The 72,089-nt window shown below is 32.4% G+C and overlaps 4 protein-coding genes, 1 long non-coding RNA gene and 1 other non-coding gene across 7 annotated transcripts; 4 read left to right on the forward strand and 2 right to left on the reverse strand.

The window, feature by feature from the left end:
- Positions 1-8,726: 8,726 nt before the first annotated feature.
- On the reverse strand, positions 8,727-17,442 carry LOC110693622. Its single transcript, XM_021870764.1, has 9 exons — positions 16,550-17,442; positions 15,580-15,825; positions 15,251-15,458; positions 15,028-15,137; positions 14,749-14,948; positions 13,850-13,953; positions 11,375-11,562; positions 10,039-10,238; positions 8,727-9,427 (listed from the first exon to the last, which is right to left on the reverse strand). The coding sequence occupies exons 1-9, from the start codon at positions 16,818-16,820 to the stop codon at positions 9,209-9,211; spliced, it is 1,746 nt and encodes a 581-aa protein (XP_021726456.1). The 5' UTR covers positions 16,821-17,442; the 3' UTR covers positions 8,727-9,208.
- Positions 17,443-24,554: 7,112 nt separating this feature from the next.
- Positions 24,555-24,625, forward strand: TRNAG-GCC. The gene has a single exon. It is a non-coding gene; the product is annotated as a tRNA-Gly (tRNA).
- A 12,925-nt stretch (positions 24,626-37,550) lies between these two features.
- On the forward strand, positions 37,551-40,910 carry LOC110693623. The gene is made up of 3 exons (XM_021870765.1): positions 37,551-37,975; positions 38,511-38,739; positions 40,244-40,910. The coding sequence occupies exons 1-3, from the start codon at positions 37,691-37,693 to the stop codon at positions 40,666-40,668; spliced, it is 939 nt and encodes a 312-aa protein (XP_021726457.1). The 5' UTR covers positions 37,551-37,690; the 3' UTR covers positions 40,669-40,910.
- Positions 40,911-43,099: 2,189 nt separating this feature from the next.
- On the reverse strand, positions 43,100-44,781 carry LOC110693766. Its single transcript, XR_002505665.1, has 2 exons — positions 44,287-44,781; positions 43,100-43,460 (listed from the first exon to the last, which is right to left on the reverse strand). It is a non-coding gene; the product is annotated as an uncharacterized LOC110693766 (long non-coding RNA).
- A 5,461-nt stretch (positions 44,782-50,242) lies between these two features.
- Positions 50,243-54,284, forward strand: LOC110693624 (serine/threonine-protein kinase HT1-like). Of its 2 annotated transcripts, none has more exons than XM_021870767.1 (4): positions 50,243-50,433; positions 51,093-51,862; positions 52,257-52,712; positions 53,730-54,284. In XM_021870767.1, exons 2-4 carry the CDS (start codon positions 51,125-51,127, stop codon positions 54,000-54,002), a joined length of 1,467 nt encoding a protein of 488 aa, XP_021726459.1. In that variant the 5' UTR covers positions 50,243-50,433; positions 51,093-51,124; the 3' UTR covers positions 54,003-54,284. The 2 variants fall into 2 exon arrangements, with proteins under 2 accessions (XP_021726459.1, XP_021726458.1); XM_021870766.1 differs by having other exon boundaries at positions 50,244-50,433; positions 50,871-51,862.
- An 11,977-nt stretch (positions 54,285-66,261) lies between these two features.
- On the forward strand, positions 66,262-68,766 carry LOC110693625 (transcription factor bHLH162-like). The gene is made up of 3 exons (XM_021870768.1): positions 66,262-66,464; positions 67,098-67,418; positions 68,420-68,766. Exons 1-3 carry the CDS (start codon positions 66,333-66,335, stop codon positions 68,486-68,488), a joined length of 522 nt encoding a protein of 173 aa, XP_021726460.1. The 5' UTR covers positions 66,262-66,332; the 3' UTR covers positions 68,489-68,766.
- Positions 68,767-72,089: the final 3,323 nt, after the last annotated feature.

The raw sequence follows: 72,089 nt of genomic DNA on the forward strand, positions 1-72,089 counted from the left end.
TTATAAGTTACTCGAGGAGTTACTCAGTTATGGGTTACTCGAGTTAGTCGGTTAGGGGTTATTTAAGGAGTTCGGCAAGGGGTTACTCGAGTATTCCGGTGAGGGGTTACTTAAGAAGTTTGGTCAGGAATTACTCGGTGAAGGGTTACTTGAGGGTTCAGTCACGGGGTTTCTTGAGGGGTACTCAATCAGGAGTTACTTGAAGGGTACTCAATCAGGGGTTAATTGAGGGGTTACTCGGTCATGCGTAACTCAAGTAACCCCTGACAATGTATTTTGAGTAACCCCGAAAACTCGAGTAACTCGGGTAACCCCAGCAACTCGAGTAAACCTCTAACCGAGAAACTCGAGTAACTCCTGTCGCACGGTAAAGCAGGTCGCATACAAAAATTGTCATATTCCAATCTCAACCTTTAATATTTAATATTAAATCTTAACCATTTATAGAATTGACTAATTTTTATTTTTATTTTTTTTATATTAAAATATTCAAGTATTTTTGAAACCAAAATATACAAGTATTGAAATACTTTAGTTTTTTTTTTTCCTTGAATAAAATGAGTGATAATAATAGATCAATTACTTTTAAGAAAAAGCCTTAATTATTTTCCCCAATACTTTCTTTCGATATTTTGTTAATTTTGCACGAAAGAAGATATAGAGTAATTAATTGTGGAGGATAAAGTATCTAATATTCTTATTCTTGATGAAACTGCAAAGTTAACCATGTTGATTTTCTGCTGTATAATTAATGGATGTTGCGAGAATTGTTGGGTTGATCAAAGATAACCATGTTGATGAAACTGCTTAATTTGGCGATACTAACAAGGCTTTTTTTTTTTTTTGAGAAGAAACAAACAGTTATTTTTAAAATAAAACAATTAACATTATTTTTTCATAAATTGTTTGTAGTCAAACAAATAAATGAACAAGATTTATCCTTAAATTTTATTGTAGCACTTGAATACTCTTTCTATTATAAACCATATTATGTTTGTTGATAAATTTAGGATGGAATGGAAATTGTGCAACTATGTTTGACTTTTTTCTTTTTTAAAAAAATGTATAACTGATAGAGTATAAAACATATGCCTGGGCCTCAACCATCTATCGGAGCCAGCGTGACACAAAGATCACGGGTTCGTATCTCATCCGCCCCTCCTTCAAAGTGGAATTAATTCGCACCAGGTATGGGTGGGCCTGTGTTGCATTCACATTTCGAGCCCAAAGGGCCTTTCATGTGAGGGGGAGTGATAGAGTATAAAACATATTCCTGGGCCTCAACCATCAGTTTAAACTTTTGGTTAAGTTGGTCCTCTAACCATAACTGTGATAAACGTTTAAACAATTGAAACTTCGAAATTTAAATTTAAATATTTTGTGTGTCACAAGTTCACAGCTTTGATATGACCATTGTATCTTTTTATTTGATTAAACGTTTAAATTATTGAAGGCCTGAAAGGGGGAATAGAATACTCACGAAAATTTTTTGTGGTGTTAAATATGTGGCCATCGTTATCAAGTTAGATAATTGGAGATTTGCAGCAGATTTTCATCATGTCAATCGTTTATTTATCTTATGCGTGTACTATTTGTGGATTTTATCAATTAATTATGATGTTAAACATCAGCAAAACGAGTCAACAACACTTCATAATTACGTACAAGTCCGGGGGCCAAATATGTCGTCTCATTAGTTTGTAGTTTTGTACCACTCCTTCTCTATACCACGAGTTTTCTTCACCTTATTGTAACTTTTTTTTTTGTGCTTATTGTAAACTTTTTTTTTTTTTATCTAATATGGATTTATTTTTTTCTTATTTAATCTGATTATCTAATTTGACTAAATTAATCTCTTTTTTTTTAACTAAACTAATCTTATATTGCGCTAATTTTTAAGGAAAAAGAATTATCAAATTGGGTCTTATTAGACTTGTATTTAGGCCTGTACAAAATTATCCGATAATCCGATCTGCAATCGATCTGAATTTTGGATATCCGATCCGAGTTTTCATTTCAGATCGGATATTCGATTCGAAAAAGCGAATATCGGATGCGGATTTGGATATTAATTTTCAAAATTTCGAATACCTGATATGTGAAAGATATCCGAAATATAATGTCTAAAATAGTAAAATATATATAAATTTTTTAAATTGTTCATATAAAACTAACCTTGTATTATTAACTTATTATAATATTCTTAATATATTTGATGATACTAATATTTATTGCAAAAGGACTACTTTTTTGTTAAAATATGTTGTACAAAATAGCGATAAAAAAATGGTAAAATTAGTGAAATTTAGAATGTAATCCTAACAACTTTACTTAATATTGGATAATACTACCTCCGTTACAGGTTATGTGCAACGATTAGACATTTTCCCTCTCTGCTTTTTGTCAAATCGTTGCACATAACTTGTAACGGAGGTAGTAGATATCCGAAGGATTCGATCCGAAAATTTTAGATATCCGAATAGAAAATATGTAATAAGGTCTTAAAATAAGATGAGCTAATCTTCATGGATCCACCTCATGACCTCATCACTTTTAATGATTTTGTTAATCAAACCAAAGTAGTAATGTTAGTTTATGCGTCCCCGGCTCCCCCTCCCTGCTTTCATTTACACAGCTCCATTGGCCAAGACAACCACCACTGACACAAATCTAATGCTTCCTCCTTTACGGTCCCTTACCCATGACATCTTCATAAATACAATCCACTATATTTAGAGTTTGTTTTAAAGACAATTAATCGTTTCGTTTTAAAGACAATTTTCATAATAGTCATAATAATGCACTACCTATTTAGATATAGAGGGAGTAATAGTGTCACGAAAATATTTTCGTAGTTTCATTAGAGTGTAGAATAGAGTATTTATACAAGTGATTAGGGCTCAAGAAATAGGCCCGTTAACTATACAATATAAACACTAATTATAGGCCCTAACACCCCCCCCTCAAGTTGGAGCATGCAAATCACAAATGCCCAACTTGCCAAGTAAATACATGAATTGACTTCTACTCAAAGCCTTGGTGAAAATATCCGCTAATTGGTCTGTTGTCTTCACATAAGATGGACTAATGATACCATCCTGAATCGCATCACGAAGATAATAACAATCAACCTCAATGTGCTTGGTACGCTCATGGAAAACCGGATTCTTCGCAATATACAAAGCAGATTGATTATCACAAAACAAACTCATAGCACGGGGATGGGAGACACCCAAACTCAGAAGAAGGGCCTTTAACCATTTCAACTCACAGTGGTTTTAGACATTGAGCGGAATTCGGCCTCTGAAGAAGACTTGGCCACAGTGTCCTGTTTCTTAATCTTCCAAGTTATAGGAGAAGCACCAAGAAACACCAACCAGCCAGAGATAAAACGGCGCGACAAGGGACAACCTGCCCAATCTGAATCACACGAACCTGTAATATGTAAATCACAATCTGAACTCAAAAGGATTCCCTGACCCGGACATCCCTTCAAGTACCACACCGTACGAAGAGCCGCTTCCCAATGATCCTGTTGCGGTTGTTGCATAAATTGAGACAAAATATGCACCGCGTATGCCAAATCCGTCTAGTAAAAGACAAATAAATCAGACGGCCCACAAGCCGTCGATACTGCTCAGGATCAGAAAAGAAAGAGGACTCTGATTTCGCCAGAGTATGATTCTGCTCAATAGGAGTACCTAGCAAACCAGACTCTGCAATAATGTCAAGTGTATATTTCCGTTGACATAAAAATATGCCTTCCGGACTACGAGCAACCTCAACACCAAGAAAATACTTTAAAACACCCAAATCTTTCATATGAAAACAGTCACTCAAGTATGACTTGAATGTTGAAATCGCAGAAGAATCATTACCAGAAATTATCAAATCATCAACATACACCAGAACACTAAGTTGTATAAACCCAGATTGCAGAGTAAAAAGGGAATAGTCAGAGTACGATTGCACAAATCCGTACCTTTTCAGAGAGGCGGCCAATTTAGAATACCAACAACGAGGTGCTTGTCGAAGACCATACAACGAATTCAGAAGACGCCACACCATACCAGGTTGAGAACCATGAAACCCAGGGGGGAAGCTTCATATAAACTTCCTCATCAAGATCACCATGAAGAAATGCATTGTGAACATCCATCTGATGCAATTCCCAATTCTTCGCAGCAGCGACAGCAAGAAAAGCACGAACAGTGACCATTTTAGCAACGGGAGCAAAAGTCTCATTATAATCAATACCCTCAACTTGATGATTGCCAAAGATAACAAGACGAGCCTTCAATCTCTTGAGTGTGCCATCAGAATTAAGTTTGACCTTGTAAACCCATCGACACCCAAGAGCTTTCTTACCCGGAGGCAATTTTTCCATTACCCATGTGCCATTTTTTTCTAATGCATCAATTTCCGTTTGCATAGCCGCTTTCCACCCCTCATCTTGCATTGCCTCCTTGAAATTACGAGGCTCAACTACCGTATCAACAGCTGCAATAAAAACATAGTGTTGCACAGAAAATTTATCACAATTCACAAAGTGTGCTAAGGGGTAAGGAGTACCTGAGGAGCATGGAGTAGGCGATGAACATTGCGAGATAGATGAACTAGGTAGAGATATAGTGTGTGCAACATAATCCCGGTGCCACCCCGGGGGTTGCCTTGGACGTTGAGCACGGTCCAACGCAATAGGAGAAGTAGAAGAGGAGTCCGGAACAACCACATCAAGACTGCCCGTACCAGTGGCCGAGGAGGCAGCAGAGGGGGCAGGGGACACCATGGGACTGCCGTGGTCATGGACAGTAGCCTCAAGTGACCCGTGGGGGGTAGAAGCAGTAGCACGGGGTTGTGAAGAGTTTTCAGGCACAAGAGAACCCTCACCAACCTCTAATACATATTCCAAATTATCAAGAAAATCGTGATCAACACCAACATAATCATTAGGCACACTCTCGGCACCCACAGTAGAAGAAACCGAATCACCATCTTTCACAAACGGGAATTCATTCTCATGGAATTTAACATCACGAGAAACAAAAATATCAGCGGTTTCCAAATCATACAACTTCCAACCCTTCTTGCCATGAGGATAACCCACAAACACACACTTCCTACTCCTAGGTGAAAATTTGTCACCCTTATCTTTTTGGTTATGAGCAAAACAAAGACAACCAAACACCCTCAAAGTATCAAAATCGGGTTCTTTGTCAAAAAGAATTTCATATGGGATTTTATTGGCTAGCAAAGTAGAAGGAGTACGATTAATCAAATACACCGCCCCAAGGACACACTCACCCCAAAAAGTAATTGGCAAATTACCTTGAAACATCAAAGCACGACTCACATTCAATATATGTTGGTATTTACGCTCTACCCGACCATTTTGTTGAGATGTGCCAACACAAGAGGTTTGGAAAAGAATGCCATTTTCAGTAAAATATGGGATCATGGGTTTAAATTCTGTGCCATTGTCACTCCGCACACACTTAACATTGACATCAAATTGACACTTAACCATAGCAAAGAAAGAGCAAAAAGAAGAATAAACTTCAGTTTTGTCATTCAATAAATAAACCCAAACACCACGTGAAAAATCATCAACAATCTTCAAGAAATAATGAGCACCACAAGTAGAAGCCGTGTTATATGGTCCCCACAAATCACAATGTATCATTTCAAGAATACGACTAGCACGACTATCACTATCAGGAAAACTGGCTCGGGTCTGTTTAGCAAGAGGACAAATTTCACAAGCTTTATGTAAACACTTAGTACCAGTAGTACCTCGAATAGTAGGAAGCAATTTGACAATTTTTTCCGATGGGTGCCCCAAACATCGATGCCACAACTCAAATGTAGAAATCTCCAGACCCGGGAGTGCACATACTTTAGGGAGACGCCGGAAATAATATAGTCCATCTATCCGTTCACCGCCTCCAATTAAGCTCCCCGAGGATTGATCCTGTATAGCACAAAGAGAATTAGTGAATCGGACAAAGCAATTAGAATCATCAATTAACTTAGACACCGAAATCAAATTGCAATTTAATTGCGGAACAAATAGAACATGTTCAAGAGTAATGCCATCCGCCAAGACAACACGACCCTCCTTAGTAGCCATGGCCTTAGCACCATCGGGAAGACCAACAGGACAAGAGATAATAGAATGAGCATCTTGTAAAAATTGTCATTGTCGGTAACATGATGGGATGCTCCGGTGTCAATAATCCATGAGAACGATAGAGAGTCACTAGCCATAGAGTTCACAGAAGGGTCGAACACACCCAAAATAGAAGAAAGAGGAGTAGTAGTAAATCAAGGGGCAGCAGCAATGGAGGAAGCAGTGGCCGCGGGGTAGGGTCGCGGGATATCCCCGCGGCCCGGCAGAAGTGGTGTGGTGGGTGCAGCAGCCGCGGGACAGAGGCGCGGGATATCTCCGCGACCTGGCTGATCTTGCGACACAAGGAAAGCAATTGCCGAAGACGAAGAACGACCTTTACTTCCATATCTGTCCAGCCACCAATCGGGTAGGCCGTGGACAAGAAAACAAGAATTATAGTCGTGGCCCGATCGATTGCAGTGGGTACAATTGAGAATCGACTTGCGGTTGTCATTCACCATTTTTGAGCAAGAAGAAGAAGTAGTAGTATTATGAGAAGCAGCGCACAGATGGAGAGTAGTAGTATGGGAAGCAACGCACAACAATCGAAGGAGTAAACTAGTAGAATTGGGAAAGACCCAAAATTTGATTTAGAACAACAAGAAGATTCGTAGAAATTGCTTGATTAAAAAAAATCCAGAAATTTGATTGTAGAGATTATGATAGAAATTAATTTAGGGATTAGAATGTAGAAAGTAGAAATTGATTTTAGGGATTAGAATGATTTTGGCTCCGATACCATGTCACGAAAATATTTTTCGTAGTTTCATTAGAGTGTAGAGTAGAGTATTTATACAAGTGATTAGGGCTCAAGAAATAGGCCCGTTAACTATACAATATAAACACTAATTATAGGCCCTAACAAATACATATTATTGCAATGTATTGTGTGTGGCAGAAGAGCCGGTTCAACGTAAATTGTCTTTAAAACGAAAAGGTTAATTGTCTCCGAACTTACAAATTACTGTTGACCCAAAGCCAAGTTTAGTGCATCTTCTATATTGCGAAGCTGCATATGTACTTCTGTATTGAAAGGTAGTTTCAACCTTATATCAATGAAAAGAATAATAAGATGAGTGACTTCCTGAAAAGTCCTTATGTTGGTTCATGTAGCCGATCTTTCTAATGGGATAAAGGCGTTTAAGCAGAAGAAGACTCGATTTTACATGTGAAGTTGCCCAGTTGGGCATGCATGGGTTGGTCGTTTTTCCACAGATTGTGTGGACTAGCCGATGGGTACACGATTGGTTTGGGCCTTGCTAAGGCCCATTGATTTTCATGCAATTGCCCACGTGGCAGGTCAGGTTTTTTGTGCTTTAGGCCCTTCAAGAATTTAGAGGTATGCCTATTGGTGGTAAAAATGAGATTTTTAAAAAGACGTTCATGCATGCCCATAGTGTCTATAGCCTATAGGCATGCATATTATGCAATGTCGAGCAATTAAGCTTTTTGTTAATAATTACTTTCTCCATTTCTCTTTAGATTAAACGTTTAATCTCGACACACACTTTAAAAAAAATGATAAAGTAAGTGTGTATACCATATACTTTACACTATTTAATCAAGTATGTAGCGGAGTTAACTAAAAACAAACTTTTCAAATAAAATACTCAACAACTAAAAAAAACTTTCCAAAAAGAAATACTAGGTACACTTTAATTAAAAAAAACAAAGGTAGTAGACAACATGGGCTAGATTATATCCCCTTTTTCTTGTGCTACCTATCTTATAAGTTGGAGTAATTATTTCTAGTAATAATAGACATTAGACTGGACATTGGACGTTATAAGTAATTTGAGTGTTTAGAGGTCTCACTAGTACAGTTTAGATAATTGTCCATATCAACTTCATACTTAACTTATAATGTATTATGTGTAACTAATACTTAGTTTAACTGTCTTTATACCGTCTAAACAGCCTGCTGATATGGTTTCCAATATTTTTAAACATGAATGAAAAAAAATAATAATAAAAAAAAATTGAGTTTTCTAATATTTTAAACTCAATAGATAAAAGCAATATGAAAATGTGAAATGCAAGAATGTAATACTCGTACAATGTAAACATGAAGCAAGGCACAATTGCACATACTAGTACAAATGTATTAATCCTTACTACCTTTTATTGAATAATATAATATTTTAGTACATAATCAGATCCAATGAGTACTCAAGTTGGCTGCGCCAGGTCATGGCTACTTGAATCAATAATTACGTACATTAATATTATTTTACAGGCTATTTGATTGTACGTAAGTTGCTAAGTTGGGCATTTTGTAATGCTTTTAAGCAAAAAAATCAGCTATTTGATTGTACGTTTATGAAATTGACAATAGTGCAGCGATATATTAATTAACAATACAATTTAACGTGGTCTAATTAATTACACTGCTTAACTGATCGAAGTCCTCAACATTTATTTCATAACGCTATGACTTAATGAAGATGCTTAGATGCTAAATGATTAAGTAGTACATTAAACTATTTTAGTTGACGTTATATTGACATTGATGGAGTGACTTTGCCGCGTTTTATTTCTAATTCAGTGCAAATACAGATTGGGTTCATAATTAAAAATACAAACGACACGAAGGCCAAATAATGAGTCTAGCTTGTAACAATACAAACACGAGCATACTGAAGAATTCCCCCTATAAATATGATCAGATGATCAATTTCATGTTTTTCGCCATCTGCAGACGAAAATAGAGGGAGTACAAGATCATATATAGGGTATAGGTAAGTGTGGAAACTTAAATGACAAATTTATTAAAAAAAAAATGTGGTATCTTATATATACAAAAAAATTGAATAACAATTCCCTTTAGTTTCTTAGCTCTCTCTTTTTCTTTGGGAGAAAAAATAACAGTGATAGCTGTGTAAATGAAGATGGTAAAAGTACAACACTTTTCTTGAATTGGACCAAGCCCTGCGCAACGGAGCGTTTTCTCCTCTAATGCAGGGAAGGCGAAACCATACTATCTGTATACTTTGTTTGCCTAAACAAAAATTTGACCTCAATCTGTGCCTTTGACTTTGCTTACTTCAGTAGCTCCAACATCAACCTTGCGATTCCGTCTTCGACCTCTTCCTCTCCGTCGACTAGAAGAACTTTCGGTTCGAGTTGCTGGAGGTGGGGGAGGCAGCAAAGGAGATGGAGGAGGCAGCAAGGGAAGAGGAGGGGGATAGCAGCTGGAATATGACGTCGAGCACCTAATGCTGCTGCTTGCTTTTGCTTTAACACATCCATATGGTAACCCTGATAAATCCAACTCAATTTAGAGGGAGCTATCCACAAATACAAGTAGAACAATGATCCACTTTTAAAAGCAAAAAACAGGATAATAATGGTTCCTTGTATACACAAATTCTCTAAATATGTCAGTTTTTCATTGCACCACCCGTGTGTTTTAATTGCATCGCACTGAAATTTAACCATACTTCATTCCTTAATATTCAAAGTTTCTTTGAAAAAACAAGTTGATATTAGTGAAATTTTTAGTGTTAGTGGGTGGTACTTAGTAGTTAATTAGATGTTGATCAATGTTTTAGTCACCCTCATTTTAAGCAACTTATAATCAAACAAGGAAATTTGTTGAAATATTAGCCCCCATCGGATGGTAGTGGGAAGTACCTTGCTGAAATTCATTGATATATTAGACAAAATTAACTTCCAAAATAATTAGTGGCAATTGAAAACAAGGGATTGTTTCACCTTTTAAAAGCTAGTGGGTAGTACATTGTAGTTAATTAGAAAAAGGAATATTCGTTGAAACTATGAAGTATATAGTCCAATCAGATATGGTAGCATAACAGTAGCACAAAAACTTCCAGGCAAAATTGAGGTTGAAGCTGGAAAGAAGAGCTTACCTGGACAACAAAATTGCGCCTTTCACAGTCCAAGAACATGCTGACGGTCCAATCCACCTTCTTCCTAATTTTATCTCTAACGGTTGAGAAACTAATTTGGTCTCTGGAAGTAAATCGATCAACCTCATTGAACCATAGACAACTGAAAAGATCGGATATTGGGACATGCTCCCGTAATATAACACATCCTTCAGGGACATCTGTGAAACATATACGATGATTGAAAATGCATCAGAAGTTTGAGGATAACAGAAACTTCAAATTACTTTTTGTAAACCCTCAAAATTTCAAAAATCTACTATCAATCTTGCTAAAATTAATCTAAATTGTCACTGAGCATATTAACGTTTAATACAAAATTTATCATAACTTCTATATATTAACACATCCTCGTACAAGAGGAGACACCCCATATACATGAGTAGGTGGAGGCTATAGGATAATTTACAAGTATTTGTCAACAAAAAAAAAAACAACTTGTTCATTCTAAAGAAGTAAGATGGTTCTCGTTCTAACTTACACATAAAGAAAAAAGGAGTATATTGGTTGGGATGGTAAGTAATTTTTTAAAAAAAGGGGTACAATGTAAATATTCCTTACATAAACAATCAATCATATATTACCTCCGTAGCTAGGTTCCATTTTCATTTATTCCATTGAGTTGGGCATACGTCTCATCCAATTTTTGTACTAAATCTTTACACTTTTACCACTACCAGGTCCCGGCCCCATATGCAACACTTCCTTTCCTACTTTTTACATAAACCCACGTACAAGTTATAACACTCCAATTTTTATTACATAAATCCCATTTACAGCACAATCTTTCCTATTTTACTAGCCTCTTCGACCATTGCACAAATAGCAACCATAACAAACTCAAAGGAATGGAGGTAGTATGAAATCATACAGAAATAGGAACTAAATTTCATTCGGTTTCTAGGATGAGGAAGAAAAAGGGACAAACATATTCTTACAGAGGATATAATAAGAGAAAGAATGTTCATTTAATTCTTGTGAAGAAGTTTGGGCTGTATTTTGAGACATACTTAGTACATCAACTCACATTTATCCATAAGTGAAAACAAATTTTCAAAAAAAACCTCAAAATATCATTTTGATAATCTTAACAGTTTCCATTAATTAAAATCCAAAATATAAGTAGCATTTAAACATTTCAAACTGCTATGTATTAGGGAGTTCAGAACTTAGATATAAAAGTTCTATAAATGCATACAAAGAAAAAAGTGGAAATAAAATTTTTTTAAAAATGAAAATAAAAATAAATAAATAATAATAAATAAAACCTAAAAGAAGACACCACTCTTAGTCTTACCACTGGTTATGGGAAGCTTATCCAAAGTATAGGGCGTCAATCCTTCATTTTTGTAAAAATTTATTTGGAAATCAATGGAGGCATTGTCATACTTTGCAGCAGCTTTGTTTGCTTCAGCTTCCTCAAATACATCAAACCGTTTATAATGTCTAGATATTGCAAAAGAGGCATTCTGTCTCCACAAAAACCTGCAATGAAATTAACAAATATTATATTCAAAACTATAGTATCAGCTAATTAAAAATCGAAAGTTGGTAGTCAATACAGTAAAGCAGCAATTATGAAAGAATATTGGATTAATTCTGCTCACACAGTCTTACACCAGGTAATCATATTATAAATTTTCGAATTCCTCGTTGAGTTTTATATCTTAAATGTTTCAGATCTTTACATCTCCTAGATGGTTCAGACCTTCAAAGAAGTAGAAAAAGACTTGGACCAGCTTCAGCTAGATCAACCCATAAAGTTGCACTATATAGTGACATTTCCAATCATTACCTTAAAATTAATAGGGAAGAAGAGATATACTGTTTGTTTCAAAACCATACATGATCCAACTTACCACCCAAAAAAAAAAAAAAAAAACCATGATCCATATCATTTTCCACTACAATTACTTTCTAAATAATCTCAATAACTCACCAGAGTTCTTTCCAAGCAACATAACTCCAATGAAAAGATATTATAAAGGGTCTTTTTCTTTTTATTGAAACCTAGAGTTTAATATCTCCATGAAGAACTTAAATTAAGCCTTTTCATACAATTTAATAACCCAAAAATTACTAGCTCTTGCTTGCAAGTAGTGCTAGTGCAACCCATATCAAATATGCAAATTGTCCTCTCCTCAGCCTCCATCTCCCTTGTAATTGAGGGTTTTTTTTTTAACCTGCCAATATTAAGGTCCGTTTTGTATCCTAATATATCAAAAAGACTATGAACTGACTGCAAAAGATATATGGAGTAAGGATGGAAGGCGAAGATATAATGGCTGAAAAAAAATGGAAATAATTTAGTTTTGCTATCTGTTTGGACTAGGGGTGCTAACAAGCCAAGCAGACTCCAGCTTGGCTTGCAACTCTTTGATTTGAACACAAGCCCAATTTCGAGCTTCCATATTCTCAAATCCTGAAAATTTTCTTACCATAAAACTCAACTTGAGTTCTAATCTGTAATGCTTTTATATTTTATATACGCCCTCCATCCTCACATAGTCTCATTTCACACCAAATTTTAATCCCTAAATAAATGTCTCATTTAACCTTTTATCTAATTATCAAACCAAACCCTTTATCTTCTTTTTTTTAAAATTAAAATTTTATCAACTGAACCCCATTATCTAGTTTTTTACATTAATTACATTCACCTTTAATCTTTTTTTTTTTAATTCAAATTTGATCAACCGAACCCCATTATCTAGTTTTTTACTTATAATATATACACCTTTAATCTATTAAACCCCATTATCTTATTATTTTGTTCACATTCCTAAAAATTTGTGAAAAAGGCAAATAGAACTACTTATTCAGGGATGGAGGGAGTATTTACGTTTTAGTTATTAATGCTTTTGAGTTTTTCAACAATAATGTACATATCATTACTATCAACTTACGTTCCTACTTCTTATATTATAATATCTTAAATACAATTGTTAATAATACTTTGAGCTTGCTAACGAGCTTTTCCAGTAAAGCTTAATTGTGCTTGGCCTCAAAAGGAAAACTCAAATAGTTAGCAAGCCAACAAAGCTCATTAACACCCCACCCCTAATTTGGACATAAATATATTTCCTTTTTTATTTTTCAAAGTCTTTAATTGATTCACTCATTACCAACAGCATGCTTAGCTTGTCACTACCAATCTTCCATAGCACTGTGGAGACTTCCACAGACATGTACTCAATGAGTCAAATTATCCACTAGATGGTATTTAACCACAATGTATTACAAAATATGTTTTCACCATCAAGGATATATCCATGCGAAGTCAATAGGATCAGGTGACCAAGAACAGGAACCATTACAATAGACAAAAACAGCAATTAGATCATTCTCCAAATAACTACCTTGTTTCAAATTAAGAGAGGCTTAACAAGATCAGAATAACAAGTGTAGATGAAAGCTTGGATTAGAAAAAATAATAATACTCTGTACTGGAACCTGACCACAGGAGAATGAATATCAAAGAATGCTGAAGTCAGTGAAGTGTACCAAGTAAGCGTTTTCAACTAATCCTAACTGTTCTTGCCATTCAAACCATTAAAAAAAAAAGGAGTTGGGGTAGGGAGGGGGAGTGAGAAAAAGATATTAAAAAGAACCGAACAAAACTAAAGTTCACAAACGATGCAGCAAACAAGCAATTTGATGAAAACAATTCATCAGTATAACTCACTTGTGTAACACTGTAACACAACCAGATCATCTAAAATTGAATAGTTATAATAGATTGTATACTGTCATCGGAAAATATAGCACTCACCTTTCAAGAATTCGATACGGATCCTCTACAAGTTCAAGTTTTCCATCCACCCATATAGAATACCGAACATTAGGAAACATTCTGTGCAGCAGAAGCTTTGGAATCTATCAAGAAAGAGAATGATGTCAGAAACCTAATCCCACTTGTCACTGATAAGTAAGGATAGTATCAAAAAGTTGCTCAATAACAGACAAAATAACAAGCAAAACAATCTTCAAGATGAGCTGGAATACTGGAACATCAGCATACAGGATTACAGGCCCAGCGTTATGCACTGGGGAAAAAACAACAATCCGTCTTATAATATTAATAGTTTGAAATTGAGACTTCTATAAAATAGATAGAACCCAAGTATATACAACTTTTAGAGATAACCTTGCAACAGCTAGATATACCCGTAAGCCATATGGCATACCCCCACCTAAGGCAACACTAATACTGCATTGTCATTGTCATTGTTATTGTTGCTCTGCCCTTGATTTAATAGTTAAATCCCTTACAGAAACAAAAGGTTGACCAAGTACAGAAATTCATTTCCGAATCATAGAGATTCCTTCTTGGCATCTGATTCAGAATCCTCTTAAGTAAATCTAGTCGCTTATAAGATGGGACCAAATGTCAATCATCTACATACTACCAAGAGAGTCTAAATCTAAGGTTAACCTAAATTCTCTAAAGCATTGTATTGTATTGGTGATCCACCGATTTGCAAGACATGACAATAATTACACAAATGTCAATGTCATATACAGTGTTACAGCAAGTGTGAGCTAGTATGAGTTTCGTAACCAGTTTGCAATTTCTGCATCAATGGTGAGGAAATTCAAATAATATACACATTTGAAGCCTAGCAACACACGACTAGTTAAAGAACAAGTATGAACCTAAAGATTAATTACCTTCCCATTACGCCTTGGATCTGTGTATGGAAGATTATGAACAACAACTATTCTCCATAATCCAACCCTCTTGCTTCCATCAAGAACACTAGCATTCTTCATAGCTGCTTCAGTTTCCTCATCCAAAAACATGAAGAAACAAACATTTCTTTTGGCATCTTCACTGGTATTTTTGGGCTGCTGTAGTATATCATAGTTCCCTGACAAAATAGATGTACTTAAACAGCAAGACCTAATATAGGAAACAGGCAACTGAAAGCATACAAAACACAGCAGTACCAAATATTGCTGAGGCGACAACTATCCCATTGCACTGTTCCATATCAGCAAGATCAGCATCATCAATGTCAAATCCAGTCCCTCGGCCTGGTTTTTGTCCTTTAATAAAACTACAGATATATGATGCACAAGAATCACTTAACTGTAGATTATAACTATGCGAGGAGGCTCACAGAAATATTTGGGCAGTTAAGTAAACCAGAATGGAAAGACGAAAATGTACCCGCAGTGCACATGCATAGATTCCCTTATATCATAAGAATCATTTCTTTGCTTCAGAGAAGGATAGCCACCAAACTCAGAACCTCCAAACTCAGTTTTATATGATTTCTCTTCATACACATATGTTAAATTGTGGACTGGGGAAAATGATGGTGCATCCGGCATTAATTCTATGGCTTGCTTTTGATCAAGGTAGCAAACTGGACAAGCTGAGATAGAAAAATAGAACTACTTACAAATCTAGCAGTTTGGTTTCCACAACAATACCAAGACTACATAGTCGGAAGGAATGACAATGACACAGAAATATCCCAAGAAAATCAAACTTACGCCGGGGCCCAGTTCGTTTCTTATCAGATGGTGGAGGTGGCAATGCAAAATGTTCACAAGGATTCCCAGGAGGAAGAGTATATCCTGTGAAATATCGCATAGCTTGCACTGCAGTAGCTAGCGAGGGTTCAATACTTGCTGGTGTGCTGTTACTTGGAAGAGTGTATGCTTGTCGTGCACGATTTGCAGATGTTCTGTTATTAAATGTTATACTAGCAGGACCTTCATTTCCTCTAGAATCTTCGCCTGGAAAACCACCATGTCCAGTACATTAGTTGATTTTACAAACTCCAAGGTCAGTAAATGGTAGCCTCAACAGAATTACTTTGATCTTGCCATTAACAGGAACAAAAAACAGGTTAAGAAGTTAGAAATTACAATCCCAATACGGCTGATAACCAACCAAGAACTACATTCCCGCCACAAATCATCCATAAGATCAAGAAATTATAAGATCCTTTTCACAGGACACAGTCATTAGTTTCTTCAACGCGAACAAAACAATTTTACATGGTGTCAGCCATACACAATATGTATGATTTAACTCTTAATAAAATCTAATGATCATGATAGGAATCACAAAGCTGATTCATAAGGCTGTTATCTCTAGCACTGCACAATTGCACATGTTCCTGATGCATCATGATCCAGCATCAATAATCACCACCAAAATCAAAAATCATCAAGGATCGTAACATAATCGCCTTTGAATACCCCGATTACACATCATTAACTACTTGATATACAAGACCTAAAGGATCAATCAATGCATGATTATCACCATTCACTAAGCAAAGTCAATCCACTTCCAATTATAATCCAATCTCACATACAAAATTACACACAAACTTCAAACTTAATCAAACAAATTCAAATCAATTAATCAATCAGCAAAAAACCAACAATTCTACAAAATGCAGGATCAAGAAAAACACGTTAAAACAAAAAACCAAGGTGAGAAAAATCAAACCTTTGCCGACATATAGAACCCAAACAAAAACCGCCGCAGAAACCACACAAAGAAAGAGCATGCCAACCTTTTTCCGGCCAACAGTTTTGTAAAGCCAATGTAACATCCTCTCCTTTTCCTTCATCATCTTCACTGGTTTACGGGGCAGGAAAGACGGAGGTGGCGGCGGCGAAGGCGAAGGAGATTGATTTGGTAACAAATTATTGTGCAATTGTTGCAATGATCCATAACTTGCGGAACGCAAACCCAGACCCAATGAGCCTGCACTCATTGTGTCTTCTTCTTCCAATATTCAGGCCAACTTCTCATTGCCCTTATTTCTCTCCTCTTTCTCTCTCTAATAATCAAAAACCCACCTCCAAATTTGCTTAAATCAATCCAAAAACCCCACAAAATTCAACAATCAATCAAACCCACCTCAAATTTTAGTCCAAAGTTCCAAACTTTAATGTAAATTTGAGATCTCACTCAATATTTCGGCACAACCCAATTTAGAAACAATCGATTTCCTGAATCTTTTATTAAACTAGCAAAAAAAATCGAAGTGGGTATTTTGGATCAATGAATGTGAGTTGAAATTGAGTAAGAACCCACTTGAAAAAACAACCAGGAGAGAGAAAATTTGTACTCCAATTGACCAATCAATCACGAGATGTTGTCTAATTTAATCATATGATTGAAATTTTATTCTTTTCGGTAAAAGATAAAAATAGGGGATTTGAAATTTATATCTTTTGTCTGGGTTATTTTAGGGTTTATAAGATAACAAAAACAAATTTGGATGGTTTTCGAAGATACAAATCTGAGAGGAGAAGAAGATGAAGATCACACAGCTTACAGCTCACGGTACAAATTATTTTTGGAGAGTATTTATGATATTTATATTAATTTAGTATAATCTATTCAAAAAAAAATACTGATTTAGTATAAAATATTTCAAAAATAATAATACTAAAGTAAAATTATGTAACACCAAAAAATTAAAATTTTATAACTAGGATATAGTTTACCATAAAAATAAATCAATAATAATAATTACAAGCATGTGTGAAAAAAATTAAAAAAAGATAAACGTGGTGAGGTATGGCATGTGAATTCCAGGATTGTTCCAGTTGCATTTGTCCATTTGGTTTAGGACCCTTAATAACATGATTAGGATTCCATTAATCCCAATAGTTAATTAAATTAAAGAGAAAAACAATAGGGAAGTGTTAATTATCATGTTTGTTATTGACTTTATTAGACGATATATTTGTTCCCATTTGCAAGCTAAAGACTGATTTCAACTTCTGTTCATTGTTGAAAACAATGGTGCATCCACATTGTGACAATTTATCTTTTGGTCTTACTTTCGTACTCTAGTAGACTAGTAGTTTTTTTTTTTTTTTTTGACAAAGAGAACTAACAAAAAAATTAAAAAGTGAAATGAAGTAAAATTCTACGCCTAGCTGCACCAGCAAGAGAGTGAGCCTCAGCAACCGATGTCCTAAAAACCTTCTGAACATGACACGTAGTTGTTAGTATTTGTTAACCGAGTCTATAGCTATATAAAATTATACAAACCGATTAAAATGCTTTTATTCACTAATTTCATGATAAAAATGATAACGCTACAAATACTTATCCATTAGTCTTATATTATTCACTTGAATAAAAAAGATCAAAATAAATTAAATTTACTTTATATCTTCGAAATTCCGAATGCATAAGAAGAAAGAATGGGAAATAAAAAAGAACTATTACAAGGAACAATATCCATACTATAACTAACTAACTAAATGTTGGATAGCAACCGACCAACATTTGCTATCCAATCAGCGCTTGATTTGCTTTAATTTGTCATTGTGTTGGCCAGATGCCTTTAACGGAGTTAATTGCTAAAAAAAATGTATTTGCACATTTTGAAGATACTAAAAAAAACATTGTACCATAGGTCTTCTTTTTATTTTAAAGAAAATTAAAGGCATAACAAAATTTTACAGACTTGGAGGAATAAGATCGGGGCAAAATTAAGTCAAGTTAAACTTTAACCATTAACACAGCTTGTTCAACTTTGAGAAAGGGAAATCCCAACCCTCTTAGGTAACTAGATTTAGCCATGTACATGAATACATGATTCAACTGCAGTTTCACCTAGGTGATTCTGATTCAATCTTGGCATGATTGTAGATTATGTACTTAAAGTTTTGATAAATTCACTTTGCGCCTATGAGACTTACAAAACTGTTTTATAATGGTTAGCTATGCATAAATCCATTTTGTGTATCTTATTCTTTTGGAAAATTGACTTAAAATATTATCAACTATCAACACTGTGTGCAAAATAATACGAACTCAACTATTTGCTATTAGCGGTACACCACCTTTTGTACTATATGTGCAAAATAGTACGTCTGTCATAAAAAAGTATAACGATTGATATTCCGTCTATATTGATTATTATATTTATATATTATTAAATTTTATCATTCTTTTCAAAATACATATTATGTTAACAATTTCCTTTACATTACAATCCAAATTAATAATGTCTTTAACCATTTGTTAGACTTTTTTTTTTAGTTAAGAGTACAATTAGGTACTCAATTCTTCTAATTTTCACCTTTTAGGTACTCAATTTTTTTTGCTTTGCTTTTGGGTACTCAAAGTGATTTTCAGGTGAACTAACTCACCACTAACTCATCATTAACAATACCTAATTAAAAAATTAATATTTTAAAAATAAAAAAAAAATTAATAACTTTGACTCAGAAACTAGCCGTTATTACTCTATTTAAAGGGGCATGAACTTGGCCAAAAAAATGCCATGCAAACACCTGCAAAACACTAGCATCACTGTAGGGCAGATTCACCATGTTTATTTTCTTAACCAAAATTCATCCAAAACGATTCTGATTCAATTTCAATAAATAAAAAAAAAAACAAAAACAAAAACATTAACACAAAAGTTGTAGCAGTATACCAGCAACAAATATCATCAAAACAGGTTCATTCACCATATCTATTTAGGCACAAATTCTTCAACAAGGTTTTTCCAGATTAAAAAAAAAAAAAAAAAAAAAAAAAAAAAAAAAAAAAAAAAAAAAAAACAGTAGTTGCTGCTAGGTTCTTCCCCCTGCTGCTGCTAGGTTCTTCCCCTGCTGCTGCTGCACAAGAAAAACACACACAACATCATCAATCACACATACACAATTTCACCAAAACCTCCCCTGTTTTAGTGCACAAAACAGATCAACAAATCAAACCTTAGAGCATAAATAATCAACATGCAATCAACATCCACCAACAACACAAGCTTAATACAACAACAAACAACAACACAGCAACAAATTTAACACAAAAAACACAAGAAATCGACATTTTGATTTCGATTAAAAAAAACCCAAAAAACGCAATACCCTAAGTCGCAATTACCATCATCAATTGGGCGAAAAATTCAAAATTTATATCAAATTAACAACAAAAACCATGAGTAAGTAAGCATACCTCAAAAAAATGGCGGCTTTCGCTGTCATTTTTCCCAGATTCGAATGTAGCTGCTCGTGTTCTTCGACTTATGCGCAGCGAATATTTCCAGAAATGGAAAGAATTAAGGGACAAAAGGGGGAATAAAGAATAAGAAAGGGAAAAAAAAAGGGTTGACCCGCGCATTTTTTTTATCGGGTGGGGCCCACTTTCATTTAACCAAGGTACTGAATTCTTAGGCTGAATTTTTTTTTTTTGGCCGGAATTCTTAACTCAGTACCCAAAAGCAAAACAAAAAAAATTTATTACCTAAACGGTGAAAAAAAGTAGAATTGAGTACCTGAATTTGTGCTTAACTCTTTTTTTTTAAAAAAAAAAAAATTGTCAATATGTATATTTTTTTTCAGTAGCAATTTCTACTACCCCACAATAGTGAATAGGGTATTTAAATTCTTTATTATTACTTTGATATAATTAGTTTCAAAATTTTCTTCACATTATTTTGTTGGTGAATGTGTGGAAGTTTTTGGATTTTTGAAATAATTATTGGAACTAATTATATCAACACCATCATGCATTTAATACCTTGTTTACTATTATGTGATAATAGAAATAACTGATAATAGAAATAACTATAGGTATTTTGAAAAAAAAAAAATACATATTGACCAGGGGTGGGGTATTATTAATTTTGATTGTAAAGGAAATTATTAATTTTGATATGTATTTTGAAAAGAAAAATGAAAAATAATAAAATACCATTAATATATTTATAATATGGTATTTATAATATATAATACCATTAATATATAATCTAATATATTTATAATATGGCAAAAGCTAATGAGCGCCCCCGAGACGTTAGATAAGAGAATTAAAAGTGGGAATATTAGAGTAAAATTAACATTAATTACACTGAACGACGCGTGATTTAGTCATGCATTCCTAACTTAATACCATTTCAACCAATATAATAATATATATATATATGTATATATATATAGTAGGTTTTTTTTTTTTCTTTTTTTTTACAATGGTTGAAATGTGTACCTCAATTTGGACTATTTATACAGTACAAGAAGTTATACCATTTGCATAAGGTACAAATGAAATAATTTCCTACCTTATTTCCACATTTGGTTAGCCTTGGTATGGTACTACGAACATCTTATTAGGTTTTGATTGTTCTACTTAGGATGTTTGAGTCTTTGAAGTATATAAGGTAGGTTCATTTTCATTTCTCTGGGATATCGTACATCATAGAAATCGAAGAATCAAACAAGATGGTCTAAAAGTGATTCAATATCATGACTTGGGTGTTACTAGAATACTAGGTATTGCTAAACTTTAGTTAACTAATCTAATTGACATCTACACAAACACTCCCTACATTCAACAATAAACTCAATGAATTGTATCCATTGTATAATACTCCGTGTATTACTTAATTTTTGTGATGCAAATCAAATAGTTTTGTGTTGATTATAACCTTTAAGATTTTCAAAACTAATTATTTGTGACTTAAATTAATCTCGTTGCCTTCTAATTCACAATCTTATTACTCCAAGTTTTATCACCTTCAATCTAATCATCCTAGTTTCACATATAACATGTTTAATTTTTTGGTTTAATGCGAAAGAACCATAAAGACAATACATACGACCAAGACTTCATCAATTTTATGACATGCATGTACAACTACTTAGAAAATCACATATGTCACGATGTCACCTACTCACCTCTACATAAGTATATTAGATTAACAAAAGCTTGGTATTCAAAAAGCCATAGATAACAAGTTACTAAAGGTCGTTTGCTTTATAAGGAAAGGTAGTTGATAGATGATAGATCATAAATCACGGCTTATACAATGGAGGTAGTTTACGTTGAGTATATGGCCTCTTTGCTATAAAAATTTAGTCATGCCATTATAGTTAATTTGATTAGTTTGTCCACATCATGAGATATTATCGTGTAGGTAAACGATATTCTATAGTTTGCAACATACAAGTATTTTGCATTTATTTTACTAATTTAAACTGTAGTTTTCCAACAAATTTGTTGTTGTTCAACTCTAGAGTAAAGGTAAAATACAGTCCCTAAACTTTTGTATTTGTGCACTTTTAGTCCCTGTCAACTTTTTTGTGCACTTTTGGTCCTTCCTCCACCACTTTAGGTATTTTCTAGGCAAAAGTTTAGGGACTAAGCCTAGTCACCAATAATTTAGGGACCATGACTCATTATATTATTTTGTTTTTTAAATTTTTTTATGTCAAAGTTTTGTTTAACACCCCCATTAATAACAATAAATAAATAAAAACAAAAAGAAAAATTCCTTTATTTTTTCTTTAATTAAAAAAAACCTCTATTCTTATTTAAAAATTATAAAAATAAAAAAGCCATGTAATTCCCCTATCACCATTGTTGCTACTCAATCCCCACCGCAACTACCACCATTGCTGCTACTCAATCCCCACCGCAAGTTCGGCTCGGCTCGAGCTCGTATGTTTTTAGTTGTTTTATGCTTGCGTCAAGCTCGTGAATTAATGAGTGTTTGACGGCTATGCGAGAAGCTGTGCTAGTTTGAGCATATATGGAATGTTTGACGACTATCGTTGCCTGACGTTGGAACCGATTTACAGTGGTCGTGAGTTAATTGAGTTTTGATGGTTATGGGTATGCTGTGAAATTGTGCTCGTTTGAGTATTGAGTGTTGACGGCTATGCTTGAAGAAGTTAAAACAAACAATTGGGCTGAAAAGCCTGTAAACCACTAAGCTCCACTAAAAATCCCAAAGGTATTTAATATGTATATTTCATTTTAAAATTATTTAAAGTAATTAATTTATATTTTTAAAATTTGTATTTTTAAATATATATATTTTAATCGAGCCTATTCACGAGCTTTCGAGCCGAGCTTTAACTTGCTCGGCTTGGCTCGTTAAGGTTCCGAGCCGATCTCGAACTCGAGTCGAGCCTCGTCGAGCCGACTTTGACCGAGCTTTGATCGAACCGAGCTCGAATAATTCACGAATAGCTCAGTCTCATTATCACCCCTAAGTAAAAGCCATGAAAAGATAAAGCTTAATTTTATTATTTCCTGTCAATTTTTTTTTTATATAAAGAAAAGTATTATTTTTTAACTACTTTTGATTTATAATTAAAGCTGATTTTAAAAATAACGTTGTAAAAAAAAAGAGTAAAAATGACAAGTAATTAAAAGATTCTTTTTTAATAAATTCTGAAGAAAAAAAATATATAAGTCATGGTCCCTAAACTATTGATGACTCAACATCCCTAAACTATTTTGCTGACTCATAGTCCCTAAACTAATGCTTAGTCAACATAGTCTCTAAACTTTTGCCTAGAAAACACCTAAAGTGGTGGAGGAGGGACCAAAAGTGTACAAAAAAATTGACAGGAACTAAAAGTGCACAAATACGAAAATTTAGGGACTGTATTTTACTTCTACTCTTCGACTATAAGATGAATTCAACATTGGGCCGGCCTAATAGATTGGTCCATATTAAGTTCATTATGGCCTTTGATTGTGATTTTCTGCTATGACCAGGCCCAAAGGATGCTTCTTTGTTGTAAATTTGTAATGGTGTCCTAACTCCTAACTCCTAACTGTGAGCCGTACCCCAGCATGATTGCAATATTCATTTTACTAGAATGTACCTTGGAAGTTATGGATTTATTTTTTTGTTAAGAGGTACTCTGTAGAAGTTGTTCTTTATTTTTTTTTTTTTTTTTTTTTTTTAAAGCATAGGTTATGGGTATTGGTAGTTTGAAATTTAGAGTGTTGTGTGGGTAAAAGTTGAAAAAATAAACTCAGCAATTGAACCCGTTTTGTTCATCTTATTTTCACTGGAAAAAAAATATATGTTTAGATAAAGGTTAATAAGTTTAGATAAGATAAGTTTAGATAAGTTGTGATAAGGGTTGATCCGGGCCCAAATTCATTTTATAATTATCATAAGTTCTAATAAGGGCTACTAAGTTTTGATATTATCATATAATTTCAGATAAGATCAGAAAAGTTTAAAAAGCAGGTGAATAGAACACACCCTTAATACTATGTAAATAGAATATACAAGTACAATATTTTTTATAAAAAAATTAGAAGTACTTGATATTATAAAAGTATTTTTCAAAACGAATTTAACAACATCCACTTAAACTATACATATTTTTCCAAAATATGAATAACAAAAAACGATCAAAGAAGTGTGTACAAATTAAGTGTTGGAATGAAAACTTGAAATAGTATGTATATGGCCTCTAGTATTTAATTAATGATTTGTGAAGATTGTGACATTGACAAAATTGATTAGTATGTTTTCAACTAGTTCGTGGTTGATGATATTGAATATCATCATATCAAAAAAGTCTCCTACAAAAATGAAATCGATCGTAACTTTCATAAGGAGTATATTTTATTGTTTTCATGGCATTTAATAAGGTAGATGAATAATTAAAAGTACCATTTAACAACTTCCAGAAAAAAATGTTATTCAGTGGTAAGCTGTCATCATTCAGCACCAGTGGTCTAGTGGTAGAATAGTACCCTGCCACGGTACAGACCCGGGTTCGATTCCCGGCTGGTGCATTTTTTTTATCATCTACAATTAAATTTCAATAAGGGCTTGTTCTAATTTTTATCAACACTTCTTTTTACAATATTATTTTGAAGGCAATTTTATCAAATGATCTATGAAAATTTTTACTGTCAAAAATAATACTCCTATTTAAAGCTTTAAAAAAAATTATCATTATGTTTTAAAGTTTGTTTATCAACTTATAAAACTTCTATTACATGTATTTTGTCTTTAGTAGGTGTTTCACCTTCTGAGTTATTTGATTTAATTATATTAATTTTATAGTTGAATGCTTGAGCTTGACCAACATATTTACAAGAAGATATGTATGATTAATCTCTTTTTTATGTGTCATCATCTTTCTTTTTTACTCAAGGCTTGTTCTCTTCAGCTAAATTTTAGTTCAGTTGAGTTCCAAGCAGTTCAGTTCAGTTCAGTTCAGTTCCTAATTTCTTTCTCTCATAACAATTCAGTTTAATTCAGTTCAATTCAGTATAATTCAGTTCAATTCAGTAAATCAGAACAGACCCTTAAACATCTCTTTCAATAGGAAATGAGTTTATAAGTGAAAAGAATAAATATAAATTAATTTTATAACAGCCAAACATCTTCCTTAAATATATCTACTGTTTTGAAAGTTAAAAATACTTCAAATTCGGACACAAATTTTCTCTCAACAATGAAACTTAACTTGTGTCTTGCTTTCTTCATAAACAAGTTTAATCTTCATGTAATAATTACAAAGGAAGCTTAGAAAACTATTTCTCTCATACATCTCACTTGACCTTCTTTATACTGTGGCTTTATACAATCTATACTAGAATTAAAAATAGTAGAATCAAATCATGAATTAGAACGTAGTAGGAGTGAATTAGCCACTAATTTGTTACAACTTTGTTTTTTCTTTTAATTTGTCCTCATTAGCATAAATTAAACATATAATCCGTAGTGACATAGGCATATAGCATGTAATCATAATTAATTATGTATTTTATACAATATATGTTAATTAATCCTAAAATTATCATTAATTTTAGATAATAATTTCTCTAGTACAATCAACATCTTAATTATGTTCCTAATACGGAGTACTATAGATGTAATACCCTACCTATTTGTCGTTTGTTTAGGCAATACCTAAACATTATACGACGATAAACCAAACCTTGCCCACTGAATTCCATTTCCTCCAAGCTTGGAAACTACATGAAAATGACATTACTTCCTCCTGTTTTCGAAGAATAATCCTGGTTTTTCTTCATCTTTATCCTTTTAGAATTCATTGCTTGTGACTATTTTGAAATCATTTATTTTGTCCATCATACTTTATCATAGTAATAATTGTAGTAACCAACACACAACTTTAATCATTAATGTTTTCAATTATTTATGAGTAAAGATTATAAAAAATTTGCATCTGAAAGTATACATCTAAACATATTCAATTAGATTCAAGTGATTATTATTCTTTACGTAAAATTGACTGATAGAATATATAAACCATACATGGAATTCAACCACATAAGCTTAAGCTACCATAAGCTAAGGACATTATGCGAATAAAGTTAAATCACAAATATTATGGCAATAAAAGGACAAGTGAAGTATTTGGTATAGTATTTAAATCAATCTTGGGCTTCAAGTCTTTCGACCATTAGTTTTAACTTTTGATTCAGTTGGTCCTTCAATAATAATCATGGGAACAAATCTCATCCACCCCTCCTCCTTAGTGGAATATTTCACGCATGGTAAACAGAGGGTTTATGTTGTATCTACATTTCATTCATTCAAGCCCAAAGCTAGGGCTCTCCTGTAAGGTGGCGTGGTAGTGTGGTATATAAAGTTATGAACCAATTCTAAGTTTCATCCATTAAATTAAACTTTTAATTGAGTTGTTCCTTTAACAATATTAACAACCTGGTCGTTGTATCAGCTAGATATGGCCATCGCATTAGTAAATATAGCTAATACAATGGCTATAAACTTGTCGTTATGGTAGGTCATTTCATCGTTACATTAGGCTTAATACAACGCCAGCAAATGCGACAATAATACAGGGCCGTTGCATTAGACCTAACACAACTCGGTTTTTGATATTTAATTAGTAATGAAAATGATCATTTTATATGGCTAGTATACATAATGTTTCTTAGTCCACCGTGTGACAATTGTTGGATGCATGTAGCCAAATGTATGTGTAGCATAAGTACATAACGTTCATTATTAACAAGTCAGCAGATAATGACAATGAAGATAAAGCTAATCAAATTCACTGGTTACTTGAGTCTGGCGTGGCAAGATAAGAGCATACCTTATTTTGACGTCAACATAAATTATTTTTTGGATTTACTAGTACGAAGTATTATCGTATATATCCAAGGAAAATATGAGAATTATAGTCTGTCCGATTATCATAACACTTAACTTTGTGGATCCATTTATAATATGCAATGATTTTCCACCTTATCATCTAACTAAAGATTTGTACTAGTATGTATATATGATTGAATGACTCATTCAACGTCGGATCAAGATCAAGATATACATAGATTAATTTAATAAAGTGCCTGTGCTTTTAAATATAAAATTAATTAAAGTTTATGTATATAATCTTACTTTAAATTGAATAAACTTTTTGAAGTTTGATGTCTAATTCAACATATAGTAATTGAAACTAGCAAATTTTGTGGTTCGCGTATAAGTGCGTTTATACTAATTCACCATGTAAGTTGATTGATTGTATTAAATTGAAAGATTTAGAATCTGTTTGGACCCCCTGCAGGCCCACATTCGTTAAATACAAAAATTATCAAAATGCCCTTATTTAAACCCTATAACATGAATATTCCATAATCATGCACAACACGCATCCCGAGAAACTGATCTAATCCGGTCCAGCACAGTTTCTCTCTAAACACTATTGATTGAGTTGATCGTCGGAGGGGCTTTCTAATGAACACCCCCCCGAGGCAGTTGACTTTTATTGTTTTGCAAGACTCGGTTTGATCAGACGAGCAGACTCCCCCACAACTCAGATCCCAGAATTCTTTGGTAAAACATAATCAAATTTCGTTTACTAACAGGCGATGTCATTCGTGGCTCACCCTCTTAAAACCATCTCACCCTCTTAAAACCAACTAATGTAAGGGAGACCGAAATATGAATATAGCATGTGTAGGGTAATGCACAACCACGACTTTGCACCAGCGTCATCAACGTTGACAATGTATTAGGGATGAAATGAACCTTTTATTAGGGATGACGATGAAATGTACCATACTAGTAGGTAGGCGAACACAATACACAATAAATTTGGCTATGGTCCAGATCCCTAAACAGTACCCCAAAACCAAAATCTAATAATCCGTACTTAGTTATTCCTAATGGTCGATTGCAGCTAAATTATTCCATCTTTTGAGTATAAAATGATGGCTAAGCCAATGATAAACTTAACAAAAGTGGGAATTGAATAAGCAGTAAACTTTAGGATTACGACTTAGGACTATATAGAAATGCTCGTAAATCATATATATACTACCTCTGTTACATACTATTTGTAACGATTTGACATAAAGTAGAGATGAAAAAAGTGTAATTATTGCAAATAATATATAATGGATGTAGTATAAATTGATGGTTATTGGCTACTATGGTCCATAGAGATGGACGTTCATTTTAGGCACCTTCCCAACAGTTAAGATTGATTTCTTAAGTAGTGTCCTCAAACTCTTAATCATCAATTCATCATGACTTTTTTTTTTTGAAGGGAGTATATCTACCATGACTTATGGCTACCAAATTAATGCATGCTAATGACTGAGTTTTTAATTTGGGATTTAACTATGAGTACTAATTATGAGCTATGACTAATGCTAAGCTAATTGAACACTTTCTAATGTATGTCAATTAGTTTAGTTGGTAATAATCTTAGGGTGATACCTAAAACTTGAGATCAAATCCCTTCAATTCTTTATCGATCACTATCCGATCCAATATTCTATGCCATTCTTTACACCAAAAAATAAATAATAATTAGGTCTTGTTCACTTCACCTTTTTTTTTTTTTTTGAATAGCATAAATATTTCATTAATTAAAAGTCATACAACATCTACAATAGAGATTCGACGTTAACAAATACATAAGATATTGAATCAAATAAAATTTTGCTTCATAAAAACTACGATCGTCGAGTAGATCTTACACTGCGGAGCATCTCCCGCTTATATCGCTGAAAATTACAGCCTTGATGGAGAGACAATCTAACGATCCTTTGTAGCCATGAGAATGTTTTCCTTCTGTTTCATCTGTTTGTATTCAAAAACTTGATAACTTTTTCACCAACGAAATAATTTCAATTCACAACAATCCATTTGATCTGCTACCATGGATTCAAAACTAAGAAATTTCTCCCTCGAAAAGAGGAGACAAACCTTGTCTTTCGAAGGAGGTCAAAAAACCCTTGTCTTTCGAAGGAGATCGGAAACTCTTTCTTTCGAGGGAGAGGCAACTTAATTATTCTATTATACCCTCTTGTTCACTTCACCTTAAAAAAATATTCAGTAAAAATAATTTCAGTTTTATAAAATCCAGTAAATTTAAAATAAGAAATATAATAGAAAATCAATAAAAATAATTTCATTTCAGTAAAAACAATTTTAGTTCAATAAAAATAAATAAGATGAAATGAACGGAGCCTTATGAAATGAAAACTCAATACCAAATAAAAAATTTGACGGTAATTATTATGCAAACAACTTGTAAGAAGTACAAATTTTAAATTTATAAGAATTTTGAAAGGTGGTCACCTTGTTGTTAATTCTTTAGATGTCTTCATATTCGGTTCATACTCTTCTCATTTCATAGCTCCTAACTTATATTCGCAAAATGGCGATATTTTCATGCATTGTATGCCCACTTATTAGTTCATGAAAGCTAAGTTATGGATGTCGACATACATCGATTCTTCAATCTTCACCATAAGTTGGCTAAACCGTGCATCACATTTATATTATTCACATACATCCACTTTTGTGTATGTGAAGTATGTCAAAACATAATCCTATTTTTTCATGAACTTTTTTTTTTTTTGATGTTGTTTTATGTAAATATGAATGGCATATATATATATATATATATATATATATAAAGGGGAGTTTTTCTCCGAGTTTTTAGAAAGTCACGTAGGATTTAATTTTTTCAACGCGCACGTAGGATAATAAATTTTAGTGGTAGCCAATTAAATACGAGATTATTAATTTCTTTTAGAATTAAATAATTTAACTGACACGTAAGCAAAATTGACGAATGAGATTTTAAAGTTTAAATTAATTAAATATAAAATATTATCTTTTTATATTAGGAATTTTATCTAAATATATAACAATTTTAGCACATAAATATATATATAAATTATTTTAAAAAATTCAAACAAACCGTGCATCGCACGGGCTTCATCTAGTAATGCACCAATTTTGGAAAAGAAAATATAGGAGATAGATTATTTTTATTTTTATATCTAGAAACAATAACGCCCACCAATTATTATTTTTATTATTAATACTTAACAAAAATCTAAGCTATTAATAAACCTCAATGTAATATAAAATAAACCTCATCAATGTAGTATAAAAGGATAAAAATTTATTTTAGGCTATGTTCTTTTGAGCTTCTGGGCAGAGTAGAGCAGAGCAAAGCAAATTTCAAGAGAGCAGTTTGGCATTATTATTATTATTATTATTAATAAGTGCATACCATTGATTTAGGTGAGTGAAAGCATGAACAAATATGGACCAGATTTAATATATGTTAATAGTAGAAAGATAAAAGACAATAGTTTAACATCTTCAAAATATTACAACTGCATATCAAAATAGGAACACAATTAAATAAGAGTTTAACATCATGGTGAATTAACCATCTAATTCCATAATCGTCATTTTCATCATCCCATTGTCACTTTGATCTTCATTCTTATCACCTTCGTTGTCTCTTTCCATTGATTAGCCCTCCAAATTCGGAGTGCTATACGATGTCGCACTTTGGCCATACTATCTTTGCGCTAGTGTGCAAACATAGTTGATTTTGCTACTCCTATATTCGCATCATGTTGAATGGTTGGTATGCCAAGTTTATGCATCCGAATAAAATTATGTAGTGTGCAAGTGGCTACAATGATTGACATTTTGACTCTTCGGTGAAACTTGTGGCATGTTATCTAATGTTATTAATTTTCTTTCAAAAAAAAAAATTTGTTATTATTATTATTATTTTTAAAGAATTGTTATTATTATTATTAATAATTAATAATATTATTGTTAAATATTAATTCTTAATATTTTAAATTATTAATTATTATAACTAATAATTATTATTATTATTTATTATTATGAATAATAAATATTAATTATTATTATTATTAAATATTAGTTATTTTAATGTTATTATTAATTATTATTTAAAAACATAGCAAAGCAGAATATATCTAATCTGAGCAAAACAGGGCAAGGAATACAAGAAAAAAAAAAGACATTGGTGAGACCCGAAATTTTTTTTCAAACCATTTCACATCAGCTTTTCACTAACTTTTAAATATTTATTTTATTATACATATTCATACAAGACTTTCACCAAATTCACACATTATCCTAAGACTTACTCCAAACTCATTTACCCTTTTCAAAACAATTTTTTTTTTTTTGGAAATTATCTTTAATTATTTTTTAAAAAACAAATTATTGTAAATATTATTAATCAAATTACATGCAAACTAGCCTTCAAGATTGAATAGCCATCACTTTTAGTTGGTGAGGTGGTAAGTTGTGATTGGACTCCAACCAAATGTTGCAGCATTTGTTCTCCGTGCAAAGTCTTGACATGAGTTAATTTGATTTTTCAAACTCAATGCAAGACTCACATGAGTCTTTGATAACTTTATTGCAAGAATCTTGAGCAAGACTCATTTCAAGACTTGCAAAATTGCAATAAACTCACCCTTAGAAATAGATATCCTTTTTGGCAAATTTGTCAAAAAAAACCTTTTAAATACACCATTTTGCGAAAAAAGAACCTTTTAAAAGCTTTTTGGCAAAAGAAAACCCGAAGTTAAATTTTTTTTGTTGAAGACAACCCGATGCCTCTAATCCACATAATTAACCTCTAATTCACTTAATTAATCTCTCATTTCTTCTAATTAACCTCTAACTCTCACTTAGCCATTTAATTATTAAATTAATTTATAAAAAAAAAAGTTGATTGGAGCTGAACTGAACTGAACTGATTGGAGTTGAACTGAAATGAATTGATTAGAGCTGAACTGAACTGAAATTAAGTACATGTGAACAGGCCCTAAAGCTATAATCGTCACCCGTTTACCGCTGAATTTACATTTTTACTATTAATATCTACAATTATACTGAATTTACATTTTTACTATTAATATCTACAATTATACTGAATTTACATTTTTACTATTAATATCTACAATCATGCATTGATAAAAATCATACATAATAAAAGTCAATTAGTATTAGGAAAATTTGCAAATTGCAGGCATTTAAAGTTCGTATTTTGCAAATTGCAGCCATTTAAAAAAAAAAAATTGCAAATTGCAGCCCAAAAGTTCATATAAATTGTAAATTGCAGCCCGATTCAACTTGTTCATCGGTTTACAAGTTGAAAAAATTTCGATTAAGATTTTAGGGGTCATTTTAGGTCTTAGGGACCGAATTGAGCTTGGAATTAGCAAAAAAATAACGCAAGTATCTCGTTTTGCGTAACAAAAATGTATCGATTTGGGGGAAACTATAAATATGAGACACTTACGTTATTTTTTTGCTAATTTCGAGCTCAATTCAGGCCCCTAAGGCCTAAAATGATCCCTAAAACCTTAACCGAAGATTTTTGAACATGTAAACCGATGAAAAAATTAAATCGGGCTGCAATTTACAATTTATACAAACTTTTGGACTACAATTTGCAAAAAAAAATTTAAATGACTGCAATTTGCAAAATACAAATTTTAAATGGCTGCAATTTGCAAATTTTCCTTAGTATTATGAAAATATACATTGTTACTTAAGTAACAATCCTATATAGGGGATCAAGAATCTTAAATCCTTAATAAGTACTTCTTATTAATTATACTAGTATTATGGTAACTAAGACAACCTTTTATTAAATCTATATGACACAATTCCACATTAAACATGGACGATTGGACACATTTGAATCTAAACATATGCAAGTTATCTTAAATAAATGTGATAAGATTTGCAACTACACTTGCTACAGTGTATAGTTTTTGAAAAAGTTAATTTTTTTTTAACATGTGCACTTTAAGAATTGTTTAAGCATGATAAATTGTTTGTAATATACGAGTATTTTGGAAAAATTATTTATAGTTTTCTTTATTTTTCTCCTCTCAATCATGTGGACTTAAATTCACGAAAATCTGCCCATCACTAGACTAAAGGTTCAATAGCTTTCATAGCCATGTGGAAATATCAGAAATAATTAGGACAAACTTTCTCAATAATTGAGTTTAGTTAATTACTAAAATGCCCTCATAACACGTGGAGGATGGAGATTAGAGATTGGCGTAATTTATTGTTTGTGCATGGAGAATCAAATAGGGAATTATTCAAAAAAAATAAATAAAAAAAATAGGGAACATCTTGGTCCCACAATAGACAACAAAAATAAGTTGAGTTGGTACTAGTTACAAACACTAGCTCTAGACGCCGCGTATTTCTGACTAATCAAGAAATCTTCCCCAACAACTCTATAATTGTCTTCAAAATTACAATTTACTCATGCTCTATCTGTTTTTAAATACTTGTTTAATTTATTTTGGATATATATTATTAATGCTAATCTTTTATCAATAATATCTTTAATTATTATTGTGATAAGTATAACAATTGAAAAATAATAATCCCTTTACTAAGAAGATTTCAACAAGACTATATTTTTTCTTATATTTAAATCATAAACATTAGTCAAAGTATGACAACTAAATAGTGTAAAAAGTAGAATTGAAGCAATATTTCAAAACGGGATAAATGACTAGTCATATACAGATAAGCTACTCGTATATAATATGCAAAAAAGTTGTCACATTTGATTTTAATCCTAAATTAACCTAAGTCAGTTTTGTTGGATTATCATTATCCCAAAATTTGAACATGGTCAATATTAGTTTCAAACTTTAATCATGGACGATTGACCCCCGCTTATTCATTAATTTATGGTGAAATGACACTTATACCCCCATTTAATTTAAAATTCTACCTAAACTACCTACCCCACAATTAGCTTATTGGTCATTTCACATACTCAATCAACATTAAGCTATCAGCTATTTACCAAACACTTTTATACAATCAGCTAATAAAATAAGTTAGTCAAATCAGTTAATACAATCAACTAGTCAAAATCAGCTAACATAATCAACTTTCAGCTTTAAGTTGATCACCAAACATGGCCAAAGATTTTGGGGTTGTATTTTTATTAGTAGAATTTATGAATTTCTCTATCTTCAAACCCTAAAAATCTCTCAATCTTTAAATCCTAAAATATTTCTCTATTCTTTATCTTCAAACCTAGCCACCATAGTAAAACTTAAGAGCTGCCATCGATTTTTATCGACGGTAAGCCCTAAAGTCTTCTTCAATTTATGTTTTTAGCCAATAAAAATCACCACCAATATGGTGATTATAGTTAATCCCTCTATGTAGGGTTTACTAAGTCCCTCCATGTAAGGTTTAGTCAGTTCCCTAATGGTGGGATGTTTAGTATTATTTGTTTGGTTGTTTTCGTGTGTGCAGGACAAGAAAATAAATTTGAAAGATTCGTCTTGCAAATTTGTAGAATTGTGGGTTTGTTGGTATAGGGGTGCAAATTTAGAAGATTCGTCTTGCAAATTTGCATATCTTGATGGATAATCAAGTTTTATTACTCTTGTTACTATACATCAATGGTTCTCCGTCAAGAACGATGCAAAGACATTTAAAATTATTCAGAGCAGTTTAGAATCGGTGATGCCATTAGTTTAAGAGTGTTTAATTCTTGCATTGAGAATTTAGTTTTTTTAAGGGATGATTGTAAGTGTGAAATGACTATTATTCAAAAAAAAAAAAAAAAAAGAAAAGAAAGAAAGCACCAAAATTTTCAATAATTTGCCTTAGCAACCAAATATGTCTAAGATAAATTTTCATCGTAAAAAATGTATCCCGTACATTTTAATCTTAACCCCGGAGGTGTTAGTGAACTAAATAATACGTCTCACTGTGCTAGTTAACTTTTGACACATAATAATTTTACAGTAATCAACTTTAGGTGGAAAATTTTTGAAACTAATTTGATTTATTTTATTTTCCCTCGTGAGAAGGGTTTTTTAATATTTTCTTTTTTCTTACTATTGAAAAAAAAACAAAAAATTGATTTATTTCAATCCGGGAGGTAGGGTGATTTTAAAACTAAGTAGATGAAGCCCGTGCGATGCACGGTTTGTTAGTATTTTTTTAAAAATATTTTTCATATTGTGATTAAAATTGTTACATATATATATATATATATATATATATATATATTGAATAGATATTAGTTTTAATATATTAGATTAAATTCCTAATATCAAAAGATAATAATATTTTGTATTTAATTAATTTAAACTTTAAAATCTCATTCGTCAATTTTGCTTATGTGCCATTTGTTTTATTTAATTGTAAAAAAAAATTAATAATCTCTTATTTAATTAGCTACCACTTAAATTAATTATCCTACATGGCACCTGATGTGGCTCTTTAAAAAATTCGGGAAAAAACTCCATTATATATATATATATATATATATATATATATATATATATATATATATATATATATATATATATATAATAGATTTGATTTATTTGAGTTCTAGATTTTTGGAACTAGTCACAACCGAGTCAATGAATCATACACTCAACCAAAAATATAGAGAAAAGATGAAATCTATAATCATAACATCCTTAAAAAAAAAAAAAAACAAAATTCTTTAATCATAAGCGGTAGGAAAATAAGTAATGAGGTGAATTTATAGATGCCACGTTCGAAAATAGAATAGAGAAATCTAGAAATGTAGATGAGATCAAATCCTTGTTGGCAATGGTGGGTCCCTTTTTTCATGGTTGTTCCATAAACTTACAGCATGCATACACGAGAAAGACGCATTATATTGTCACATTACACATAGGTCGTCTGTATTACCACTCTCCGGCTATGTTCATTTTCCTGTATGATATTAATATTTGCTAGCTTTAACAAACTACTGAAAATTTTTAAGGTGCAGATAAAAAAATACGGAAAGAACATGTACTTGTTTTATAAAAAACATACACTTTTTTTTGTAAAGAACATATAGCAGTTTTGTAAAGAACATTCAATTTTATGTTTTTTTTTTTTTTTTTTTTTTGTTTTATATCTAAAGAACATCTGTAATATTAATAAAGAACATGATATTACTATTTAATGAACATTACTTGTATATACCCATCATAATTTTAAGACAAAATTTAAAGAACAATTCACAATAAGTAATGAACATTATATCACAAATAAAAGTACATTACATTGATAATCAAAGAACATGGACATATGTTCTTTTCACTTTTTTTTGGTGCAAATATGTTCTTTTTACCTTAGGTATATGTTCAGTACATTTTAATAGTACGTTCTTTTCACTATAACTATATGTTCTCTACATTTATATAATATGTTCTTTCCTTGAAATGTCTGTACCATGCAAGGTACCCACGCCTGTAGGAACCACACACTGATAAATTACTCCGTATTACTCGGTACATTATTTTAACAAAATTGCACGGAGTTGTAAATTATTTGCAAGTATATATTTATTGTTATTGATCATTTAGGGAGTATGCATGGAGTAGTATATAACTTTAATGGCAGAAAACAAAATTTAGCACTGAAAAATATGATCTTGGATAAGAGAAATTCTCTTAGCATATACTTCCATTGTTTTTATTATACTTATATACTATATAGTACGGAGTACTCCATACAAAAACTATATTAATATAGTAAATGTTGAGATGCACATTTTTCCAATAATTTTATGTGTAACATTTTAACTTTTATACTATTTATATACTCGTGTTATGAGACGATATTTTTTCAAAAGAGTACTATAAAATACAGTTTTAGGGCATGTTCACATATAATTAATTTCAGTTCAGCTTTAATCAATTCAGTTCAATTCAGTTCAGTTCAGCTCCTAATTTCCCTCTCTCATAAAATATTCATTTCAGCTTAGTTCAGTTCAGTTCAGTTTAGCTCAGTTCAGTTCGCATATTGGGTTCAATTAGAAATTGTTTTTAAAGAAGCACTATAAAATACAAGTTTGTTACATCAAATACAAGAATGTCAAGGTACAACAAGATCTACGGTATAAATTACAATATAAGTTTGTTACATCAAATACAAGAATGTCAAGGTCCTTAAACTTTGTAAAAATGCTATATTCCTAGCATTTTATAAAATATTCCAAACTGGATTCCCCTAAAAGCTAAACCTACACAAAAATGAATTAATAATAAAAGAGGATAAACCAAAGAAAAACTGAGAATATTCGAGCATATTATACAAGTATGAAGTATATCCAAAAAGTATCACAAATTCACAACCTCTTTCAAAAAAAAAAAAAAAAAAAAAAAAAAAAAAAAAAAAAAAAAAAAAAGGTATCACAACCAAAAATAACAAGCTAAAGGTAACTTAAATTAAAATTTTGATAAAATTATTGAACAAACAATAGTAACAATCTGACGTGGAACTTAGCTGTGTACTCCTAGTTCACCATATGCGCGGCGACTCGATGGTCCCATGTTGATCCAAATTAGTGGGACCCAATTCTAAACCTCATTCGCCTTATATATATAACTATAAAACCAACCCCTTAAAATTCACATAAAACAACAAATACCATCAATTTTTGTGGTAACAAAAATAAACCTACTACTAGAATATCCTTCCCTTTCTTTCTTGTCCTACAACCTATAACACGTGTGATATTGTTATATATGACTATCACCGGAGCGCCGGGGAGGTTCCCGGCGGGTCGCCGGGTATTGGCTTACGATACTTCGATGGGCGACGAGAAAGTGGAGTATTACGACGAGCTAGCGGTTAGCTCGTCCGATTCGGTGTTCGGGTTTTTGGAGGGGTCTATTGAGAGCACGACGAGTAACGAAGGGTATCATCAAGAGGGTGATGCTATATTTGATGATGAGGAAGAAGGGGAGAATTCGGGTAATAGTTTTGAAGAAAATAAGACTTTTTGGGAAAATCAGCATAATCTTTTGCAGGTATAGTTTTATCTTTTTGAGTTCTATTTTAATTAGCTAAATTTTTTGGGTTGGTTATATGATAATTAATCATTCATATAATTAATTTCATGGGGTTTTCTCCTAGAAATGTATTTTTTTTAAAATTTTATAGGGAAATTTCAAAACACTCCTGCAAAAATACTACCTCTGTTAACTAATTTTTTGCAATAAAGGAGTATTATTTGTGAGATATAAAATATTCCTTTGTTGCAAATAATAGTTAACGGAGGTAGTATTAAGCTAGAAATATAAAATAGAGTTGGTTGAATTAAGTTTCGTACGACTTTAAAATGTTTTTTGCAATTTTTTGTTTTTTTCTCATTACATTACTATGGTAAATCGTTCTAAATGAGGTCACTTTGAGTTTATAATTTTTAAATCAAATTATTTTTTAGTACGAAATTATATTACTCTGTATATGTGAGGATTCCTCTTAAAAAGAAAATTCGACTATGAAATAAAATATGAACTTTTGAATGAGATTGTCTCAAACTAATTTATTAATAAATTACAGGCAACATTGTGCCGGACGACATCTCTAGAAACGGGTATTAGAAATGTGACGAAAGAGGCATTGAAAGAGTTGCAAGGTGAAGGGCATTATTGTAAATGCGGCAAAGCAGTGGCGGGAAACAATTGCCGAAGTTGTTTGATAAGAGAGGTCTCTAGCCGGCTTCGAAATGCCGGATACAGTAGCGCGATTTGCCGGACTAAATGGAGAAGTACACCAGAAATCCCTGCAGGTATAAATTCGAATTGTTCATATTCTTATTGTAAAATAATATTATCTCCGTTCTTGAAAATTATTTTCATTTATAATATTATCTATCCGTAATTAATAGTCAGGTTGGAGTAATTTTAACTCGTACCAATTTAATGTTGATAGTTATCTACTCGACTACTCGTATAAAAATATGTATAATTGTCAATATATTCTATTTCTAAATAATATTAAAATATTAGCTCCGTTAAATATATATTAGTTATAACTCTGGTTATAATTTGTAACATATAAAATATTTTAAAGTTGCAAAATCAATTATAAAATTATTACAGTAATATTTTCATAGTTACCAAATTGCTTATTTTACACTGGTCAATCAATGCATAAATGGTCAAAAGTGTCAAAACTAATATTGGAAGATTTTCTAAAGTATTCAATATAGTTAGATGTATGTGCTGGATCTGTGTCATTTGATAAGTATTTTGAGCAAGTTTTGGATCCAATTTTACGGGTCTGCCTACCTTTAATTTCTTTATACCTTTTCTTGTTTGTAATTTTTTAATCTTATTTATATGGTGGACTAATTTGAAAGTTGGTATAGATCTCATTCAATGATATGTACATGTAACGAGTATTTGGAAACATCTAGTACTCGTATTTATTTAGTAAAAATAAAGTACCACAAAAGTTTATAACTGAAAGTCTGAAATCTAAAAGTCCGATAATTTAACTTCTTTTTTTTCTAGTTGAATTCGACAAATTTACTTCTTTGATTTAAATTCCTTAATAAAATCCTCTAGAAATTATACACTATTATACTCTGTACTTCGTAGTTGGTAAAAGTTTTCTTAACCACCTACCTCTAATTGTTGGCGTTATTAAAAGTATTAATTTTTGTAGGCGAAATTGACTAACCTCACTATGAAATTTTTATTCCTCTTTTTTTTTTTTAATTTCCCTTTGTCTTTACTATATCCATCAATTTGTAGAAAGGAATCTGTTTCTCATATAAGGGGCGATAATGCAAGTTGTTTGTTGGTTACTCTACAATTAGATCTTTATTTACTAGGATCTAGATCCAGCCAGCCTTACTTAAGTGGGATTGAATTGACTATTCATCAATACTTTGAATTTTCTTAGACACAAGATGTAGCATTATAACTCCAAATATACTAAGACAAAGACGAAAATACCATCAAAATTGAGAGTAGCAACATAGACAAACCAATCGAAAATAAAGGGGCTTTGTGCAGGGTTGTATAACTGTATACAGCCATTTAATACATTCTTTATATTATAATAGGATTAGGAATGAGTACTGAATTATGAGTTGATCAATGTAATTAATACGGATAATTGATTAAGTTAATACTTCACTTTTGGTTCTTATATATGGCTCTAAGGGTTGTATGTGTATCGTTTACATCTTGACCTCTAAGTGACATGTTAGAGCTCGAGTTATTTTTGTTTTAGCACAATTAATTGGAATGTTTGTGCTAAATGTTTACACATTTCTTCTACAGGTGAGCACACATTCATTGATGTAGTTGATAATTCAAGCTCGAAAAGGGGAGAAGTAAGGGTGATAATCGAATTAAGTTTCAGAGCGGACTTTGAGATTGCAAGAGCAAGCGACGATTACAACCGATTAGTCAGTCGCTTGCCCGAGGTCTTTGTAGGGAAAGCCGAACGACTAAAGGCCTTGATCAAGGTATTGTGTGCCGCAGCCAAGAAGTGCATGAAGGATAAGAAAATGCACATGGGACCATGGAGGAAGCAAAAATACAAGCAAGCAAAGTGGTTTAGCACTCCTTATGAGAGAAAAGAGGAGGTTAATGCACCAGCAAATCGCGTTAATTCGAGTCAAATTAGCAAGCCTCCACGGGCAGCTTCTATGCTAACTATAGCATTGATGGATATGCATAGGAAACCAGTTGCAGTTGTGTAACAATTTCCTCCATTTTGCGGGTTATCGTCATTTTATTTTGCGTTGTATGTAATCAATGATCGTTTCTTTTTAGTCTTGAAGAGTGTATAGGAATTGCGGAATGTATTACTAGTAAAGTAGGTAGGAGTGTGTATGGTAGTTGTGACTTTAGATTGCCAAATTTGGCTTATTGAAAAGCCGAAATTTAATACGAGTACTTCCTCTTGTTATTTGAAGTTTATATGTAATAGACTTCGATTCAATTGCTACATAATTAAGATTTTAACTATTTTGATTTCCAATTGCTATTATACGGTTGATTCTCACCAAAATCGTTTTGACATTTTAATTTTGGCTGTGGATCCTCCCATAGTTGATGACTTCCAAAGTTCCAAGAGACAAATAAGAAAGGGGCAACAGCAATCCATAGTTGTGCACAACTGGCCTGAAATAGGAATCTTGGGCCTCTCGGCCCATCTTTAGCGGGAAATCTGAGGTTTGAACCCGTAAATTAAGTTGGGCGGGAATAATCTAATACAGCAAGGCCCAACTACTTCTTTCAAAACTAATTATATTTGATGGCCTAGTCCGGAATAAATTGGGCCTGACTTAGATTAAAATTAATTGGTATACACTAGACCCTAGTGTAGGTAGGGATACCTACAGGTCCTACACCCCCCTCTAAACGATGTGTTTATCATGTTACCCACATCCTATAACCCACTAACCTACTGTAACTACCCACCATTCTCTCTAAAACCTTCTTCTTCATTTCTCTAGACTTTCTCTCTCATCAAAACCAGAAAATATGAACCAAAATTGCTTCAAAATACTACGAAATTGCTTCAAAATACTACGAAATTGCTTCAAAATATTGCTAAATTCCTTCAAATGTCTACATTTGCGAAGAAATTCAACAATCGCAACAACATTCACAGAAAGAGTAAGTAATTTTACTAAAAAAATTTGTATGAACCTATTTTTTCTACTACGTATTTCATTTTCAAATTACATGTTCAGAAACATAATCTAACTTGATTAGAACTATTTTATGCAAAAATCATTAAAATCTACTATGTTTTGTGTTTTTTTTTTTTTTTACAGAACCGAAAAATATATTTCGAAGTAGAGAGATAAAGAGAATGATGATTCAGAGAAGAATCCTGTTCGTTGAACACAACAAGGCATAGTCTGAAGAAACGTAAGTATTATTTCAAAAACCTATTTAAACAAGAATAGAAAATTTTAAAGAAAACAGCGAACAAAAGTCTCAAGTTGTAGATCTAGAACTTTTAAAAGATATTAAAAAGTCTTATGGTATAGATGTTAACATTTCTACGATTCCGAGTTAATATATGAACATATATAGAATTATAAATGTTCATTTGTATATTTGAATTTATTTGAGTTTATATTTGACTTTATATGCCTAAATAAATAATGTTCATTTTTATGATGTGTTATGCACATTTATGAAATGCATAAATAATCATTCATTTGAGTTGAGAAACTGACTTATTTATTCTATCAAATCTTTTGATCATTTATGAAATTCATAATGTTCATTTACATATAAAGTAATGTTCATTTTAAAATATATGTTAATATTGGTTCATTTCAGTTTACATATATATTTATATGCCTAAATAACGAATGTTCATTTCTTTTATACATTATGCTCATGTATAATATTGATAATGTTAATTTGTATGCATTAAAACTAATATCTTACAACCAATCTAGCTATATTATAGTGATGTCTAAAGTTACACATTTGATATAAATTTGCACATGGAATTGAAGAATATGTAGTTGTTTTGGAGAAGATAAAATGGTTTAACAACGCTGATTATACAAACTGCGGAGTATACATTATGAAGCATATAGAAACATTCACTACTAAACTTAATGAGAGTTAGATTTGTGATTTGAAACCAAATAGTGTAAAAGTGATAAATGTTCAATAATGTAAGATATATTGTTCATTTATAAAGTAGTGTATATAATAATTAACATTTGTTAATTCATTTTGTTCAACAGGTGGACCAAATTAGGAAGCAAGGATGCGGAACTGATGTTATTTGAAGAAAAACACTAAATATAGGTTAAATAGAAGATAAGCAAGGAAGTTTGCAAATGAATAGTACATGTTATATGTTCATTTATGAAAGTGTATATGTTCATTAATGAATGTGTATATGATCATATCTTATATATAGTTTTATAGATGATTTTTTTTGGAGGAAAATAGACTTATAGATTTTATTTGTTAAAAAAATTATTGTAATTGATATTTCATTTTAATCTTTATTTGTATGAAAAAAAATATATATAATTTTCAGGTTTTATGAATTGGTTGTTGGTTCTTTACTTTTGTTCATTTTCAAATTGATAAATAATCATTTACATATGTTGAATTTTAAAAAAACAATATACTAAAAAAGGTACTATATAGAAACAAATTCTTATGTCTTTAACACTTGAAGAACTTTGAACAAGAGCACCTTGATCATTTATTGGAACCGTGGGAGGAATAACTTAAACATTTGTCGATTGAACATTTCTGGAATGGGGTTTAAACATTTCTGGATTGAAGTTTGAACAATCCTGAGTTGAAGTTGGAACAATGCCAAGAACTACGGGTGGAACAAAATATCTAGTTTGAGATTTTGTAGACGCACCAGTACTCTTGGATTAACTTGAGCATCATTTTTAACACCAGCACCACCTTTATTTATAGGAACATTACATTGAGCTTGAGCAGCAGAAACACCAGCAACACTTTTATTTATAGGAATATTTAAATCCTTCGACTGCAAAACAAATTAAATGATCATATTAAAAAATATATATAAATGTTCAATTACAAACACTTAAATAAACAGATAAGAAAAACAAAACTTTAGCAAGATATGAAATATCAGCTTTTTTTCCCATTGCACAAAGTTTTAATATACAATTATAAATGAACATAACAAGTTTCAAAAAATGATCATATTAAATCCTTTAAACACTAAATCCTTCGCCTCCAAATAAAAGTTAAATGATTATATTAAAATATATAAATGTTCAATTTCAAACACTTAAATAAACAGATAAGATCAAAACCTTAGCAAGATATGAAATGTCAGTTTTTTTTCTCACTGCACAAAGTTTTAATATACAATTATAGATGAACATAACAAGTTTCAAAAATGAACAATAATTAACAAATACAATGTTCAATAGCAAAATTGCACATGATCAATATGGAAAATTTTGACACATAATATTATCAAGAAAAAATGGTAAAAAACAAATAATCATATATGACATAAAAAAATTAAGAAGTACAAATGATAACACATAATTGATTAATTTAAAATATAAAAATGATCCAAAAAAATAAAAAAAATTAAAAGCATACAAACAAAATCACGCAATTTTCAAACATAGAGCAATGAAATAAATTGAAGCAGCGAAATATTCATAACAAAGTATGAACAATCCAAAAACGTTCATCATAATCATAATCAAATTTTGAAAATTGAAGCAACGAAAAGAATAATAATACATAAATTAAGTTGAAATAAACAGAGCATTATAACACAACAATGTATTGATGATAAAAATTACAAAATTATGATTGTAATTACTCACATTGTTGATGAACAAACGAATCAATCAATCGAACTCTAGAAGACGAAAACACACTTTCGTAATCACGATCGAAATTAGCAGAGGAAGAATCAGCCATTGATGATCAACAACAATTATCAAAATCGTAGGAAAAATAAACTGCAAAATTAGTATAAAATCAAATGAAGAAGATGAATTAACCAGAGAGAATGTAGGTAGAAAAATGGAAATTGATCAATTGAGGAGAGAGAAAATATTGGGTTTAAAATCATTTATATACATAGCTTGAATAATAAGAAACAAAGAATTAAAAAAAAATTAAAAAAAAAAGAAAGAATTGAAGCATGAAGTAGCTCGTGAGTACTCCCCGCAAGCTACAAAACGGCTAGCATCAGGGGGTGTAGGTAGACCATCCTACACTAGGATGTAGGGTATAATTTTCAGATTAAAATCTAGACATCTTGTTGATTATAATACTACGTAATTGAAATACTCGTACTCCTTAAGAATTTAAGATGTTCCCTCTATTTATTTTTTTCAATTGTACCAGTTTGATCAACATATTTGATGACGATACACTTTAATTAATAATATCTTTAATTAACACTATGTAAAGTATGAATTATAAAAATAATTGTTATTCGAAATATATATTGGGATAATACCCATGTGAGGATTATGATTGATCTTACGTATGAAACATATCTCTTTCGTTCAAAATTAGATGACACATTTCTTATCTCACGTTTGTCAATGCAAAAATTTAATCGAATATATCTTTAATTATATTATTGTAAAAAATACTAAAAATTGAATTTTAATTAAATACCCATTGACTATTTTTTTTTATACCTAAAAATCACAAATATTAGTCAAAGCAAAGTTAATGAATAGTGTCGATAATCAAAATGTGTTATCTGATTTAGAGTGGAAGATGTATTACACATAAATATTGGTCAAGATGGTGTATTAAATAGTGCCAAAATCAAATAAGGACACTTAAAAATAAGAAGGGAGTACTCCATGGTTAGTAGATTAGTAATATTCCCTTCATTTTTCATGAGCCGTGGATTATTAAAAAAAATTAAAAAAAAAAAAGTAAATAAAAATTGTTATAGAATAAATAAAGTTAAAGTTAATAGAACTTTAAATAACGTATAAAAATAATAAATGAGTAGAACCAAATACGGAGTTATAATAAAGAACATACTTTTTTTTTTTTGAAACGAAAGAACATACTTTTAATAAAAGATCAATCGAAAACCTCCACCATTTTTATAGTTGAAATGATTCATATGAAAATCATTAAAGTTGCAAAAAAAGAATTTAAAAATATCCCGAAAGCAAAAAAATAAAATAAAAATTCTAGAACATACTTGAACCAATAGATCAATTACATTCTTACTTTTACGTTTTGGCATGTTCAGATAATAATTATCGGTTAGATGCTAAATTTCTCTCAAACATAACCAAGTGTAAAGAAATCACGGGTTCAAGCAATAATTTATACCTTTATAATAAATTGCTTTAGCATAATAAAACATAAAACAAGAAAATTCTTAGGCTCATTTCATTTTAAATCATCATTTATCACTTAATACTTTATACTTCCTTGGTTAATTTAAATTGCTTATAAGTCTGCACTATTTCTATGCTACGGAGTTCTTGATCACATATTTTCACTAATCATTTAAAACAAATTTATTGTTAAAATGTTGTTAATACACAATTCATTTAAAAAAATGAAAGACATATGATGCTAGTGGGTTTTTCAGTAAAATCAGAAGAGTTTTGTCAAGTTTATATGAATGCTAAGTTATTAGGGAAAAAAAATTTTATATTACTCTATTCGTCTTTAAGAAGTTTTATTTGTCCGGACATGATTGTCTCATCACAAACAATTATTGATTTTTTTTTTTAAAAAAAAAATACTTGCGCCTAAACAATGCTCTAATGGAGTATAAATATTGCACATTTAATACATTGTTTTCAAAAGTAAACATGAAATGTGATATAGCTTAGTAATAAAAATTGAGTGTGATATTTTGAGGTTGCATGTCAAGTTCTTGTATAACTTATATTTACATTTTTAAAAATTTAAAACTGTATATGACATAAAAGGTTAAGGCCCCGTTTTTTAGAGCTGTTTTGCTCTGCTCTGCTCTGCTGAAATCTGCTTTGCTTTGCTCTGCTTTGCTGAAATCTGCTCTGCCCTGCCCTGCTCTGCTATGCTTAAAATTAATACTTAATATTGAATTATTATAATAATAATTAATATTTAATAATAATAATAATTAACATTTAAGATTTAATAGTAATAATTAATATTTAATAAGAATAATAATAAATAATTAATATTTAATAATAATAAATAATTAATATTTAATAACAATAATAATTAATACTTAATAATAATAATAATAACAATAATTAATTATTGATATTTTATAAAAATAAAAATAATAATAATTAATTATAAATATTTAATAATAATAATATTAAATTATTAATAATTAATAAAAATAATAATTAATATTTAATATTTAATAATAATAATAATAAATAATAATAATAATAATGAAATCTGTTATGCTCGGCTCTGCTCTGCTGAAATCTGCTCTGCTGAAAACTGTTCTGCTCTGCTTTACTCTACTGAAATCTGCTCTACTCTGCCCAGAAGCTCAAAAGAACATGACCTGAGACTATAATGCATCACATTATATAAAAACTTTATTTAAACGCTTATTAATATACTTTGTATATGGCGGGGTTTGAGAGCAATAAATACTTCGTAATCTATAGTATCCAAAGACATAAAAGTTTAACTGTTTCAACAACATTTAGATATTTATTAAAGCAATCATAATTACATACATTTGATTTGTTCATTCCATGACAAAGACGCAATCTTAATCTATCATTCACGGAATTTGGAAGCATATTTGCGCCTTACCAGAGGAATTAGATAATACGCAATTTAAGCGTCTTTTTCTCCTGACTTCATGTTTATTAGGCTCAGCCCCCCCTATTTTCGTGGGGGACCCTTATTCTACTTTTTCTTCAAATATTTCATCATTTTGATGCTTACAATTGGATATTCCTTTATATTCCCGTTTTATTTTGTGACATGCATTCTACTTTCCCCTTTTTTTTCCCTCTCAAACCACTCTCACTCGTGGACAAAAAATAAAAATGCCACTTTCTCTCTACTCACTTATTCACTTCTCTTTTCCATTTTTTTCTTATGGACATTTTATTTAAGAACTCTTCCCACACTCATGGGCTAAACAAAAAAAAAAAAACCAAACCATCATCTCTCCTATATTTTCTCTCACAAACACTCATAGACCCATAGGTACTGTAGCAATTTATTTTTGCCATTCCTATGGGCATTTGATAATCTCCCCATGGACATATTTTTTTTTGCTCATGAGTGGGATAACATTTTTAGCATTTTTACCATTAAATTCTCCTCATGAGCATTTTTTGCCCATGAATGAGAGTGCTCTAATAATAGTGAGTCAGGCTCGTATACGAGGGATGACAATAGGGCGAAGGAACTTGGATAGTAGGTCTCCTAAGTAGAGAGTGTCATTTTGATTAACTTGTTAGCTATTTTACAATTTAGATTATTTATGTATGTAATTATATATTAATATAAAATTATAAAAATTGGTATTATAATATCACCTTCATTTTACAGTTTTACCATGCAATCGAATATTATATCATTATTTGACACACCGGCCCCACATTCGTATTTATGGACTAGGTGTTGGGATGTAAAGAGAAGAGCTTAGGTAGGAGAGAATCCAACCTTAGCTTTAAAGCTTTAAGTACCCTTACAATGGAATAATAATTAAATCCAAGGGTAAATTTTTTATCAAGCGAGTCAAGTCTTATTTAATGGAATTTCTATCATACTAATTGACCAAAATAATAAAAGTTGAGCCAATTAATTAATAAGAAAGTGTTTAATTTCACATATAATGTGTACACTTTATAAATTTGTAAAGATCATTTAACAACTTTCTTAGGAAACTTCTACTTAGCTTATCTATGGAGCATGAGGTAATCAACTAAGTTAATGGTGGATTAGGTGAATAAATATTCAATAAATAAGTTTTATATGTTTTATCAAACAACTTCCAAAAATTTTACTTCCACTTAGTGTAACAATAAATAAAATAAAATAAAAGAATTAAATGAGTTTATACTCCATTGTCCTTATTCTATGACATTATGAAATTTTAAGTTACTCAAAGTCTTTATTTCATCTCAACTAGTTGTGTCGGGTCTTTAATATTCAGACATGAGTTATAACTTCTACGACACGTGGACACTTTTTTCAGTTCAAAATCATGAATTTTTCTCACAAAACACTCGAGTCGGACACTTGATCACGTACCCATTAACTTAGGAAGAGGAACATATAAAATTGGATACTCGTGTCATTGACAAAGATGAACATATAAAATTGGATTTAATGTTGAAACCCATTGTTGCCCACTTGTGAGTGTCCCACATTAGAGGAAGAGGAGAAATGGTTTCACTTTATAAAGTAGAAGAGTAGCTCCTAGTCCTCCTACTATTGCCAATTGGTTTTAGTATAGAAGCTTCTAAACCTTGTTTGTGGACCAAACTCTGCTCCTCCTTGTTCGGTTTGCCAAGCCCATTTCATATTGTTTCGAAATTGAACATGGTATCACAGCCAGGTTGTGGATCTCTTCTAAACTGAGTATTTAATTGCTACCTATAAGGATTATTGATCTATAAGGTAGAGGAGTAAATCATACTATTGCCAATTGGTTTTAATTAAAATAAAATGTTGTAAGCTACTATCTTAGGTAGAGCTGTCAAAAACTGATCCGACCCGAAATACCAACCCTAACCCGACCTATTAACCGACCTGTCTGAACCCGAAAAAATGATGACCTGAACCCGACCCGAACCCGACCCTAGACCCGAGTTGACCCGATTATTTGAGACCCAAACCCGAACATTAACCGACCTAGAGACGACCCGACCCGAATGTAACCCGTAAATTATTGACCTGAACCAAACCCGACCTGAACCTGAAATTGACCCAAACCCGTTTAACCCCCGAATTCAACCCGATTTGTTCCTAACCCGACCCGAATTCAACCCGACCTGAATTTAACCCGACTTGCTACAAACCCGACTCGAATTTCAACCCGACCTGTTACAAACCCGACTCGAATCAACCCGACTTGTTATTGACCCGACCCAAATTCAACCCGACTTGTTATTGAATCAATATGTATAGGTCGTTATCTCATGTTGGTATTGGAACGTAAATTGAATCCTAACTTTATTCCTTCAATATTTCACTTTCAATTTTAAGAGGTTAGTTTCACAACATGTTTTTAGGGACGAAACATGTTTTCCGTAAATTATTGACTTGAATCGAACCCGACTCGAACCCGAGAACGACCCTAACTGATTATAACCCGTAAATAATTGACTTGAACCAAACCCGAGAACGACCCTAACTCGTTTAAACCCGTAAAGACCCGAATTTAACCCGACCTATTTTTCACCCGACCCGAATGTAACCCGACCCAAACCCGATAATATGTATGACCCGACGTGACCCGACTCAAGAATGACCCAACCCGAACCCAACCCGCATATGTTATGACATTAACTCGTATTGACCCGACCCGAGATGACCCGATACAGACTAACCCGACTCAAACTCGACCCGTTTATCCGAATTGACAACTCTAATCTTAGGCCGAATTATTATTGTTGACTTCTACGAATCTACCATTGACCAAATTTTTCCACATCTACGGTCTGTATTTCTTCTTCTTACCAAATTTGAGGAAAAAAAAAAAAAAAATCAAATATGGAGTACTGTACTTCAATATTGACATTTGTCGCTTTCCTTAGCATCGTATACAATTCGTATACTAATAAAGGACACTTTTTATTTATTTAAAAAAGTTATATAAAGCTTTAAGGACACCTTGCTCATACTTTTCAGAATTTTGGGAGATTAATTTCTCCTTCATTCTCCTTGCTATGCCCCTCAAATGATAGATCCTGTCCTTCATCCTCTCTAATTATTGTTTGAAGAGGAGAGAGAAAATTTTCAAACTTCTAAAACATTATGCTTTTGACTTTCTCCTAACTACCCTTCTGGTATGTAATTCCTTTTGATTCATATTTTATTTTTGATTCATTTTTGCTAATATTTTTTTCTTAATCTCATTTATGGTTTCTGGGTCTTTCTTATTTTTGATATTAATAATACATTATTTGTTGTTGTTGTTGATGATGCTATTCTTCATTGATTTCTCGCAATAATTTGCCATTTTTTATTGTTTATTTTTTTTGGGTTGTTTATGATTTTTGATAATTTATCTTAATTATGTCTTTCTTTGTTTGTTTGATTGCTAATTTAGTCGTCTATAGCTGTCGTTTTCTGGGTTTTAATTGAATTGTTTATGCATCTTATCTGAGTTGGGATTTTAAAGGGATTGTAGGAATGGTGTTATTTGACTTTTACTTTTGATTTTTCTTTGTGAAAGTTATTTTCTTTTTGTGGGTGATAAATTGTTTCTTGTCAATAATCGTAGGCTTAAGATTTCTGAAATTCGATTCGATTTTCGAAGATTAGTTGGTTTCTGGGTATTCAGAAATTCTGGGCTTGAAGCTCTATTGTGGTTTGTAAATACATAGTGTAATTAGGTTGATGGATGTGGTTTCGGGTTCCGGTGTTGATAGTTTGGGGTTAATGTTTTGATGGAGGAGTTTGTATATTTGGGTGCAAGTAGATTATTGATCATCACATTTTGTAGTTTTTAAGGGTTTTGATTTTGTGGGAGGCCAAATGGATGAAGAGTCTTCTTCCTGGATTAGGAGAGCGAAGTATTCGCACACCGTGTGTCATCGACTTGATTCATCTAAATTGGCCTCCGTTCCATTAAGATTTCGTACAGTTGAAATCCCGAAATTTAAGCCTAAGGTGCCTGATACCGCCCCTGTACGCAAGGTTGGAGAGCCTTATCAGCCTCAGATTCAAAAGAATCCGTTGACAAATAAGCAAAGATCTGTATCACCTCTGCCGGAAACTATTGTTTCTGATACATTTAAGGAAGCTCGGTTGGAGAAAAAGAGATCGTCTACTCCTCTTCCGAGAAGGAAGGAGTCTGATAAGAAAACAATTGATTTTTCTTTTAGTTTTGATTCTCCAGACGGCAGGAAATCCAATGGGAGGAATACTAGTCCATTGAGGAGTTTTTCTCCTATGAAAAGTTTTGGTAGATTGAAGCAGAAGAAGGATTCTGGTTGGGCAAAGTACTTTGATCATGGAGGGGGAAAAGTTACATCTGTAGAAGCTGCTGATGATTACATGGTCGATCTTTCACAATTATTTCTTGGGCTTAGGTTTGCTCATGGAGCTCATAGTCGGCTTTACCATGGAATATACAAGGATGAACCTGTTGCTGTGAAAATTATTAGAGTACCTGATGATGACGAAAATGGAAACTTGGCTTCTCGATTAGAGAAGCAGTTTAATAGAGAAGTTTCTCTTCTATCACGCCTCCACCATCCTAATGTAATTAAGGTAAACTTGCTTTGCTCCATTTGTCTCTTTGTAAGCTATGGGGTTTCTTTTTATTTAAGGTATCCTGTATCCATGGTCTTTGTTGCATATTTTCCATTATTTGCAGCTGATTCTTCCTGCTTTTAATTTAGAATTGAACTTCGTAGTATTATATTAGGTATATATATGTGTTCATGAGGGTGTTTTCAATCTTTTCATCATTCACTGCCGGTATCATCCAGGATACGAAGTATTAATCTTTTTTTTGGAAGTGATATTAGGATTTTGTTGTTAAATTGTATGTAGTTGCAAACCATTTACTATATCTCATACTGAATGTGGTGATGACAATAATTGGGCTTCCTTATATAATGAATCATTAATTTATTATCATCTACAATTTTGTTTGTACCAGTTTGTGGCAGCATGTAGGCAACCACCCGTATTCTGCATCGTTGCCGAATACTTGTCAGAGGGTTCTTTGAGGTCATATTTACACAAGCTTGAAAATGAAACACTTCCTTTACAGAAATTAATCCCTGTAGCACTCAATATTGCTCGTGGAATGGATTATGTGCACTCACAAGGCGTCATTCATCGGGATCTCAAACCTGAAAATGTATTGATTGATCAATCTTTTCGCATGAAAATTGCTGATTTTGGGATTGCTTGTGAGGAAGTACATTGTGATCCTTTCGCTGATGATCCTGGAACATATCGCTGGATGGCTCCTGAGATGATTAGGCATAAACCTTACGGAAGGAAAGTCGATGTATACAGCTTTGGACTCATGTTATGGGAAATGGTATCAGGAAATATTCCTTATGAGGACATGACCCCTATCCAGGCCGCTTATGCTGTTGTTAATAAGGTTTGTTTGTGGTTACTACTTACTAGTCAGTGGTTTTGCTAGTATGTGTTTGCTTGTATATTAAGTTGCATGTCTCTATTATGTGGGAATTTCCTTTGGATGGATCCAACTTGCCTATTTTGCACTTATTTACAATTAATATTAAATGTTAATGATAAGATACGCTACCATGCCACGTGTCATTCTTAGTCGGCTTCAATTTCAAATATTATCCCTTTTCAGTTAAAAAATGTGTCTAATAAGATAAGAATCGTAAGCTTTGTTTAGAGGGGTGAAGAACTTACCATCTAATTTACAACAAATTTATGTTTATTAAGCCACCTTAAACTCTAATATCTTGTACCTAAAGACGAGAGAAACTTTTCAAAGTAGAAAAAGAAAAATCGTCTAAACAATGTTTAACTTTTATGCAAATAATTATTTTTTAATGTGTATTCTCTTATATATTAAATTTCATTTCTTGTCAACAATTACATCAATTTAACAATATTGACCTCATATTATCTGCATTGGCCTAGAGCTGTAGAGCATCACCTGGGCTGATTACTAGTTTGAGATTATGCTTTAAAATTGATTTTTCTTAAGTTTAGGTTAACCTATTATCCCCTGTTGAAATTCAATTTTAAGTGGTTTCGTTGTAATTCGAATGTACTAGCTTACACTTGTTACAAGTCTCTACTCTCAAATGATTTTGTTAAGTGTAATATAACTAGGCTGCAAGCTGTACAAATATAATTTTTTTTTCCTCTTTCCAATTTTGTATCACATACTTGATTAAGGAGGCAAGCAATCTTAGTGACTTGGTGTTTTTCCAAAATTCGAAGCTATCTCATACCTCGGACTGAGGAATTGAGGATAGTATTGTTGTCTGTTGTAATGAAATCATTTGATGTTGATATTTAGCTACAAGTTTGCAGATTAGTCTTTTAGAACTGTTGTCAGTGTCTTCCTTTTTAAATCTTGTAAATAAGATGCAAAATTAGCTAATATCTGACCCGAAACCATCCGAGATTGCAGAATTTGCGGCCTGCTTTCCCAAAGAGCTGTCCTCCTGCCATGAGAGCTTTGATTGAACAATGCTGGTCTGCACAGCCAGAGAAGAGGCCTGAGTTTTGGCAGGTCGTGAAAGTTCTTGAACAGTTTGAATCTTCACTTGCCCATGATGGGACCTTGAATTCGGTACAGAATTCTATTTTTCAAGATCATAGGAAGGGATTTCTTCATTGGATACAAAAGCTTGGTCCCCCTCATCCTCATTCCAAGTCAATGCCTAAACCTAAGTTCAACTGATTCTCCTTATGGCCTTGCTTTTGTAGTTCAATCAGATTACCTTGTAATTAATAGGCTTATTTTTAGTCTTTGTTGGTTGTATTACTATTTCACATCAATGCAAGTGGAGTGAATAGTGGCATGCTCTGAGTTTGAACGCTTCTTTTACACACTACATGAGTACATGCACAGCAATATACATTTAAATATTGAAAAAGAGGTGGTTGGTTTTGATTGCAACATCATTAGTTTTTGTGGGGCATAATTTCGGATGGCCTTTAAAAATAGAAGTATATTTTCTTCTTAACTTGCTTTCCATTGGAGATTAATTTGTTATTGGCTATTACTAACATGATTGATGAAAGTTTTGTGATCTTAGAAGAGTTGTTGACAGGGGCTATGTTTCAAGCTATTCAATAGCTGATGTGTGTGTGTATATTTGAAAAGTTCGCATGCGGTTAATATTTGTTACATGGAGTTCTTGTTTTCAACTTGAATCTAAATTTATCACTGAAAGTAACTGGAGGAGAAACAGTTGTATTTGAAAGCACTTGATGAGTGAACGCTTGTTGCTTCAGCCTCCCGCATTTAAAGAGTCACTTGCATAGGTGCATGTGTAACTAAAGCAGGTAATTCTCACTTTATTTCTTTAAGAGATCTTTTTGTGTAAATAGAATTCTCCTACTTTCTAAGCCTCTGTTTTTTTTTTTTTTTTTTCATGTCGATAATAAGATATTTATTCATTTTGTCCTCTTATCCTGTTCCTCCTGCAGACATTACTGGACTTTGCTCTGTCCACCCAAGTTCACTCAGGGGAGATCTAAAAAAGGATGGTGGCCCTAAAATTCTTTTGCAAGTTCTTTCATTGTCAGTTCTTATACATATAAGGTCTTGATTTGTGCTTTATTGGGCATGATCCTTCATTGAATGAGTGTTAACTGTTTGTTTTTAGAAGAGAAGGGGAGGGGGGGGGTTGTTAGGCGTCAACTATAGGGAGGGGTGTTATTGGTAACTTCGCATAATTTGTTTAGCTTGGAGAGAAAGCAAATAGTTAGTTCTATATATAGAAGAGATCTGTGAAAGGAAGGCATGGAAATATTAACAAGTGTTTTATTTCATTTTAGTTGTATATGGGAGAAAATTAAGTGTTTTGTAAGCTTGAATATTATAACCTTTTCTGTAATTCTCATACTATCAATCCAATTCATCATCATCTTTTTTTGTTACTTTCTGGCCAAAATCCAGTTCATTACTGAGGTGGTGATTAGACGCGTGGCTAATTGCCTGCCTAATTGTTTTGTTGGTGTGTGTGTGTGTGTGTGTGTGTGTGTGAGAGAGAGAGAGAGAGAGAGAGAGAGAGAGAGAGAGGGGGGGGGGGGTGGAGAGGATATGTGGTTAGATAACCTGTGAACCAGACTTGTGAGCTGCTACAAGCTGTGCTTGAGTACACGCTCAATTGGAGTCTTGCTTTAATTTTATTTCCCTTGATGAGTCAACCTAGAGGCAGCTAAGATAGCTTGTAAGCTTGAATTTTGATAATACCTTGGCTGTATTAACACATTTCATTTATTTTATTGGGTTTCTAGGAAGATACAAAGGGTTGGATGTAGAATAAAGTTATTCTCCATGTCTTGGGTATCACCTGCTATAGTTTTGTTGACATCTGCTGAGCATTTTACTTTTGATTTGTAAATGCTTTGCTGGTCCTCTTCTAGGAGCCTGGCATTTTTTGGGACTAGTGGATTACTGAAATCCATCTTTTAGAGCCTGTCTTCATGAGGAGTATGTAATTATCTGTAGGTGGTGTAATCTCATATATACAAGGCTTTAGCAAATATCAAGTGATTAAATGTTATGGTATTGCTTGCAGTTCTGAACAATAATGCTGTGGATTTCCTGTAAAGCTTTAGTTTTATTTTTATTGGCGTCTGATATGCTTTGATATTGCCCTGTTCTGCTAGCCTTTGTTGAGCAGTGCTGACATGCTGAGCACAGAGCAATTTGTGCTGGTCCAGTTTTCCTAGTAATATTGCTGTTTGTGCTATGATAACTTGATGTGAAGCACTTCTTCTAACATTGTCTAAATAGACATAGATGTGGCCATAATTTGCTCCACAATCTGGCATGTCGTAGCCTCATTGTGGAATTGCTTGCAGTGTGCATCATTTTTCATTAAGATAGAACAAATATTCATTTTGTTTATACGAATTAACAGATTTAATTAAGAGCTGCTAGGTTAACGTTGATTATATTCATGTTATTTTTTACGAATTAACAGAACCAAGAAGAGTTGCTAGAAGTTCTCTGTAATTAGTGGTCGTCCTGTCCCTGCATGCCTTACATGTCTGGTATCATATGCTTCTTTTATTGCCTTGACTATCTTCAAGTCTATGGAGCTTCTGCAATGTGGATTCGTAACTATAGGAAGGTGGAGCATGTAGGTAAGTCGTCTGATATATATTTTCAGCTTGGCAAAGAACAAACATCTTCCCATGAAAGCCCCTCTATTTGTGAAAATTGCGATCACCTCTATGGGCGTAGACACATAGTGCATCTGGAATTCGAGAGCTTCAACTCTCCATTTGGAAAGGGGTTGGGCTGTGTCTAGAAACCACTGCCGATTTGTTTACGTTTTGCCATATTGTCTCAACAATATTCTGTCTGAGTGGTGTGATTTTGTCTTTTGACATTTGAATGGTGTGATATATTTTCGGACACATTACAAACAGGCTGTACATGGTGGTATATGTTAGTAATTTAGGGATCAAGGGATTATACCCTTATTTCCCTTCTTGTTGGGAAACACCTTTTAATAATTAGTAGCTGGAAGATTTTGGTCTCTTTTTTTTACTGTATATGTTTTACCAAAACAGTAGATGCCATGGAAGCCATGGTAGGGTTAATGTCTTACTAATGAGTGATGATCTTTATTTTGCAAAGGTCATGCTAATTAATGATGGACCTTTTGATAGCTGATCACTTTTGCTGACTACTTTTGTCCAATAAATTTGCAATCACACATTTAGTTGGCTGATAGTAGTGGGCTACTATATCGGTTTCATATTTTTTGCTGCTTTTAAGTATTTTATATCTCACACATATTACTCGGATACTCCAAAGTTGCAAAAAATATGAAACGAATGTAGTAAATAAGAACATAAATTTTGGTGTGATCACCTTGTGTTCTGGAGGTTTCAGAAAATACAGGGTACCAGTGTAGTGCGTAACCCCATCTTTGGCCTTTTCTTTGTCGGAGGGAGGGACATTACGTTGTTGCAGTGATCTTGAAGAGTTTTTTTCATGAGGACAGGAGTATTAGCTTTCTCCACCTTGAAGGTAATAGGGACGTAGTTATTGATATTTGAGGTGGCAAGAGTGGTGTGAAAAATGAGTTGTATGACGAGGTTTCGTTGATAGTGGTGGCAAGATGGGCGAGGAAGAGAAGAGAGGAGGTGGAGAGATGTAGGTCACGGCTTGAAGAAGATGAGAACTTTCTTTGTTTTTACTTTTAACACAATAGTGAGCATTGAGGGTTGATTTCATAGAGAAGGGTGAACTAATTTGGTTAACAATCACAATTCACAATAAGTTTTTTTTTTAAGTAACTATCACAATTAGTTGAGTCGGGTAAATAAGGAGTGAGGTTAAGTAATGCTATATGTAGCCCTAAAGATTATATATTAGCATTAAATACACTCTTGAAAATTGTACTTTGTATAAAATTAAGGATTCATGACAAAAACACGCGTAAATCAGTGTAATTAGTGTTTATATCTTTATGATTACTTAACTTTATACGATTTTCTAGTGTGATAGTTAATGCTTATATGTAGCCTTTACCCTAAGGATTATGTATAGCATTTTCCAAAACTATAAATTAGTGCAATTCTTAATTTTTAGTTAAGAGGTTGAAACCAAATTAGTTTTTATTTTATTTTTTTTTTATTTTTTTTTTTTTAGTCTAAATTCAAATCAAATCCTTTTCAAATTCAATATTTCATCTTATTTTAACTTAAAAGTTTATGTTATTTTAGAAATTTATCTTTATACAAAACAAAGCTTTGATCGGACTGGCAATGGATCGAATTTGAATTGGGTGGAGCTTTACCCGCATCCATCCATTATTCTTATCGCTCCATCCACATCCATCTGTCACTCGCTAAATTCTTCATCAATATCTATCCGTCCATCATTTGCGGATAAAAAGGATGGAATAAATTATTAAGGGATGAGTATTAAAGTGAAAAAAAAAAACTCATAAAAACTCTAATTTTCGGTTATTTATATAATAATGTTTTTATTTTATTAATAAAAAAAAGAAACAATAAAAACATATTGTTTGAAAAATTAATTTGCAGCAAACTGTGGATGGTTAGTGGGTGAATTAAAGTATTATATTATCCACATCTGATCTGATCCATCACCCGCTTTATACGTCACCAACTCCTTATCCGTTTGATTTGGATTTTCGTCCATTTATTTAAAGTGGGTGGAGTGGATTAATATATATATACTTAATACTGATGCCCACCTACACCACGCAAATTCTATGTTACTTACCATGTGCATGGTATTACAATTTTATAAAATTTATGTTATTTTAATACGAATTTCTTTGTTATTTCAATTTTATATATATGTTATTTTAAAATAAGTATATGTTATTTTATATTTGCATGTTTTTTTTAAACATCTATCCTTTCGCTTTACTCCAAGTTTATAAAATTCATGTTATTTTGATGTGAACCTCTTATTATTTCAATTTATATATATGTTATTTTTAAAATAAGTACATGTTATTTTCATAAATGCATTTTTTTAAGCATAATGTTGAAGTAAATAAGTGAATAACATATTATTTTAGCAAAATAACACAAGGTTTTAAGCAAAATAACATAATATTTAAGCAAACTAATTCAAGTATATTGGGTATGGCCTATGGAGTACCTTAATCCAAGAGTATATATAATACTAATTCCCTATACCCTCTAGAAGACTGGAGGCGTAATTTTTTGGATGGCGTGAATGATATTATCTTAACATGGATAAGATATCTATCTATTAACCTATACTAAAATCGAATCCATTCATAACACTTGTCATTATCTTGTAAAAAAATTTCCCACCATTTTTTTTTTTTTTTTTTTTGCAAAATCTAAAAGTATACTATTTATACTTTATGATTTTTTTTTTCCAGTTTGACAATCGTATTCCACATATACCCAAATATTTCAGAAGTTTCTAAATATCTTTTATATACTTTATGTATTATTTTGTAATATTATTATAAAAAATATTTAACGCGCCGCACATTGCACGGAACTTTAACCTAGTTGTATTATAATACCATCCGATCCGTTTCTTAATTCTTCTCCGTATTAAGACTTGTATCAAATGGGACACTTGGTAGCTCATTTTTTCATTATGGATCATAAAAGTATTTCCTTTGTTTTTTTATAAATGCATCAATTTAACTTTTGCACTATTTACATATCACATTTAATTTTTTTTTTGTTAATTTTTTTCTCACTATTATATAATACTTTCTTCGTTTTTTTATTTTTTATTTTTTTTACTTGCAACACAACCTCTTTGCCATGCATTTTGAGGGAGATATTAAACTAGGTAAACGGATAAATTAATGGAAAAGTTGCCCGGAATAATCCGACCTTTTGCCCGTCCGCTGAAAATAATCCTACCTTTGGATTATTTTTAAATAATTCGACCTTTATTCCCAATCCGCTTAAAATGGTCTCAGGTAGCCAGCTACCGATTGAAGAGGTAAATTTTTTTTTAATTAGGTTTAATTTGCACGTGTCACTACTTGATTTTTCCAAAATTAACAAAAACAATTATTTTTTAAAAAGTAAAATTAAATTAAAAAAACCATCACCTTTCAGCACCACCATCCCCACCACTACCTAAAACCAAGAGCCCAGAACCACCGCCATTGATTCGCCAACCCGAAACCACCGCCACTAACACACCAAATCGAAACCACCTCCACTGATGCGCTTATCGGAATCCCAACCCACCCCAAAACCCCTTTCGAAAAATCAAAAACCTACGGCAAATCGAAAAATATGGGATCGGGATTGGGGTTGGGGCTGGGGAGGTCGGAGCGATTGGAAAAGGGAATGTGGACGGGGGAGGAGCTGGGATCGGGCCGGGAAAGGGATTTTCGAGGGTTAAGGGCTGCTGGTGTTTCCATTTTCGTGTGGGAGGGAGAGGATTGGTGGTTCTGGGGGAGGGGGAGTGGGGTCAGTCGTGCGTTGGATCGACCGGGGGGGTAGGGGGCTGACTGGCCGGAGCCGCGTGGCGGGGACGACGGTGGCTTGAGTGGTGTTTGGTTTCGTGAGGGGTTTAAGGGTGGTTTCGTGAGGGGTTTGAGGGTGGTTCAGGGGAGGCGGTTTGACGGTGGTTTAGGGGATGGGTGGCAGGGGAGGTCGGCGCGCTGGAAGGGGTGGCAGGGGCGGTCGGTGTGCCGAGGTTGAATTGGTGGCAAGGGAGGTGGTTTGGCTGGTTGGTGGTTTCCAAAACTAATTAATTGTTAATTTAATTTTTTTTTTAAAAAAAATTTGGACTAATTGGGTGCCAACACGTGTCAAGTAACTTGCTATAACAAGTTAACTGACAGGTTGGGACCATTAAAAAAGATCGGGGGGTAAAGGTCGGATTATTTAAAAATAATCCAAAGGTGGGATTATTTTTAGCGGATGGGCAAAAGGTCGGATTATTGCGTGCATTTTTTTCCTAAATTAATTCATAAAATTATATCATCAATAACAACAAAGGGATAAATTGCTATGTTTAAATTTTATAGCTTAATTCATTGTTATACCTAGTCTAAATACCTTCTCAATGTGTTGCAAGTATTACAAAATAAAGGCAATATATCATTAAATTCATCACAATGCCTATTTTTATAATATAATTTTGTTACAATTTTTACTAATAGACAATTAAAGACATTAATGGTCAAAATTATGTCTTAAAAAATGCGCCGATCAACCTGATGTATTTTTAAAAAATCAGAGAAAGTAGAGAAACAAAGAAGTACTATTTCGTAGTAAAAAGGTATTCGGGGCAATACCCCTCATAATTGCTTGAAAGGAGTTTGATAAACTACTCATATATAATAACAAGATACATCTTAGGGTTCAGGTGAGGGCGGTTTTTGGTTGGTGTGGGTTCGGGTTTCCACGACGATTTTGGGTAAGAGAGAGGATAATCGATGACGATGATGGTATGGGATAGGATTTCGGCGACGTGGGTGGTTTTTGGGTTGTGTGGGAGTTGATTTCGTCAAAGCTGGTGGTCTTTGGGTTGGTGCGGGTGAGAATTTCGGCGACGTAGGTGGTTTTTGGGGAGGGGGAAGGCAAAATACGGCAGCATGGGTGGTTTCGCCGGTTTTGGTGGAGGCAAATGTGTGCCGGCAACCTGGGTTACGGTGTCGGCGGCTGAGGTAAGGTGGCGCCGGTGGTGGAGCTAGATTGGTCAGGGATTTTTTTTTTAATTTTTTTTTCTTTTTATTAATTCAATTTTTTAAACTTAGAGGCTAGTGACACGTGTCAAATTATGGCCCCACTAATGGATTTCATCCAAGAATCCGTTAAGTGGTGGTGAAATCAAATTTGTGATTTTTTTTTAAACCAAGTTTAGTACCTTTATTAAATATTAATGGACAATTTGTCCATAGTAACATACGGAGCAATTACAGGAGGACAAAAGTTTTCCCAGACTTGTTCCGTTCCAAACGGTACTAAACTAGCGAGGTAATGGGCGACACTATTCCCATCCCTCCTAACATGCGACCAAGTGATAAAATCAAAGAAAGCACAATTAGAAAAAACATCATCCAAAACTGAATCAAGGTCAGTGAGATAAGTAACAGCCTTCGAGAGTCTAGACACAACCATTTCACAGTCCGACTCCACCACTATCTTCTTGCAGCCATAGCGACGAGCCAACTTAATGCCGAAGTGTATAGCTTTGCATTCAGCAATTTCTGGCGACCAATAACCACGAGTACGACGTACCCCTGCAAATAACACCTCGCCAGCCTCGTCTCTGCAAATAAGCATCTGCAATCATGATAAAGAGATATGGAGAAAGAGGATCTCCTTGTCGTAAACCCCTAGAAGGAATAACCGAGCCAGAAACACTCCGGTTAATGATAAAAGAGTACGAGACAGTGGTCACACAATTCATTACAATTCTCACCCAACTCTCTGCAAATCTCATTCTCAGCAAAAGTTTCTCCAGAAAAAGCCATTCTACCCTGTCATACGCTTTGCTCATGTCTAATTTCATCGCAATACACCCCTTCTTCCCTTTACTTCTTTTCTTCATAGTGTGGAATAATTCCATCGCTATTAAAGCATTGTCAGTAATAAGTCTACCCGGAACAAAGGCACTTTGATTTTCAGAAATAACACCAGGGAGAATTGACTTAAGTCTCATAACAATAGCTTTCGAAGCAATTTTGTGGTGTTATAAGCAAAATTTTAAATTTTATGGTGATATAATCAAAATTTGTGTTTTTTTGTGGTGTTATTTTCTAAAATTTCCTAATTTTTTCTTTAAAAAAGGTCCTTAAGTCTCCTAATGTAATAGGATACGAGTAATAATAACCATGACGGCACTTGATACAATGATGGATACCTCAACCTCATTCCATTGTGTAAAGAATAGGTCCTCTGGGCCTCCCTCCGGCTCAACGAAATATTGCCCTCAGAAATGAAAAAGTTTTTATTCTATTGTTGTTAAGATAGAACTAACGCATTTAACCTAGCTAGCTTGATTCCTATACTTGTGATTGCCATTTGCCAATGCGTGCTACTATGATCATCAACACTCACTTGATTTTGGAAAAAATCCAGGTTCATCTTTGAGATAAATCTTTAAATATATCTTTTACCATAATATAAAGTTTTTCTTTTATTTTTTAAATAATAAAAGTGAACTAATAAAATGACACATAAATCAATTCATAAAGTTGTGAGAAGAGATAAACTGGAATATTAATCTCAAATATTTACCTTGGGCTCCATCATTGATTTTCTAAACCATTTTGATTTCCAAATTAAATACATCATGTTTTCCTTTTTTTTTTAAAAAGAAATAAAATAAAATAAAATAAAATAATTAGCTTAGATGATCCTTTTATGGATTGTAGTGACGTACACATTCGCTAAATACTCGCTCCATCGATCTCCTTGCACATAACTCAGACATAATATAAAACTATTGGATTCACTATATATACAATCTGAAAGGTAAATAATGTATTTTAACAAACAAGCAGACTTATTCAATACCACATTCAAACATGCATGATGTAAATATGTAATTATGATGATTTTACAGTAGTCGTTTGAAAAATGACTATTATATTATTTTAATAGTATATAATATGATTGGTTTTTTTTTCACCTTATTATATCTACTATGCATACATATTTATTGAAGATTTTAATCCAATATATAATAATTTTTTTCGAGAAACTATAAAATAAGAATAAAAATTAGTTAAATGTTGCTAAAAATTTGATAAATCAAAAAAATGTTGATAATACTATTTATACGGTTATACCTAAAATTAAGTAAAATAATTAATTATTTGGAAAAAAAAAAATTAATTATAAACTTTATAATCATGAAAACATTATGGTAGTCATATTTCAAATGACTAATGTAAAATTTTCATATGTAATTTTGGATTATGCCCTATATATTATTATAAAAGACAACGTTAGATTAGGTAGTTATTAATTACCATCAGATTATACATACCATGCAAACACGTACAGTATCCTAATGTTGGACTAATTTTATGTGCAGCCGGCAATACGCATGAAGCCTTTTAGTGATCATAAACGCCGTTACAAGTTGCAAAATCTTGGTTCTCTCTTACTCTCTAGGGCTTGCATAGTTGCACGAATGATCTGTAACGCGTATATTACAATAAATCTACACAATACACTCAAGTGACCAATACCGAGTCACAGCTCATACATGTAACAAGGTTTAAGCTAATATAAATGAACAATTGTTCTGTAACATTGTGCTCAAGGATTACTTAATGTTGATTTAGCCCATCCTCGACCTTTCAATTAACCGTTATCTTAGATCAAGGGTGACTTTAGAAAGGTTATAAAGTTTTTGTCTGCATCTCTTCTTATAACACTACTAGTCAGTTCATGCTCCCTCGTCAGTTCTTTCTAGCATTTTCATGTAAGTGAATAGAGTTTAACAAATAATTAGCCTTTCTTAATTAATCACAAGAGTGTAATTATGATTGTGGTTGGTTCAATGGTTAGCTTCTTCGTTCATGAACATATAAAAGCATCCCACCTAGTTTGATTATTCCACAAGTATTTCTTGTAGATAGTTCGAGACTACTTTTTATTATTATTATTATTATTATTATTATTATTATTATTATTATTAATTTATTTATTTATATGCTGCAAATTCAGAAAATTAGAAACATCACGGCTGGAATATTTTATTTTTTAAATTGTAGTTACTTAATTTTGGCTCTGTTTGGTAACTCATTTACACGATAAGTAGTAATTTTTGCTATAATTATATGTTGCTCCGGGTTACTATTTTTATAGTAGTGCAACTGCTAATTTTTAAGAGCATCTTATAGTTTGTATGTAGCATGTGTCTTCAATACTTTGTAGTATAATAATATTATTTAATTTATTGTGCAAGTTTATAGCATAATATAATTGACAATTACCTTAGATGGTTAAACAATAACTTTTTTTTCTAAAAGGTCAAGTAAGTGTTCGAACCTTCTCATCCATATATCAATTTCAGCTGCGCTATTACCTTTTCATTTCGGTTAACTTATAAATTTCGATCTCATTTCAATTAGTAAAGTCTACATGCAGGCTGCTTATACCCAACATGGAATAATAGGCCTACATTAATTGCCGGTTCTCTCTAGGGTTTCTTCATCGGGAGAATTTTTCTAGTCTCTATTGCTAGATTTATTAAATTTATTAGGGCTTCCACTGGTATTCTTACTGGTATTTTTCTCTATCCTTGAAATGATGTTAATTATTTTATTGTGTTTAACTTCTTTGTTGTTTTCGTCTGAAAAATTAATATATTGAAGATCTAGGGTTTCATAATCTCCATAAGTATCTAAAGGGCCCGTGATGAAGATTTTCACCCCAAACGACTGTGTATAACTGGGTTTCAAGTTGAATTAGTTCCAACTCACATCTTGTATTGCTTTAGTTGAAGAATTTCATTAAAGAGATTATTGATGAATTCTGCAATGTAATTAGTTCTAGATATGCTCGCTTTGAAATTCTATTGTTTATTATTTTATTGTTTATTTGTATCATGTGGTTGATGGTACCCAACCGATATTAAAATTCTAGCTCCACCACTGATGATAATGATGACCAAAATCCAAGATCTCTTTGTACATTTCGAATGATATCACCTTCTATTGTTGAGTGACCTTTATGGCTCTTAACCGTCCAAATATATACATACATAAATGAGCTCATACATGTGTTACTTAAGCATGCACATATTCACTCAGTCAAACGATTTCTAGATTGTGTCAATTTCAATAATTTATAACCAATCATCAACCATTCATCTCACCATCTGAGTCAATGGAAGGAAGTTTAATTTTGACCATTATAGAGATTAGTTCCCATGTACTAATTCTAAGAATTAAAGTTCCTTGGACATCCCCATTGATATATAGTAAAACATCCAGCACATTTAGTTTTTATTTCGGCTATATGTTGAATAACGTTGATGTAATACAAGGAGACCACAACACATAATTATCCCTATAAATTTAAGTGTGAAACATAAACTATTACCCTTTTAACTTGTTCCCATTATGTCTGTTATATCTTGATGTTTACTTTTTGTACGTACTTTCCTTATTATTGTTATGTGAAAACTACAAATTATATAATATTATTATATATAATATAGTTGTAGTTTATATATATTTCGTCACATGATGATGCATGTATATAGTCAAGAGTCGTCAACAATGATTTGTCAAAAGCTGGAATATATGCGCAACAACCCCACACCCTTAACCTTTTTGGACCTTAAACTTTTGCTTTCTTCATTTATTCCCTCTATTATTATAAGGTTAAAAAAAAAAAAAAATTAGTTACTCCCTTCATACTACGTAAAATATTAACAATTTTATTTTTGGTCTTTTCTGCCCTTTTATTTTCTTATATATACCTAGATTGTAGTGACATGAAATAAACACACACTCACTTTAAGTATTAAGTGTTCTATTACTTAGTGTTACGGAGTAGTATTTTCTTGCAAACTAGCTCATCAATAACCATGAAAAGATCCTCTAACTCCTCATCCAAAAGAGATAGGAAAACCATGGAGAAAGATCGTAGAAACCACATGAAGAACCTTTGTTCCCAACTCAACTCCCTTGTCCCCCAAGATCCTTCCTCCTATCCAAGGGTCTCTCTCGATCAATCTTCTAATTTTTTTTTATGCATTTTACGTTATTAGTATTGCATTATATTATATTGTGCATCATAATACTACCTCGGTTTAAATTTAGTTGCAGTCACTATTAGCTAGTCTAAATTATACTATATGACATAGGAATTAATTATTCTAGACGACAGTCTCACATATACCTTCAAAACCCTACTTCCACCCTGTGAAAGGTGGGAGACATAGCATAGTTTAATTATATCACTAACCTAGCCTAGTTTGTAGTTGTTGAAATTAAATAATTATTAAGATACATTTTAGTGTAACAATATATTTTAGCGTTATATAGTAACATCCGAAATCAAGTTTTCCAATAATTTTGCATGCTCTAGCTACAAAACCCTACTTTTATCTGATGAAAGGTGGGAGGTTTGTACTTGATGAGATTGGTCAGTAATAAAAATTAATTGATGATGTACTACTAATTAAATTATTCATCCTTGCCACAACAAATTAAAATGGTGCAACAAACTAAGAACAAAGGATTATTAATTTGGCTCTTTCATATAATTACGTACACTTACATATGATCAATAGTTATGGTTCTAAGTAACATCTTTAATTTCAACTAATACGTATATGAATTATATGCAGGCGGTTCCTGATCAAATTGGAGACGCGACAAACTACATAAGGCAGCTGCAAGAGAACGTGGAAAATTTGAGGCAAACAAGGGATGAACTGCAGGGAGGCGGAGGATCAAGCGGGAGTGGAGGGGGCTACTCCACGAATTCGCCGGTCCAAATAGAAGTGAATGAAAATGGTAGCGCCTTAGAGGTAACTTTGGTGACTGGATTGGAGTGCCAGTTTGTTTTCACTGAGGCAATCCGAATTCTGCATGAGGAAAACGCTGAAGTTGTGAATGCAAGTTATTCTGTTGCTGAAAACATTGTCTTTCACACCATCCATGCACAGGTATATATATATATTTATTTACGTGGTTTATTATTTTGATTTATAAGTTTATAATAATTACACAATTATTATAAATACTACTTCAATTCGTATTAAACTATGATTACAAGATGGGTAAAATATATGAAAAAATTAGGGCATGCTCTAGCTTGCTAACTGATTTTAACTAAACTTAAATTGGGTTTTTACTAATTTAAATGAATTTTTTAGAAGCTTGATTTTCTCTCTGTTAAAAATTGATAGTTTCTAGTGTATTTAAATTACAAAAACAACAATTTAACTATGATTGTGATGATTATAAGATTATAAAACCACTACTTAATAGTAATTACTGTACTGAAATTAACTTTTGTTTGGAGTACATGTTCGTTTGCAAAATTGAACAATCACCACATGCTTTTAAGCTTCCTTGTTAGAAATTAATTTGAATCTTATTAACCCAAATTATTCTATATATAATTTATTCATAATAAAGTGAACATTATATATATATATATATATATATATATATATATATATATATATATATATATATATATAAAATTGTTAAGAAAATACAGTCCTATATACAATACTAATTGTTACACCGTCCATAATAGTAAGAGTGATTAGAGTGGTAATTATTATTATGTTTTTAAAAAACAGTCCTATTAGGTTTTTTTTTTCAATTTCCTAATAATATGTGCTTAACAAAACTATTTTTATTTGCTGATCAAAATTGAATGCCACTCAACCGAAAATACCCTTGATTGATTTTTAGTTTCTTATAAGTGGAATTGATTTTTTTCAATTAAAACGAAGTACATTTTTAATAGTGGAATTGATTTATATTATAAAAAAAATTAAATTTTAAAAAAAAAAAAAAAAAAAAAACCTAACTCGAATATGAAACCTATATTATGAAACAATTCCTATCTTGTATGTCTTACCACTTTACCAAATTGGAATATATATTTTGAAACTTGAAAAATAACATTGATTTTATAATCTTTTAATTGTAGTTGGGTGAAGCTGCATCAAGCAACGCGGTTGCAAGGATTACTCAGAGGTTGAAGAACTTTGAGCTCTAAGTGTTGGGTTTGGATATATGCTGATTTACCTAGGCATGATGAAAGTTTATGACCTAGGATCCTTAATATAATATGGGTTTTATAAGTAATGTCGATCATTAGATCTTGATATAATAATTTCAAGTGTTCTTATGTGTTTTACATGATGATGGATATCATCTATCTACTAATATAAGCTAGTGATTGTCTTGTATTACTGTTATGCTTCTGATTCGATGTAATCAGCCTATGTAATATATATCTATATGAAATGCTTGCAAAAAATGTCATTTGTGAAAACTTTGTATGGTTAATCATGTCCCTTGTTAACATCTTCTCATGTTTTTTGAGCATTTTGAAGCAATTTTTATCTTTATGCATGTTATTGAGAGCACACAAGATACCAAATCATTGTTGCTAATTCGCCTATGAATTAACTCTCTTTATTTGGAATCAATGTTATATTCATGCATGTTAATGCTAATGAGGTTTATCGATTAATTGTAGTGATAGTTTTGTGATTGTACATGATGACGGTTAAAAAGTGTTAAAAGCAAAAAATTACATTGAGCTAATACTCCGAAAAATACACTATCACAAATACAAGCCCTAAAAAATTTTGACTGTAGATTAAAGTACATTGAGCTAATCATCACCGTAAATAGTTAAACCAAGGCGTGTAATAAAATAACGTAAATTACGGAGTTTTAAATGGAGTAAGTATATTCAAAGGAAAACATAGAGTTTTGAAGATCATACAATGTGTAGGTCAAATAAGGTCAATAAAATTATATACTCGAAGGTATAAATCAAAGTAAATACATACATATAACTTTTTAATACTCCCCCCGTTTTAAATACTCGCTCCACTTTTTTTTTCAACCGTTTTTATATATTTTTTTTGGCAATAAACCGAACTAGATTAGTAATTAAACATCATAAGGTTAAATGGCCAAGGCCATCTTACAAAAGCAACACCCATTGCTAGTGGTGTTGGTACTGGAGTAGGGTACTCTCCCCTACAATTAGTTGTTCCGAGTTTGACAAGTTTGGTCCAAAATGGACATTTGAGCGATTACAGATCAAATATACTTGCTCCATCTTCTTATTTAGAAAGTTTTTATAATATTTAATTCATTTCTCTCACATAGTAGACCAAACATAAATCATATTTTATTAATTTCATATTCTCTCCACTCCAAATCTCTCTATTACTTTTGCATTTTACAATTTTTTAATATTCCACCTACCCACTAAATCCATATTTTATTATTTTCTCCAATTTCTCCTAAAACTCTGCACATGAAGAAATGGAGCAAATATTTAAAAACGGAGGGAGTACGTACACAATTTTACAAAATAAATAATCTCAAAATGTACAATTACATACATACTTTCAAAATAAATAATCTTTAATTAGAAAGACTGTTGAACAAGATTCATTTTAAAATATTTCCCATACATACTATTTACATACATACTTTAAAAATAATCTAGAATAGTACTGGTAATTAATATGTACGCCATTTAAATTGTAAGGTTAATTAACTTTGTTGGAAGGCTTAAATCTTATTGTTTAATTTTTTAAAAAATATAGAACCTTAAAGGAGACAATGAAGTAGGTAAGCAAATGCAGTAAAGAGATATAAGTAAAAAAAACAAATACTCTCTCTCTCTCTAGCGCCCCTCAACCCTTTCGCCTCCCCATACCTTCTCCAGCCATGAGGCTGGCCGGCCGGCGTGCGGCTCACCACCCATGCCACGGCGTCGGTGAGCCTCCGATCTATTCCTTTAGTATGTTTTTTTCCTTTCTCTTTTGCGTTTTAGTTTTCGTTTTGGTTTTTGGTATTTCCGGCCTAGCATCGCGCACCGCTTCCCCTTTTCGGCCGCTCCAGTTCCTCACCGGCCTTGATGCCGGCTTGCCGCCGGTTTTCGTTGCCGCTTCCCCGCCGTGGCTATGCCCCTCCGTTTTGTCCGTCGTTGCGCCGTTGTTTTCGAGAACGGGGAGGGAGATCCCTCTGAGTCCCTCGCGTAGGGCCGTTCCTAGTCCCTCGCGTAGAGTCGTCGCTGCCGCGGTTCAGGGGTGTGGGGGTATGGGCTTCTCGGGCGGGCCTTGGTGGCTTGGGTTTTATTGTCAGGCGGCATGTGGGTTGGGTTGGTGAACCTCGGAGCTTTGGTGGTTGTGCTCGGAGTGGCGGCGGGGTGGGTTATTAGGGTTTCGTTCGTTGTCTTAGTTTTTATGTTTCTTCCTGTTTTCTCTTTTAGGAGTCTTTGTGTGCTTTTTAGTTTTGTTATTTTTTCTGTCTGTGTGGTGTGGTTGGGTGATATGGGGCATGCAGATCGGTGTACCGATCTTATGGTGCAGGATTTAAGCCGGGTTTTTTGGCTATGGGGCTTCGGTTTGATCTTCTATTGGTTTAAACTAAAGGGTTATGCTTCCATGTCGATATCCGTGTTTGAATCGGAGATTGTCTTGTCTAAGGTGAAGTGTACGACACCAATTTTGATTTCGGGTCGAGGAGTACGGGATTCTGAGCCAATGAAGGTTCACGTCAAAAACTACAACATATTGCCAGACCCCCTTGCAAGAGGTTGCATAGGACAGCGTTATATGAGCCAAGGGTACTTAAGAAAGTCATTTTGCGAGCGCAATTGTAGTTTCCTTTATTTCGAACTTGTAATTGGTTCTTTTGTCTTTGTATTGTTCGATTACGATCTCTTATGTAAGTGCCGTATGGCTTATTATTAATGAATTTTAATCTCCCCCCCCCCTTCAAAAAAAAAGAAGTAGGTAAGCATAGTGAAAGATAAACTGATATGAATTTATTAGGATTAAAATCTTGTTTTTGAGAATAATTTTTATTAGGATGTTTCTACAGTGGTCACTTTTATTTGGACTACCACTATACTTAATTATCATTGGATGATTTTTTATTTTTTTTTTTAAAGCTTGGTCAAACCTTAATTTTAGTATTTTTCCTTTTTTAATTCTTTTTATATTTTCCAAAATTTAATTATTGTATTTCCAAAAAACATTTTATAATTTTTGAAATTTATTTATTATAATCAGCTTTTAATTAAATCAAAAAATAAGATTAAATTAAAAAAAAAACAAAATAAAAAAAATTCATAAACGTTCTTCGAAGTTCATCATTGTTCATCGACAATCTTCAACGTCCTTCAAATTTGTTCAACAATCGATGAATTTCTCTATAAATTAAGATCTACAGTCAAGCATCGATGAAGAAACCGATAGAGAAGATCTATATTCGTGCGTGGATGGAGAAAACGAAATAAGATCTACAGTCCCGATTCATATCGGCGTTAATTGTAGAAAACAATATTCACTTGTACAATATCAATCAGTGAATGCAAAAACATCGAATTTATGTATTCAATCACATAAAAAAAAATTTGATTTATTTCGGTGATCTAGGTTATTCAAGAAAAAAAAAAACCAGTTAAGAAACCGTCTCGTTTTTCTTTGAAACGCCGTTTGATCCAAAAAAATTGGAGACCAAATTACAAATCGTGTTTATGAGTAAGGAATTTATCTACTTACGTATAAGACATTACCTATTATATACAGCTTAAATATTAAACGGTTATGCCCCTACGTTAT

The sequence above is a fragment of the Chenopodium quinoa genome, unplaced genomic scaffold, assembly GCF_001683475.1.
Source record: "Chenopodium quinoa cultivar QQ74 unplaced genomic scaffold, ASM168347v1, whole genome shotgun sequence".
Classification (NCBI taxonomy): Eukaryota; Viridiplantae; Streptophyta; class Magnoliopsida; order Caryophyllales; family Amaranthaceae; genus Chenopodium; species Chenopodium quinoa.

Coding starts and splice junctions, on each gene's coding strand:
- LOC110693622 (XM_021870764.1), bottom strand. CDS start 16,820: ATGAGTGCAGGCTCATTGGGTCTGGGTTTGCGTTCCGCAAGTTATGGA. Junction 15,826..16,549: donor GGTTCTATATGTCGGCAAAG/GTTTGATTTTTC, acceptor GTGGTTTTCCAG/GCGAAGATTCTAGAGGAAAT. Junction 9,428..10,038: donor GGCGCAATTTTGTTGTCCAG/GTAAGCTCTTCT, acceptor TGGATTTATCAG/GGTTACCATATGGATGTGTT.
- LOC110693624 (XM_021870767.1), top strand. CDS start 51,125: ATGGATGAAGAGTCTTCTTCCTGGATTAGGAGAGCGAAGTATTCGCAC. Junction 51,863..52,256: donor ACCATCCTAATGTAATTAAG/GTAAACTTGCTT, acceptor TGTTTGTACCAG/TTTGTGGCAGCATGTAGGCA. Junction 52,713..53,729: donor CTTATGCTGTTGTTAATAAG/GTTTGTTTGTGG, acceptor CCGAGATTGCAG/AATTTGCGGCCTGCTTTCCC.
- LOC110693623 (XM_021870765.1), top strand. CDS start 37,691: ATGACTATCACCGGAGCGCCGGGGAGGTTCCCGGCGGGTCGCCGGGTA. Junction 37,976..38,510: donor ATCAGCATAATCTTTTGCAG/GTATAGTTTTAT, acceptor AATAAATTACAG/GCAACATTGTGCCGGACGAC. Junction 38,740..40,243: donor TACACCAGAAATCCCTGCAG/GTATAAATTCGA, acceptor TTTCTTCTACAG/GTGAGCACACATTCATTGAT.
- LOC110693625 (XM_021870768.1), top strand. CDS start 66,333: ATGAAAAGATCCTCTAACTCCTCATCCAAAAGAGATAGGAAAACCATG. Junction 66,465..67,097: donor ATCCTTCCTCCTATCCAAGG/GTCTCTCTCGAT, acceptor AATTATATGCAG/GCGGTTCCTGATCAAATTGG. Junction 67,419..68,419: donor TTCACACCATCCATGCACAG/GTATATATATAT, acceptor TTTTAATTGTAG/TTGGGTGAAGCTGCATCAAG.